General features: G+C 43.2%; 1 protein-coding gene, 1 long non-coding RNA gene and 1 pseudogene across 2 annotated transcripts; 1 reads left to right on the top strand and 2 right to left on the bottom strand.

Annotated features, from left to right (window-relative positions):
* Positions 1-7,868: 7,868 nt before the first annotated feature.
* Positions 7,869-10,060, bottom strand: LOC114198469 (hypoxanthine-guanine phosphoribosyltransferase pseudogene; annotated as a pseudogene).
* Positions 10,061-13,135: 3,075 nt separating this feature from the next.
* LOC114198017 (GTP-binding nuclear protein Ran-like) lies at positions 13,136-13,824 on the top strand. Its single transcript, XM_028089276.2, has one exon. The coding sequence runs from the start codon at positions 13,151-13,153 to the stop codon at positions 13,799-13,801; it is 651 nt and encodes a 216-aa protein (XP_027945077.1). The 5' UTR covers positions 13,136-13,150; the 3' UTR covers positions 13,802-13,824.
* A 32,393-nt stretch (positions 13,825-46,217) lies between these two features.
* Positions 46,218-47,188, bottom strand: LOC114198025 (uncharacterized). The gene is made up of 2 exons (XR_003607008.1): positions 46,885-47,188; positions 46,218-46,619 (listed from the first exon to the last, which is right to left on the bottom strand). It is a non-coding gene; the product is annotated as an uncharacterized LOC114198025 (long non-coding RNA).
* Between the last annotated feature and the right edge of the window lie 12,722 nt (positions 47,189-59,910).

Below are 59,910 nucleotides of genomic sequence, written 5' to 3'. Positions count from 1 at the left end.
GTTGAGTGTTCAAATTCAAAGCTGGTGGAGACTAAGAGGAGGCTGGTCCCAAGGTTTTCACACTGTGCACAGAGAACCCCAGCGAGCTCTGGGAGTATCTCAGCTCATGTCTGCATACTCTCTGATACAAAGGACCCAGCCAGGAGCAGCGCTGATTTACTTCCTGGCATCTCATTTCTCCTTAAACAATTCCTACGACAGTGGCTTGAGTTTCTCAGGTAGAATCCATACTACCCAGAAGGTTTGTTTTTTAAAAGGCAAGGATAAACGTTACTCATGGCAAATTAAAACTGTATGAAGTAAGATGTTAAAGTAAACCTAGAGTATGCTATAACTTTGAAAGGCATTATGTGAGTGCAGTGTTAACCCAGGCATTCTCCCAGTTTTTCGTAAAAAATAATGAAGCAGTTAATTTATTTATACTACTAAGAGTTGTCATTTTTAACACATATGTTTTTAAACATAAATTCATCGGGAACCCAGTAGCTGGGTGTGCTTCCCTGAGAGGCAGTGGTTTGCTGGCGTTCACATCATACTCACAAAACACAGAAGGCTTTGTACTGGTCCCTGACGGGGCATTTATCCTCGAACTTGATTCACATAGATGCCCAGTGCCGTTCATCTTCTGATCAAAGTGTAAGCCACCCAAGGTAGTGAAAACCATGCAATTAACTCACAGTGACCCACTGGGCAAATGCATGGCTTCTGTGAATCTCAGGTTCAAAATGTACTTATAATAGACATAAATAAATTACACAAACAATAAAAGAAAAATAAAAGACTTTGTGGAATCATTTTTTAAAACAGTTGTCTCTGCAAATACCACATGATCTCATGTATATGTGGAATTTTAAAAAGTCAGACTCAACAGAGAGTAGAGTGGTGGTTGCCAGGGTTTGGGAGTGGGAGAAACAAGGAGACAAACCTGGTCGGGGGTCTGAACTTTTAGTTATAGGAGGAATACGTTTTGGGGACTTAATGTACAGCATGATGACTATAGTTAATAATAGTGTATTGTTTACTTCAAATTTGCTAAGAGAGTAGATCTCGAGTGTTCATATCACACACACACGATTATGTGAGGTGATATGTTAATTAGCTTAATTGTGGTGATTGTTTCCCAGTGTTTATGTATATCAAAACATCACATGTATACCTTAAATACATACAGTTTTTTTGGTCAATCATACCTCAATAAAGCTGGGAAAAAAAAAACCCACAGTCACTTCTGGCTTGAAGAGAGAATCAAGTAAGTGATGCACTGCCAAAGGCAGTAAGCCTTCTCATGCACCCCATCCCAAGACCAGGGGAGCTGGACAGCTGGAAACGGGATGTATCATCATCCTGAGTGTGTCTCATAGGTGAGGGAGGTGGGAATAGATGCCCAGAAGAGTCTGAACTTACAATCTGTTGAAAAGCCAAAAGTCTTCATACACCCCTTTTTATCCTTTGAGATATTGAAGAAGAAATAGTGCTGTTTGTCTTCCAGCAAGAATCTCAGCTTTGAGAAACACCTTTGTTCTCTATAGAAGAAAACTTACCTTGAGACCTCCCAGGAGTTTAATGTGATAACATAGCGCAATGTGTGATTCTTAATAAGGTCCATAAATGTGAAACACCATTTAAAGGCTTGATGCACAACGCAGACCTGCAGAGAAGAGAAAACTAATGTGTGATATATCAGGCACTTCACATTTAATATCAGCCAGTGATCTCAGCCACAACAACAGAATGCAACTCTGGCTGGAAATAAATTTCTAGACAGTATCAACAGCTTATAGATTCTCCAGGAGGGCAAGAAAACAGTTTGGAAGCCTCTTAGCCAAGGACAACACCCAAAATTACTCCACAGACTGGTCAGATAGAGGAATTGTTCTTGTCCTGAGGACACTTGGCTGTCATTTCATCATTGCCAGATGCGGCCACTACTGTTTCTGGGAATAGAGGTAGAGTAGTCTCCCCACCCTTCTCTGTGGGGTATATGTTCCAAGACCCCCAATGGATGCCTGAGACTGTGGATAATACTGAGCCCTACATATACTATGTTTTTTCCTATACATACCTATGGTAAAATTTATAAATTAAACTCAGTAAGAGTTTAATTAACAACAATACCTATGAATAAAATAGAACAATTATGACTATACTGTAATGAAAGTTACGTGACTGTGGTCTCTCAAAATACCTTGTTGTATTATACTAACCCTTCTTGTGATGATGCGAGATGTCAAAATGCCTGTGTGATGAGATGGAGTGAGGTGAATGATGCAGGCATTGTGACCTAGTGTGAGCCTACTGTTGACCTGCTGACGACTGGTCAGAGAGAGGATCATCTGCTTCTGGACTGTGGCTGACTAGAGTGACTGAAACCATGGATAAGGGGGCGGGGGGCTACTGTAAACAAAGTGTGTGGTGATGGCTCATGGCGGATGGCACGTCAAGTGGGGTACCTGCCTCCTCGTCTCACTAGACTCAGATTCATGGCTGTGCAGATCTGTCTGTTGTATGGGCCTGATACATGTCAAATGCTTAGAACAGAGCTCAGTTTCTTTACATATAAAATGAGGTAGTCATAGTGCTTACCTCTTTGAGTTGTTTTGAGCATTAAACAAGATGATAGATGTACAATTCTCAGAATAGTGCTTAACACATAGTAAGAGCTCTATTAAAGTTAGGGTTTTTTTTTTAATTAAAAAAAGGTTGGAACTGTTTTTATTCTGGAGGAAATTCCTTGACAAACCTACTTGGTTTAGAAGCTGAGACCCTGGGGGCAATGGAGAACAGGGTAGGGATGGCCCTCTTGCCAACCAGCAGGGTTGTCCCATCCCTAGCTGGATGTTGATGAACATTATCAACAGAACCTCCCTTCCCCTCCCCTGCAACCTCCCCACTGCCCCAAGTCTAATAATTTGACACTTGTAACTTTAATTTTTCAAGCCGACCAGGAGTGTAACAGCCTCCCTTGGCATTGCCAACCCAACCCCTGCTTTCTAGTGATAATAAAGGTGTGCAGCTCTCCTTGGTAGATGAAATCAGAAGGAAAAGCGTGCTGGAAGTAGACATGGTCTTCTGTGTAAAGAGCAAAAGAAGAACACTGGAAAAGGGTAAGACTGAGAAGAAATGGGATAGCCAACCCAAGCCTTCACTTGGAACTGAGTAAATCTCCCTTTGTGAATGACACAATGATCCCTCCAGTTTCCTCAGGGTTGCCTTCCAAGAATTTCCCTGAATGGGTAGAATAGTAAGATCCATGTTGGCTGTTGGAGGGAGAAAAGCCCCTCTGGGAGCCACTGAGTCTGATTACTCTGTGTTGCTCAGTCTTATGACTTTGTCTGGCTCATGGCCATGGAAGTTGGGAGCTTCTCCAGGCACAGCTTGGTTGAACTGGCGAGGTGGGAAGAAGGAAGCTCTGTGTGGTGGCATTAGGTGTCCTTTCTGCTGTCAGCTTTCTGGAACATGGGGATGAGTCATTGAGTCTGTGTTGCCAGATGGGTAATGGTAAAGATGGGTTATTTTTTCAGTGTCACCCATGACTGTTACCATGTCAAATACTTTCACAATGAAAGTACCGAAGTAGACGTCTCTGTAATAACTTATTACAGAATCATGAAAAACTTATGGAACATTATGGCTGCAGAGCAGTGACTCCGCTCCTTCACTTGATAAGCAAGGAAACAGTCCTTTTCCTGGGAGTCATGGCGGGTAGGTGTTGAGTTGTAGGCAGTAGCCTAGGGGTCAAGGTTGTCCTCCCTGGATGTCTCCCTTTCTTCTCACAAAGCCTAAAAACCCACAAATGGGAATGGTAGAGATTGCTGACTGTTGCCTAGTGTCCATTATTTCCTCCTCTTCTTAAATAGTATTCTCCAACCCCCATTATCAACTAGGAACTTGGTTTCCAGACCACAGAATTCCCAGCTGTGTCTGGATTTGACCAATGGGATGTAAACAGACATGATTAATACAATTGCTTGGTTGTCTTAGAGACAAAGTCACTTGCCCCAGATTTTCCATTTTCCCCCTTCCCTTTGCTGAAAAACACTGAAACTCCAGTAGTAGCCTTAGACCTAGAGATGGAAGCCACAGGCAGAGGGCAGTGAGTCCCTTCCCTCATCCCCATCCATGTTCACCCTGAATCTCATCCCAGGATGCAAAACTTAGTCTTCTTTACCCTCAACCCTGGGTGTGCCATAAAAACTCAGAAAGCATTTGCTCCTGTCTCCATGATACCCTGTTTGATTCTTGCCTCTGCATTCCAGTTCCCTCTTCCAGACTTGGTTTTCCTGGCCACTTCAGCCTCACTATTAAAAAACTGATTTGGGCGCCTGGGTGGCTCAGTTGGTGGAGCGACTGCCTTCGGCTCAGGTCATGATCCTGGAGTCCCGGGATCGAGTTCCGTGTCAGGCTTCCTACTCAGTGCGGAGTCTGCTTCTCCCCCTGATCCTCCTCCTCTCATGCTCTCTCTCTCTATCTCATTCTCTCTCTCCAATAAATAAATAAAATCTTAAAAAAAAACCAACTGATTTATTGTTTATTCATTTAGTCACCACTATTAGTCAGTTGTTTTCTTGGTCCCAGATGCGAGTGGCAGAATATTGATAGAAACAGACAAGGGCTGTCTTCATGGAGCCTATGGCCTACTCCCTGTGCGTTCAAGGGGGAAGGTCTTTGCTGCAGCTTGGGCCTAGAATTGATTACCCTGCCTGCTTCACAGTTGCCCTCTGTGTTGACTGGGAAACCCATTTTTCAAGAGAACTGAGGATGACATGATTAGGATTGTCAAGGACCCAGATGTGTTCCGTGAGCAAAAAGCACATTGCTGGCTGGTAGGAAGCACAGGATGAAAGCTTCCCCAATGAGGGGGATTGGTTAGTTTTCCCTTAAAATGGTTTTATTAGGGGTGCCCAGGTGGCTCAGTCGGTTAAGTCTCCAACCCATGATTTCGGCTCAGGTCATGATCTTGGGGTCCTGGGATTGAGCCCGGTGTTGGGATTTGTGCTCAGCGGGGAGTCTGCTTGAGGATTCTCTCCCTCTGCCCCTCCCTGCACCACACCCCCTTCATGCACCTGCTTGTTCTCTCTCTCTGAGATAAATAAGTAAATCTTTAAAAAAATAAAATAGTTTTATTAGCCAAGTTGCCATTTCTTCAATGTAAAACAATACAGGTAATAAAAAACAAAAGTCAAATAATCTATAAATCTTACCACCCAGGGGTCACTACTCTTTTTTTCCGCCCCCAGGGGTCACTACTCTTAACATCTATGTATATATTACACACTTTTCACGTAAATCACATTTTTCATATAAATCATACATGCACAGCTAATAAGGTTTTTTTTCACATTTTAGAATTTCTGAAATCAGGATAGGTCTAGAATCAATGTATTTAGAAAGCACCATGTCATGGTTTAATTGGCAGTATGTTTCTTCTTAGTGATGAATAAATTAATAACCCATCTTACAACTGATGACATCTGAGATCTAATGAAGTAGATACATGTTTAGAGAAATGCTATCACCCTGCAGTGACCTGAATTTTTCAATTAATATGTTACAAACATCACCCTAAGTCAATAGAGTTTTACATTGTCATTTTTAATTGGCAAAGAATATTCCACCATGTAATTGTACCATAATTTGCTTATCCATCCCCTATTTTGCTACATTTATTTTATTTCCATTAAAAATGTAGACATAGTAGAGGTCCCTGGGTGGCTCTGTTGGTTAAGCGTCCGACTCTTGGTTTCAGCTCAGGTTGTGATCTCAGGGTCATGAGATCGAGCCCTGCATGGGGCTCTGTACTCAGCAGAGTCTCCTTGGGACTTTCTCTCCCTCTCCCCCTGCGCTCATGTGCACTCTCTCTCAAGTAAATAATTTTTTTTTTTTTTAAAGTAACCATAGTAGAAGAGGCTATATGTAGTGGGAGGCTGTGCATGTTTGGAGTTGGTGTGTTTGGATAACAGATGTCTGTTATCATTCTTTTTTTTTTTTAAGATTTTATTTATTTATTTGAGAGAGAGAACATGTGAGAGAGAGCACAAGCAGGGGGAGTGGCAGGCAGAGGGAGAAGCAAGCTCCCCACTGAGCAGGGAAACTGATGCGGGGCTCGATCCCAGGACTCTGGGATCATGACCTGAGCCAAAGGCAGACGCTTAACGACTGAGCCACCCAGGCGCCCCTGTTATCACTCTTATTGTCCATCTATGCACACTTCGCTTGTCTGAGGACTCAGGAGAAAGACTCTCAACACTGACATTCCTGGCACTTCACTGTTCTGATCCCCGGAAATTAGGAGCAGTCTTGTGACTGTGAGCCCAGACATATTCTTCAAGGTGTCCTCCAAAGGCTTCACCCACGTGTTTGAAATCATCAGAAGAGATCAATAAAATTGTGTGTTTTTTTTAAGATTTTATTTATTTATTTGACAGAGAGAGACACAGCGAGACAGGGAACACAAGCAGGGGGAGTGGGAGAGGGAGAAGCAGGCTTCCCGCTGAGCAGGGAGCCCGATGTGGGGCTCGATCCCAGGACCCTGGGATCATGACCTGAGCCGAAGGCAGACACTTAACGACTGAGCCACCCAGGCGCCCCAAAATTGTGTTTTTTCTATAAGCTGGGATGTATTGGGGTTTCACATAGAATCTAATCTTTGAATTGAATAGAAATGTCAATAGGTAGTTTAAAAAATAGTTGATAGAGGGGCGCCTGGGTGGCCCAGTTGTTAAGCGTCTGCCTTTGGCTCAGTTCATGATCCCAGGGTCCTGCGATCGAGCCCCGCTTAGGGCTCCCTGCTCGGGGGGAAGCCTGCTTCTCCCTCTCCCGCTCCCCTTGCTTGTGTTCCCTCTCTCATTGTGTCTGTCTCTGTCAAATAAATAATAAATAAAATCTTAAAAAAATAGTTGATAGAAATATATTTTATCTGAATGAATTATGTATGGAAGAAAAAAAGTTGGTAGAATTAGATGGAAATCTTCATAAATGACAAAGTGTTTGAAAATGTAGATATCAACATGGGGTTTTCCTCTTGACTTAATTTAACCCAAGTGAGACATTAAATTCATGCAATCTTACCAAACTGGACATACACATATATTTTTTTAATCAGAAACTTAAAAACGAATAGGACACTTCGGGGCCAGGGAAAGAGTGTTATCCATGTCTGTTCTACTTGGCAGAGTCAGGAGAGGGTGAATTAAAAAGTCACTGAGGACACAAAATTTAGGGAGACGTCACTCTCTGGGCCGTGCAATTCGCTAGGTGTCACATTTGCCTCACCTAGGCCTGTCCCTGCCATTCAATGTGTAGCTTGTCCATGGACAGTGTTAAAAAGAAAAGGTTTTTTGTTGTTTTTGATTTAAGAGGCAGTCTTTAAGGATTCTGCACTGAAAATTTCAAAATGTGTAAAGGTTTTTGGAATATACTGATTAATATTTAAAGGAACCATAAAGAAGATTCACTGGAAATAGTCTGAACAAATGAGAAAATTCAGTTAATATCACTGAAATGCTCCTAACATAATTCCAGGAAACATGATTCAGTTTATAATAATACCTCTTAGACACAGTCAGATAAGAAAACTGACTGCTTCTTACTCTTTAAAGTGGTGTAATAATTAACAATGTTCAATTACTTTCATTCTTTTCATGAATTCATGACTATAAAAAATTAATAGGGCAATTCATAAAGCGATATATCTATCTTCTCTTTAAATGTTTCTTACGGAAGTGTTTTGTTTTGTTGTTAAAGGTTTTTCATTCCTAAGTCAAACAACAATCTCTCCAAAGGGAACCGGTAGCCTATCTGCTCAGACCAAAGAGTGAGTTCAGGATGGCAGCCACTGGTATTTCTCATACACAAAACAGATAAAATTCTCAGAAGGTACATGCAAAAAGCTCTCCTACACAGATGGCCACAGAACACGACCATTTGACAATTTTACCGGTGATGGCAACGGGACTCCAGATGTTCCCAAACTCTACCATCCAACTTGAGCTCTCATTTTAGGCTCCTCGATATTTTGCTTTTCCAGTTTTGCTAATGACACCAGAGTGATTTAAATCCTTGATGTGTTAATTATAGTCAAGGATACATCCTACAACAAATCAGCCTGGAATTTCATACCCAACACAGTGCGATCTATATCCAATCCAATAGTTTTGGGGAGCTCTTTCACCGGTAAACTTGCAATGCTGACCATCTTCAGATTATACTGCTTGACTAAGGAAAGCAAGATTTGCATTGTTTTGCCAATGCCAATTGTATCTATAACAACCAAGACATTCTTTCCAGTTAAAGTTGCAAAATCATCTCCATAAATTTATTTTATGGCCCCAATTGAATGGTCATTACAATAGCTCTTCGGTCTCATAAAATCTGCAGTCAGGAGATGGATATATTACTATTTCTGTTCAGTGCTTTGTTATAATCCAGCAAGTCAGTAGAGAATTTACAGCCCCCCTGGGGCATGCAGATATCCCAGCTGGGCTGCCATGTGATAGCCTCCTATCTTCACAGAGTTTCAAGTATAAGCCATTTTGTTCTGTCTATGATTAGTCCTTTAGGAATAAGCACCTTTTCAAAATCCTCAGGGTAATGATTAGATATACAAACTAAATCTAGGTCATAACCTGGTTCAGCCTCACCAGCTGTGACGCAGGGCTGTGGGCCACCAAAATGGAACTAGCTGAGGAGGGGGAGCACACAGGATTGTTTTTTAACTAGCCATTTGAAATTCTCATGTTGTTAACACAGGTTGGAGGACCAGGCCACCTCACAGCAGTCCCTTTTAGTAGGAAGAGCACTGGACTTGTACACAGGCTGACCGATTTGCCTTGGTTTGCCCAGGACTGTCCCAATGTTACCATTGACAGTCCCTCAACTCTGGAATCCCCTCGGTCCCAGGCAAACGGGACAACTGGTCATCCTAACTTGGAGTCAGAGTACCAACTCTGTTATTAAAGTTGTATGACTTTGAGCATGCTGCTTCATTTGCTCATGGAATGGGTCTTCATGGGTATAACAGGGGGAGTGGCAGCTCTCTTTCAGGCCTGTTGTGAAGATGCGGGGTGAAAACAGTGCCTCATCTTTGGATTCTGATATCCAAGCACTGCTGGCTCCCAGGGACTCAGTGTGATGGTCTGCCACTCAGTGAGATGGTGTCCTCCGTACCAATACAGCCCTGGCTGACTTGTGTATATAAGGTGTTTGTGACTCAGATATTTGTAACCCAAGGACTCTTTTTCCCTATTTCCTAAAAGAAAATTCTGAGCCGTGGTAGTGTGAGATATTATCCCACCTAAAGCCTGACATCTGATTTTGGTGATAAATGTGTCTTGTGTTTGGTTATGGGACTGTAGTATATCTTTGAGTTTTTAATGTATTCCTTGTCACATCAGGGGATTTATAAGAAACACTTGATGTTTAATGCATTTGTAGAAAACCATTCTGAGTTCTTGAGTTATAACATGGGTATCCCTGATTTTCAAGAAAGTCAGGAGAAGCAAGGCTGAGTTTTAAACTAGAGAAAGGGATCTGGGCTTTTCCATTTTCTGAGTCATTACAGGCATCATCCCGGGAGCTGGTTACTGGATCTACTGCAAATACTGGGGTTGATTTGAAGGGAGGTGGTTAGGTTTTCTGTGTACTTTGTTTTTAAATTTTTTTTTTCTTTGCTGAAGACTAATGGCTATTTTTCAGCAAAGGCCAGTGGATGAAAACCCAGAAAAGAAGAGGATGAGTGTTGGCTGAGTGTGTGACCCAAGTGGATGGAAGTTCTATATAAGAATATTCTGGAGGGATGCCTGGGTGGTTCAGTTGGTTAGGCATCTGCCTTCCACTCAGGTCATGATCTCAGGGTCCTGGGACTGAGCCCCGTGTTGGGCTCCCTGCTCAGCAGGGAGGCTGCCTCTCCCTCTCTCTCTGATCCTCCTCCCTGCTTGTGCTTTCTCTATCTCTCTCTGTATCAAATAAATAAATAAAATCTTAAAAAAAGAATATTCTGGAAAGTTAAAAATGCCAAACAAAGACAAGCTCTTACCTGTTTCTTCAAATCCAAGAAGCTCATTCATTTCACTTTTTCACATTTCAAAAGTTCAGATTATTTTAAATTTGGTGTCTTTTCTGAAAAGTTGTTATTTATTGATGATCCATTTAATAATTAATGACCATTTATAGTAGAGAAAATATGTTATTCCAATAATTCCAATATCCTACGGCTTCTCACTTTTATCCAAGTCCATAAAAGCTCAGTGGTTGATTAAAGTCCATCATCTCCACATAAAAAGAAAAAGAAAACAGAACAAAACTTAATGTAGCTTGGTAAATAAATAAATAAATAAATAATAAAAAACTATACATGTATATATGTAACAGGTAGTGTACAGATTTAGGAGAGAGATGAACATTGAAGCCAGAAGTTGGTACCAGGCTTGGAGCTCACCGGAATAATTTTTCCCTTGGTCCTGCTCTGTCTCCAGGATCTGTGTCTGTGTGACACAGATCAAATCCAGTCACCTATCTGCAGCATAGACTCCCCCACTCAAAGGTGATTCTCCCATATCTGGCAGCTCTCTGAGCCAGACTCTTGCTGACAGCACACTCCCCCCAAAAAAACTTCTCTGGATGACCTAGAAATCTCCTTAATGGCCAATGGAAATGTTCACTTTGAAAACTTAGCCATTAATCTAAGATTTCCTATCCAAATATCCTGATGAATAATGCCGTTAAGAGCAAGTGGTAAAGGAATGACACAGAGTGCCTTCTCAGCGATCATCTTCCTTCCCTTCTCCCTCCCTTTCCAGCCACCTCTCCAGGGATTGTGTCTTTTCATATAGTCCAACACAGGACCTTGAGGAATAACCAAACCAGAGGATAATAACCACAACAGCAAGAACAGCCCAGTGCTGACTCCGCAATAGTCTTATAATCTCCCTTCATCTTCGCCATGATCCTGCACAGTGGCTGCTATTATGACTCCTTCTAAAAAGGAAACAAGGAAGGAACAAAGCTTAGAAAGTTTAAATAAAGGGGTGCTTGGGTGGCTCAGTTGGATAAGCGTCCGACTCTTGATTTCGGCTCAGGTCGTGATCTCAGCATCATGAGATCGAGCCCTCTGGGGGGCTCCTGACTCAGTGGAGAGTCTGCTTGAGATTCTCCCTCTCCCTCTTCCTCTGCCCCTCCCCCTAAAATAAATAAATAAATCTTTAAAAAAATACGAAATAAAGTGCCCAAGGACACCAACATGAACTGGGACAGCCTGGATGTGAACCCAGAAAGTCAGACTCCAAAGCCCAATGCTTAATCATACTTGAGGCTCTAAGGAAGGTCTCAATAAATGGGCATGGAAAAGGTCAACCATGTAGCACTTTCTCGTTGCCAGTAGCCTTTACGTGCATTTGGTCCTTGGAAGTGCTCTGTGACTAGAATGAGCATTCCTGTTTTGTGGATGAGATACTAGAAGCCCAGAGAGGTAAGAAAGATCTGTCTGAGATCACACAGATCATTAACAAAGTTTAGATCTTAAATGTGAGTCTTCTGATGCTTCATCAAGGGAGATTTCCTAGCCAGAAATTATATGAGCTTTGAATTCTTTACCTGTAAAAGGAGGACAGTACTTACCCACATACCTGCTTGCCTGACAGCTATAATATGTCTCAGAACACAGTGTAGGCACCAGAACTAAATTGTCCTACGAGACAATTGTCAACCCAAAGTTATTTATTTATTTGTTTGTTTATTTATTAAGTAGGATCCATGCCCATGCGGGGCTTGAGCTCACAACCCTGAGATCAAGACCTGAGCTGAGATCAGGAGTCAGACTCGTAATGGACTGAGCCACCCAGGGACCCCATGGTCACATTTAATTAACATTTGAAGTTCTCTGAGTTGAAGACTATACGGAGGGAGAAGGTGCAACACTTCTTGACGGGGGGGAAAGAGAGGGAAATGCCCCGAGTCATGCTCTATATAGGACAAGGTGGTTGGTAGGCTCAGATGTCCAGACAGGAAGAGAAGGTTTGGGTGGGGGTGAGGGCGAGAAAAGGGTGGAGATTCTGGAACTAGGTTCGAATCCTAGCTCTGGCATTTAGTGAACAGCCCAGGCACCATGGGCAAGTCAACTCCTGTCTACTCTTCAGAGTGCATGTGTAAAATGGGGTTAGTAATGACAGCTACTTCATAGGGATGTGGAGGGTATGAAATGGCTTAGTGTACTTCCTACGGTTAGTGCTGTGCCTGGTGTGGCTTTAGAAGGCAATAAATAGTCCCTATCATTAGGGAGATTAGGAAAACATTACATGAAATCTTAGGACGTGTTATGGTGGTGTCTATCTATGGTTTTCATGTTATCCAAGGTTTCAAGTCATATGGGGCACATTTTCCAGTGACAAGAAGATTGGATTCATGGCAAAACATTCTACCTCAGTCCCAGAGCAGAAAGTCCCACCTTTCTGAGCCTCACTTTTTTCTTGTATAAAATGGGAATAACATCTTACCTACTTCACAGAGAGGATATGAGATCCAATGAGATAATGCAGGAAATAATGTCGGGAAAAGCATGGGATGAATGTGGATTATTGGTGTGGTGGTGGTGGTGATGATGGTGATGATGACAGTAAGATTGTTCAATTATCATCTTGAAATTTAAGGCAAAAATAGAATTTTTATAAACCCAACTCTAAAATGGCCTTATAACTCTGAAAAACAAACTGAGGGTTCTAGAGGGGAGGGAGGTGGGAGGATGGGTTAGCCTGGTGATGGGTATTAAGGAGGGCACGTTCTGCATGGAGCACTGGGTGTTATATGCAAACAATGAATCATGGAACACTACATCAAAAGCTGATGATGTAATGTATGGTGATTAACATAACATAATAAAAAAATAAAATGCCCTTATAAAAATATGTAAAGGAAAGCTATGGCAAATATTCAAGGTAAGTATAATATAAGAATACCCAGCAAACAACCATACGACCCAGCAATTGCAAACTGGGTATTTACCCCAAAGATACAATTGTAGGGATCTGAAGGGGTACGTGCACCCCAGTGTTTATAAAGTAATGTCCACAATAGCCAAACTATGGAAAGAGCCCAGATGTCTATAGACAGATGAATGGATAAAGAAGAAGTGGTATAGGCTTCTGGAAGCACCAGCGCCATGGCTGCCCAGGGAAAGCCCCAAGTCCAGTTCAAACTGGTGCTGGTTGGTGACGGCAGCACCGGGAAGACAACGTTTGTGAAGCGTCACCTGACGGGTGCATTCGAGAAGAAGTATGTAGCCACCTTGGGCGTGGAGGTCCACCCGCTCGTGTTCCGCACAAACAGGGGACCCATCAAGTTCAACGTGTGGGACATGGCGGGCCAGGAGAAAATCGATGGGCTGCGGGACGGCTACTATATCCGAGCCCAGTGTGCCATTATAATGTTTGATGTCACGTCAAGGGTTACTTACAAGGATGCGCCTAACTGGCATAGAGATCTGGTACGAGTGTGTGAGAACATCCCTACTGTGCTGTGTGGCAACAAAGTGGACATTAAGGACAGGAAAGTTAAGGCAAAATCTATTGTCTTCCACCGAAAGAAGATTCTTCAGAACTATGACATTTCTGCCAAAAGTAACTACAACTTTGAAAAGCCCTTCCTGTGGCTTGCTAGAAAACTAATTGGAGATCCTAACTTGGAGTTTGTCGCCATGCCCACTCTTGCCCCACCAGAGGTTGTCATGGACCCAGCTTTGGCAGCCCAGTACGAGCATGATCTAGAGGTTGCTCAGACAACTGCTCTCCCGGATAAAGATGATGACCTGTGAGAACGTGCAGCTGGAGCCCAGTGTCAGAAAGTCTAGTTTTATAGGCAACTGTCCTGTGATGTCAGTGGTGCAGCGTGTTTGCCACTTTATTATATGGCTGAGCAGAACATGTGCTTAATCTTTGGGACGCTGAAGGAGATGAATGGGCTTCGGAGTGAATGTGGCAGTTTAAGAAGTACTTTCATTTTTTGGACCCGCATATTTAGCTGTTTTGGAACGCAGTTGTTTCCTTCCTGAGTTTCAGATACGAGACTGCTATAGTCCCATCACAATATCAAGTGGTGAAATCTCGTTTGTCTTTGTCATTCCCATTCCTTTTCGTTTAGAATCAGAATCAAGTATTTCAAATATCTAAAAAAAAAAAAAAAAGAAGTGGTATATATACACAATGGAATATTATGCAGCCATCAAAAGGAATGAAATCTTGCCATTTGCAACAACGTGGATGGAACTGGAGGGTATTACGCTAAGCGAAATAAGTCGATCAGAGAAAGACATGTATCATATGACCTCACTGATAGGAAGAATTCTTTTTTTTTAAGATTTTATTTATTTATTTGACACAGAGAGAGAGATAGCAAGAGCAGGAACACAAGCAGGGGGGAGTGGGAAAGGGAGAAGCAGGCTCCCCTCTGAGCAGGGAGCCCGATGTGGGACTCAATCCCAGGACCCTGGGATCATGACCTGAGGCGAAGGCAGACACTTAACAACGGGGCCACCCAGGCGCCCTATATGAAGAATTCTTAATCTCAGAAAACAAACTGAGGGTTGCTGGAGTGGTGGGAGTGGGAGGGATGGGTGGTTGGGTGATAGACATTGGGGAGGGTATGGGCTACGGTGAGCGCTGTGAATTGTGTAAGACTGTTGAATCACAGACCTGTACCTCTGAAACAAATAATACGTTGTATGTTAAAAAAAGAAGAGGAAGAAGAAGATAACAGGAAGGGAAAAATGAAGGGGGGGATATCGGAGGGGGAGACGAACCATGAGAGACTATGGACTCTGAGAAACAAACTGAGGGTTTTAAAGGGGAGGGGGGTGGGGGGATGGTGGGTTAGCCCAGTGATGGGTATTAAGAGGGCACGTACTGCATGGAGCACTGGGTGTTATTTATTTATTTTTTATTTTTTAAAAATTTTATTATGTTATGTTAGTCACCATACAATACATCATTAGTTTTTGATGTAGTGATCCACGATCCATTGTTTTCGTATAACACCCAGTGCTCCATGCAGTACGTGCCCTCCTTAATACTCATCACCGGGCTAACCCATCCCCCCACCGCCCTCCCCTCTAAAACCCTGTTTGTTTCTCAGAGTCCATAGTCTCTCATGGTTCATCTCTCCCTCCAATTCCCCGCCCCTCATTTTCCCCTTCCTTCTCCTAATGTCCTCCACGCTATTCCTTATGTTGCACAAATAAGTGAAACCATAGGATAATTGACTTTCTCTGCTTGACTTATTTCACTTAGCATAACCTCCTCCAGTCCCATCCATGCTGATGTGAAAGTTGGTTATTCATCCTTTCCGATGGCTGAGTAACATTCCATTGTATATATGGACCATATCTTCTTTATCCATTCATCTGTTGAAGGGCATCTCGGCTCTTTCCACAGTTTGGTTATTGTGGACATTGCTGCTATGAACATTGGGGTGCATATGGCCCTTCTTTTCACTACATCTGTGTCTTTGGGGTAAATACCCAGTAGTGCCATTGCTGGGTCATAGGGTAGCTCTATTTTTAAATTTTTGGGGAACCTCCGCAATGTTTTCCAAAGTGGCTGTACCAACTTGCATTCCCACCAACAGTGTAAGAGGGTTCCCCTTTCTCCACAACCTCTCCAACATTTGTTATTTCTTTCCCTGTCCATTTTTGCCATTCTAACTGGCGTAAGGTGGTATCTCAATGTGGTTTTGATTTGAATTTCCCTGATGGCTAATGATGATGAACATTTTTTCATGTGTCTGTTAGCCATTTGTATGTCTTCTTCAGAGAAGTGTCTTTTCATATCTTCTGCCCACTTTTTGACTTGATTATGAGGTTTTTGGGTGTTGCGTTTGAGACATTCTTTATAGATCTTGGATACCAGCCCTTTATCTGTAGTGTCATTTGCAAATATCTTCTCCCATTCTGTGGGTTGCCTCTTTGTTTTGTTGACTGTTTCCTTTGCTGTGCAGAAGCTTTTTATCTTGATGAAGTCCCAAAAGTTCATTTTTGCTTTTGTTTCACTAGCTTTTGGAGATGTATCTTGAAAGAAGTTGCTGTGGCCAATGTCAAAGAGGTGATTGCCTATGTTCTCCTCTAGGATTTTGATGGATTCCTGTCTCACATTGAGGTCTTTCATCCACTTTGAGTTTATCTTTGTGAATGGTGTTAGAGGATGGTCAAGTTTCATTCTTCTGCATGTGGCTGTCCAATTTTCCCAACACCATTTATTGAAGAGACTGTCTTTTTTCCATTGCATGTTTTTTTCCTGCTTTGTCAAAGATTATTTGACCATAGAGTTGAGGGTCCATATCTGGGTTCTCTATTCTGTTCCATTGGTCTATATGTCTGTTTTTGTGCCAGTACCATGCTGTCTTGGTGATCACTGCTTTGTAATATAGCTTGAAATTGGGCAACGTGATGCCCCCAGCTTTGTTTTTCTTTTTCAACATTTCCTTGGCGATTCGGGGTCTTTTCTGATTCCATACAAATTTTAGGATTGTTTGTTCCAGCACTTTAAAAAATGTCTTTGGACTTTTGATCGGGATGGCAATTGAAGGTATAGACTGCTCTGGGTAGCATAGACATTTTAACAATGTTTATTCTTCCGATCCATGAGCATGGAATATTTTTCCATCTTTTTGTGTCTTCTTCAGTTTCTTTCATGAGTGTTTTTGCAGTTCCTAGAGCATAGATCATTTACCTCTTTGGTTAGGTTTATTCCGAGGTATCTTATGGTTTTTGGTGCTATTGTAAATGGAATCGTTTCTCTAATTTCTCTTTCTACAGTTGCGTTGTTAGTGTTTAAGAAAACAACTGATTTCTGTGCATTGATTTTGTATCCGGCCACATTACCGAATTGCTGTATGAGTTCTAGTAATTTAGGGGTGGAGTCTTTTGGATTTTCCACATAAAGTATCATGTCGTCTCTGAAAAGAGAGAGTTTGACTTCTTCTTTGCCAATTTGAATACCTTTTATTTCTTTTGGTTGTTTGATTGCTTTTGCTAGGACTTCTAGTACTATGTTGAACAATAGTGGCGAGAGTGTGCATCCTTGACATATTCCTGATCTTAAGGGAAAGGCTCTCAGCTTTTCCCCATTGAGGATGATATTTGCTGTGGGTTTTTCATAGATGGATTTTATGAACTTGAGGAATGTTCCCTCTATCCCTATACTCTGAAGAGTTTTAATCGGGAAAGGACGTTGTATTTTGTCAAATGCTTTTTCTGCATCAATTGAGAGGACCATATGGTTCTTCTCTCTCCTCTTATTAAGGTGTTCTATCACATTGATTGATTTGGGAATGTTGAACCACTCTTGCATCCCGGGGATAAATCCCACTTGGTCGTGGTGGATGATCCTTTTAATGTATTGTTGGATCCTATTAGCCAGGATTTTGTTGAGGATTTTGGAATCCATATTCATCAGGGATATCGGTCTGAAATTCTCCTTTTTGATGGGGTCTTTGCCTGGTTTGGGGATCAAGGTAATGCTGGCCTCATAGAATGAGTTTGGAAGTTTTCCTTCTGTTTCTGTTTTTTGACACAGCTTCAGGAGAATAGGTATTATTTCTTCTTTGAATGTTTGGTAGAATTCCCCAGGGAATCCATCAGGCCCTGGACTCTTGTTTTTTGGGAGGTTTTTGATCACTCCTTCAATCTCGTTACTGGTTATTGGCCTATTCAGGTTGTCAATTTCTTCCTGTTTCAGTCTTGGCAGCTTATAGGTTTCCATTTCATCCAGATTGCCCAGTTTATTGGCATATAGTTGTTGATAATAATTTCTAATAATTGTTTCTATTTCCATGGTGTTAGTCATGATCTCTCCCCTTTCATTCATAATTTTATTAATTTGGGTCCTTTCTCCTTTCTTTTGGATAAGTCTGGCCAGTGGTTTATCGATCTTATTAATTCTTTCAAAGAACCAACTTTTAGTTTCGTTGATCTGATCTACTGTGTTTCCGGTTTCTAATTCATTGATCTCTGCTTTGATTTTAATTATTTCTCTTCTAATGCGTGGCTTAGGCATCGTTTGTTGCTTTTTCTCTAGTTCTTTAAGGTGTAGAGTTAGCTGGTGAATTCGAGATTTTTCTATTTTTTTTGAGTGAGGCTTGGATGGCTATGTATTTCCCCCTTAGGACGGCCTTTGCAGTATCCCATAGGTTTTGGACCGATGTGTTTTCATTCTCATTGATTTCCATGAATTGTTTAAGTTCTTCTTTGATTTCCTGGTTGTCCCAAACATTCTTGAGCAAAGTGGTCTTCAGCTTCCAAGTGTTTGAATTTCTGCCCATTTTTTTCTTGTGATTGAGTTCCAGTTTTAAAGCATTGTGGTCTGAGAATATGCAGGGAATAATCTCAATCTTTTGGTATCAGTTGAGACCTGATTTGTGACCCAGTATGTGGTCTATTCTGGAGAAAGTTCCATGTGCACTCGAGAAGAATGAGTATTCTGTTGTTTTAGGGTGGAATGTTCTGTAAATATCTATGAGGTCCATCTGGTCCAATGTATCATTCAAAGCTCTTGTTTCCTTGTTGATTTTCTGCTTAGATGATCTGTCCATTCCTGAGAGTGGACTATTGAGGTCTCCTACAATTAACGTATTGTTATCAATATGACTCTTTATTTTGGTTAACAGTTGGCTTATGCAGATGGCTGCTCCCATGTTGGGGGCAGAGATATTTACAATTGTTAGATCTTCTTGTTGGATAGACCCTTTAAGAATGATATAGTGTCCTTCTGTGTCTCTAACTACAGACTTTCGTTTAAAATCTAATTTGTCTGATATAAGAATTGCTACCCCAGCTTTCTTTTGAGGTCCACTGGCATGGAAGATGGATCTCCATCCTTTCACTTTCAGTCTGGATGTATCTTTAAGTTCAAAATGAGTCCCTTTTAGGCAGCATATGGATGGGTCCTGTCTTTTTATCCAATCTGCAACCCTGTGCCGTTTTATGGGAGCATTTAGGCCATTCATGTTGAGAGTGATTATTAAAAGATATGAATTAATTGTCATCATGTTGCCTCTGAAGACTTTGTTTATAGATTGTCCCTGTAAATTTCTGTCGTATATCACTCTTGGGGTCTTTCTCCTTTTATAGAACCCCCCTTAATATTTCTTGCAGGGCCGGCTCAGTGGTCACATATTCTTTCAGTTTCTGCTGGTCGTGGAAGCTCTGCATCTTTCCATCCATTCTAAATGAAAGCCTTGCCGGATAAAGTATTCTTGGCTACATGTTCTTCTATTTAGTACCCCGAATATGTCTTGCCAGGCCTTTCTGGCTTGCCAGGTCTCTGTCAATAGGTCTGACGTTATTCTGATGTTCCTCCCTCTGTACGTAAGGAATCTCTTCCCCCTAACTGCCCTTAAGATGGTTTCCTTGGTTCTAAGATTTGCAAGTTTTACTATTACATGCCGGGGTGTTCCCTGTTTTCCTTGATCTTGGGAGGGGTCCTCTCTGCCTCTAGGATGCGAATGTTTGTTTCATTCCCCAGATTAGGGAAGTTCTCAGCTATGATTTGCTCAAATACATCTTCTAGTCCTCTCTCTCTCTCTACTCCCTCCGGGATTCCAATTATTCTGACATTGGGATGCTTCATGGTGTCACTTATTTCTCTGATTCTATTTTCATGGATTCTGAGTTGTTTTTCCCTGGCCTTCTCTTTTCCCTTTTTATCTATTATATTGTCTTCCAGGTCGCTTATTCGTTCTTTTGCCTCAGTTACCCTAGCTGTTAGATTATCTAGATTGGATTGGATCTCATTGATAGCATTTTTAAGTTCTGCCAATTCAGCTTTCATTTCTGCCCCTAGAGACTTTATGTTGCCATTAATTGATTTCTCCATTCTAACTATTGTCTTCACAATTGCTACCCTGAATTCCATCTCCGACATCTTGGTTATATCTGCATCCATTTGTAAATCTGCAGCATAAGTCATAATCTCTGAGTCTTTTCTATTTTGGGGGCTCCTCCTCCTAGTCATTCTGTTGATGGGTGTTTGAGGGAATGTATAGAGTCCAAATTATTGACCAGAACCCAAGCAAGATGCACCCGTTTTCTTGGGACCTTAGGGTTGCTGGCCTCTTGTTTTCTCAGCCTGTCTTCTGTGGGAGGCACCTGCGGCACTGTTACTCAGTCAACCCTGTTTGGGCGGAGTTGCCCTGACCCCTGTGGTGGGGGATGGGCTGAGCAGGAATCAGTTTTGGGGGCCTTTGTTCTCTGGGGGCTTTCCCTGGCGGCTTTCCATGTCTTTTCCACGAATCAGAGCAGAAGAGACCATTTCCAACCCTCAGCCTCAGAGCAGAGAGACCGCAGTCTGTTCTTCAGTGAGTGCTCCAGGCCACACTTTCTCCGTTTCTGTCAGGGCTGCTACAAACTGCAGAGGCCTGGGTTGTGTGCCCCTCCGCAGCGCCCCCAGTCCTACCTCCAGGTCGGGGCACGTCTCTGCCCTTTTGTGCTTCTAAAACCGCCAGCTGCCCCCCGCCCAGCCGACCCCGCCGCTCCGGGTTTCCGCCCCCAGGGCTGCCCTAAAGTCCTTTCCCCACTGCTACTGGTCTGCAAGTCTGTGCCCCGTCCCCAGCGCGCGAGGCTGTGGCTCACCGGTGGTGTAGGATCCCCACGGCCAGGCTCCCTCCCGCTGCCGTTTATTCTCCGATATCTGCCGGTGGAATCACGGTTCCCAGCTTCGTATCGAAACCAACTGCCTGTGATATTCTGTTTGTAGAGATCCAGATCTTCTTACATCTCAGGCTGGTTTCATGGGCGCTCAGAGTGGTCTGGTAGATATCCAGCTCAATTCCGGGGGCCAGTTGAAATAGGGTCCCCTACTCCTCTGCCATCTTTCCTTCTGACCCAGCACTGGGTGTTATACACAAACAATGAATCATGGAACACTACATCAAAAACGAATGATGTAATGTATGGTGATTAACATAACAATAAAAAATTAAAAAAAACTAATGATGTAATGTATGGTCATTACCATAACATAATTAAAAAAAGATCATTTTTATGCAATTTAACTCAAAAAAAAAAAAAAAGAATACCCAGCAGCCAGCATGTAAACTGAAATACAGGAATGGCCAGCAGGGGAGACAATCATGTTGGTATAATAGCCCATTTCCTACGTGCTCAGAGTGGACTTAACAAGTGCGCTGTGTATGGATCGTAGGGCATCCACATACATGCTCTTGCTCTTGTTCCATATGCTCTGGGAATTCAAGGGATTAAGCATTAGAACAATAACTCTGACTTGAGGGGGCTGGTGTTTAAATGGAATGGTCATCTCAGACTCCACATTTCAAGGCTCTTCCTTACTAATTTCTGCCCCGGGGTCTCCGTCACTGTCTGCTTTCTCTAGTCCTCTCCCAGAACTCCTTTGTGCTTTCACTGTGCCCAGTACTTCTCCTTTATTACATCTCCCTGACTCTTCTCTCAAACCCACATCCAAGCCTACAGAACATCTCATTAGCTTGACCTCCAAAATAGATCTGGAAACTGACCACATCTCATCATCCTGATACAGCCCCTAATTTCCTCGGGTTCTTGCAAAATCCTCTTTGACTAGTGTCCCGATTCTGCCCCCTTGCAGTTAGTCTCTCCCCAGAGCAACCAGAACGGTGTTTCTGAAACACAAAACAGATCATGTCCCTCCCTAGGCGAACGCTCTTCAAACACTCCTTGGTGCACTAGAGCAAAAGCCAAAATGGACTCTAAGCCCCTCGAGGTTTTCCGGCTCCCCAATTCCATGCCTGTCTGCCTTCATCTTCTCGCTCTCCTTGGTTCATCTGCTCCCGCCACACTGGCCTTCTTGCTGCTGGGGTCCTGTGCTGGCTCCTCCCTCTGCCTGGAACACTCGCTAGGTGTTGGCATGGCAAGTTCTCTTCCCTCCTCCTGTCTTGGCTGAAATGTCTCTCTTTCTGTGCAGTCTTCCTTGACCGCCCTCTATACACTGTACTCGTCCAGGCCTCTCAAAGCCTCTGCCCCTTCTCTGCACATTTACGTAAAAAGTCCTGGTGCTTCCTATGTGCTGGAGACTGTCCTAAGCACTTCCAAAATATCTTGCTTACTTCTCACAACATTCCCTGTGATGTGGGCCTTATTAATTTTCATTTTATAGATGAGGGAATCGAGGTACAGAAAAGGTATGTAGCTTGACCAAAGTTCCAGAGCTCGTGTAGGGCGGAGGGAGGCTGTACAGGGCCCGGGCTGCCTCCCATTGCACTCAGCACCATATGACAGAGTATTTACCTATATACTTATTTCTTTTCTGTCTCCCTTCACTAGAACATAAGCTCTAAGAGGGCAGGGACTTCTGTCAGTTTTATTCATTGCTGTATTCCTCAGAAAGGGCTAGTACATCATAGGTGCTCAGTAAGTGTTTGTTGAATGAATTAATAAACTTACCATAAGTACAATACATAATGAATAGTGTGCAAGGTCCCTGAGGGCAGGGGCTGTCTGTCTTGTTGGCTGCTAAACCCCAATGCCTAGGGAGTACTTGGCCTGGAGGGGAGCACTCAATAGGTATTCTCAGATGAAATGGTGAATAGGTTCCAGCTTCCTTATCAGTAGACGAGGTAGATGGCCTTTAAGGTCCCTCCAGCTGGTGACCTGGCATTGTCTTTCACTCGTGTTTTCTTTCACTTAACGTTCAGGAAGAGAATCACGGATGATTTAATACAGACAAGTCACGTAATCTCCAAAGTCTAGTACACTGCCTGGCACGGCAGTTCTCCGTAAATCAATACTGACTCAATCAATGATCAAGGGAATGTTTTCGGTCGAGCATTCTGCAAGGTCGTGTGGATTGTGCTGTCAACTGGCAAGGACACCAGCAGGGCGGGGAGGGGACCCACAAAGGTGCCGCCATGAGATACAAGCGCGAGGCAGTGAGGGCAGAAGGGGTTACCAGCCGGCCGTGGGCACAGGGGTAGCAGAGTGAAGAGAGCTACCCTTGGGAGGAGAGAAGGAAGAGACTGGCTTTGGGTGTGATGGGTGTGGACGAGATGAAAAACATGCATTTGGAGAGGCCCACTCAGGACCAGAGCTGGGGGAGGAGCTTTACAGAAGCAAGCATCCGTGAGGTCATCAGAGACCAGAGTGCAGAGAGCACAGTCGGAAACAGAGCCTGGCCGGACTGCCGAGTCCCAGGAAGTGGGAGGAAGAAGGGCAGGAGAGGGACAGGCAGGGAGGGAGGAGCTGGATGGCAGGGTGCAGTGCTGTGCCAATCAATGTGGAGATATTTCCACAAGGAGAAGCGGAGGGGCAGCGCCAAGACCTGCCGAGAGATCAGGAGGATGGGCAGCGCAGACGCTCAGCTGGGGAGTATGGTGCTGGGCAGCACCAAGTTGCAGGGGTGGGGGAGGAGAGTGGAGGCAGCGGCCACATGCGACCTTTGCTATTTGCTGGCTGTGGCTTTGGGCCGGTTACACATTCTCTGGGCTTCAGCTTTTTCACCTACGAAAAACTTACAGCCTAATATACCTCCATCAAAGGGCTGTGAAAGTTAGACAAGATGAAACAAAGTCCTTAGTGTCCAGTAAGTTTTCCTTATATGTAAACTGGCATTAGTGAGCTGCAATTTGTGAGAAGTACAATAAAAAGCAGTGGGGGTACGTTTGGAACGGAAGAGGAGAATGATTATCTCAGACCTTGAAGAGTAGATGGGTCAGGGAGTCTTTGGTGCAAGGTCATTGGGCTTTGCCCTCATTGACCGGTCACTCCGTGCCTGAGGCACAGATTCTGCATAAGGAGTCAAAGAGGCCAGAGGGGGTTAGGCAGACCTTGTCCTGAGGGAGGGTGGGCCCCTGGGAGGACGCAGGGACGCTGTTTCTCCATAGATGGGAGGAAAGGGCAGAATAGAGGGGAGTGGCTCCTGGTGATGAGTTTGGAAAAGAGCAGGAAAAGGGCAGGTACTCCAGCAACTGAAAAATTCGCCACTCTTGGAATTAATTTGGGCCTAGTGCTGCATTGCGGGACCCTTGGATAGCTGCTTTCCGCTCCAAGAACACAGACGGGGCCCAGCTCTGGCCAAACCTGGGATACAGAGATGAATTAGGTCCAGTCTTTACCTTAAAGAATTCACAGTCTCGACAGGACAAATAGAATCACAAATTCATTCATTCATTCATTCATCCATTCATCCATTCATTCATTCGGCAAGCTTTCTTAAGCCCCACCGTCTTTGGCTCACGGTCCTAAGACCCGCCTCAGCTCTCCGTGCACACATCCTAGACACTGCTTACAATAATGGTCTCTTTACATGTTTGCTCCTCTGCCCTGGCTAAGCTTTTAGAAGGCATCTGTCCTTTTCATTGCTCTAATTCCAGTAACACAGAGCTGTACAATAACATAGTTCAACTTATTGATTGAAACTTAAGTATAACACACTAAAAACCAAAATGAAACCATAAACGATGAAATAAAACAGATCCTAAAATCGATACGAACATCCCCAAATTAATCCAACTGTATATCACCTTGATAACTCAACCACCCAGACAATGGGAATTAATTCAAGACTTTTCTTTTTTGAACAAACATAATGCCTTGACTGTATATTATTATTAGTGAAGTATATTCTGAGGGCAAAAATAGCCACAAATAAATCTTGAATTTTAATCAATAGGTTTGTATGGACCTACTTCATGTTTTGCAGGTTAGACCAAATGAGCCCATGAACACATGTGTAAAAGGGGAGAAGCTGAGGAAAACACCGGGGTGTTGGATTTGAATTTGGGCGGGGGGGTCACTGGGAACTCCTACATATTTGCAGATGCAAAATCATTTAGCTACATTCCTAATTTTGCCATATTTATTTTAATTCCTCTGAGTTCTTAATTCAACAACATTTGTGGAATGCTTAGTATATTCCAGACACCTTACTGAGCACTTTATGTGAAATATTTCATTTAATCCTCACCACTGACACTGTGTAATACGTACAACTCTTATTAGAAATGTGAGAAACTTGCCCAAGGTAACGGCAAAGCCAAGTTTGGTCTAACCCCAGAACTGTGCTTATAATCACAGGCACAAATAAGACAATTCGTATTTTAGCCCCATCTTAAAACACTGCATTAATTTGTGACACTAAGCTTGATCTTACTGCTAAAATAATAAGCCTTACAGGGTAACAAAAGACCCTTAGGAATCTCCTAATTTGTCAATAAAAACATTTGTGCTCAGTTGGAATGCAGCATATTTTAAGGGGCCTGAGAGGCAAGAATGTGGGGTTTTAGACCTGGCTTTGCCAATCTGGCACATGACCTTGTGCAAGTACATTAGACTTCCCTGAGTCTATGCTTCCTCTTTTCTGCAGGAGCTGGAGGACACAAGGAATCACAGACTCAAATGTCTAAAGGGATTGACACAAGTGAGTAAAATGACCCAAGGACCTGTGTCCTATCTATGGTGTCAGTGACCTCTCAGCTAAGGTGTACACACCTGAGATCACCAGATCTCCCCCACTCATCAAGAGAAGCCAGGAATCCAGACTTTTATGTAACACCTTTCAAATCTTAAATTAAAAAAAAAATAATAAAAAGATTGCATGAGTAAAAAAAAATAAGCAAACAAAACAAAACAAAAAACCCAAAAAACAAAACCAGTTAGACAGGTATGTGGTCCTTAGGCCAACACCTTGTAATTTTTGGACCAGATGAACTCTGAAGTCCTTTCAAGGATACTTTGTTGAAAAGGAATGATCCCTTCAGGCATGGAGCAGATGTTTTGTGTCTTAAATTGTGATGCTCAAAGCTGATTATCTCATTCATCTCTCAAACTCTTCAAGGTTACATTGGGAGAGGGGATGAGTCTTGGTACCTCTTTGGACAGCCATCTGCTTACCTGTGGAATGAAGAAGTTGAAGGTCTCTGGGAAAGGGAAATAAAACTAATATCCATTGAGAGCATGCTGTATGTCAGGGACTTTTCATGAATTATGCCATTTGTATTAGTTGGGATTCTCCAGAGAAACAGAATCAATATTATGTGTGTACACACACACACACACACACACACACACACACACACACACATACAGAGAGAGGCTCTACACCCACCACGGGGCTCAAACTCACGAACCTGAGATCAAAAGTTGCATGCTCTACCAATTGAGCCAACACAGCGCCCCCAGAGAGATGTTTATTTTAAGTAATTGGCTTATGCAATTGTGGAGGCTGGTAAGTTTAAAGTCTACACAATGGGTTAGCAGGCTAGAGACCCAGGAGCAGTAATGGTGCAGTTCAAGATTGAAGGTTGTCTGCTGGCAGAATTCCTTCTTGTTCAGGGGAGATCAGTCTTTGTTTTATTCAGGCCTTCAACTGATTGGATGAGGCCCACACACACTAAGGACAATCTCCTTTACCCAAAGTCCACTGATTTAAATGCTAATTTCATCTACAAAAAACATACTCTCAGAAACATCCAGAGTAATATTTGACCAATATTTGACCACAGTATCTGGGTACTGTGGCCCAACTAGGTTGACACATAAAATTAACTATCATACCTCTTAATCCTCACAATGATCCAACTACGTAAACTACTGTTCCCATTTTACAGAAGAGGAAATTGAAGGTATAAGAAATTAAATGGCTTCTAGAAAAAACAATTAGGAGCAGAGCTGGTATTCAAACTCAGGTCTGTCTGACTCCAAAATTCATTTCTTCACCCAGTTCTATCATGATCCTAGATATTGATGCTACTATTTGATAGCATTTGATTTGGTAAGGTCCAAGTTTGTGATAGATACCAGAATCAAGAGAGCTAACTGCAGAACCCAGAACTCCAATATGGACATCCAGGGAGACCTCCACAAGTGGATATGGTCAGCCAAGTTGTCTCTACATGGACTATATCATAGATTCTTCTTCCTTGGATCAGACAAGACAGTAGCTTAATGAATCAGGGAATCGTTTTCCTACACCTGGGCCTTTTCCAAGCCCTGTTTACATTCCATCCAACAAATATTTGCTGAGCATTTCCTGCATGCCAGGCATGGTCCTTGGAGGCTGTGGATACAGAGGTGCATGAGACACATTCTTGGCATCAAGTCGCTGGGGGTCTAGTTAAGCAGTAAGGCAGACAAACACAGTGCTGTAAATGGAGACCTGTAGGAAACCAAGAAAGGAGACCTGGTCCCCTGTTTCTCTGACTCTGGGGTCCAGGCCTCTCTGGATTTTGTATCTTTGGAGCCCAAACGCTCACTTAATGTCTGCATGGGTGAAGGAGTAAATGGAAATTACTTATTCCCATGTCTGCACCCTTCACTACGTGGTTATCTCCTTTTTTTTTAAGAGATTTATTTATTTATCTGAGAGAGCGAGAATGAGAGAGAGAGAGAGTACTTGAGAGGGGGCAGGGTTAGAGGGAGAAGCAGGCTCCTCGCCAAGCAGGGAGCCCGATGCGGGACTTGATCCTGGGACTCCAGGATCCTGACCTGAGCTGAAGGCAGTCGCTTAACCAACGGAGCCACCCAGGTGCCCCCACGTGGTTATCTCCTTAAGGGCAGGGGAAGGAGCTAAAAATGTCAGCTCTTGATTTCGATGATCTGACTCTAAAGTCCAACCACCCCTCCTACTGGCTGTGGAATACGATCTCTCCATGGCTCAGTATCTTTGACTGTGAAATAGCGCGAATCATAGCACATGCCATGGAGCCACTGTGAGGATCACAGAAGTTAATGAAGTGAAGGTACTCAGGGGAGCACTGAGCACAGAGCACTACTTGTTTCATTGGCATGGTCACCACTGATTTCTGTCTTTGGCATACAGCCCAACTCTGTGGGTGATCAGTGGGTGATTGAACTAACGTATCTTGGGCTCCTGGGGAAGGGGGACAGGCAGACCTTTGCTTTCTTTTCCTCTCTGGTTGCTTCATCTCATCTCACTGCTGCACCTCCCTTGAAGCCTCACTGGCCCTTGAAATGTTGGAGACCAGGGCAGTCTAGTCCCTAAATTATTCACATCTCAAGATGAGTTGCCCATCCTCAAGTGGATAAGGACTTAGGGCCTTCTTCAAAGCTTGAAGGGAAGACGAGCAGGGCAGCCTTCCTCCCTGCTACTCAGGCAGTCGTTGCGTCACTAGCTGTTCACTGGAAACACATTCCATTTGGACATCAGCCAAGTTAGCCCTCCTTGGAAAAGGCCAATTCTCTATAACTGGTTCCTAGCCCTGACAGTGGAGACTTCAGGACTCTTCTGTGTCTCCGACTTCCCTCACTTTTCCACATACTATCTCTTCAGCAGTAAGAATGTTTTCAACCCGTAAGGAGAGTGTATCTGATGGTTTGGGCATCTCTGCGTGGAGGCAGATAATGGGAGATTGCCTTCAGGATTGAGTTAGCATGGAAATAACTTGCTGTGTGGCCTTGGGCAAATCACTTCACTTCTCTGGGCTTCAATTTTCTCATGTATATAATTAAGAGAGCTGGACAAGGTGATTGCTAAGATCATTCTTGCTCCAAAATTCTATGATCATTAAATCATCGAGTCAATAAATGGCCACCAGCAAACATGTGTGGAAAGGAATGCTGTTTTGGGGAGATCAGTCTAGCAATAGCTTGTAAAGCAGACTGGGGATCTAGGAGACCCTGCGAAGGAGGGAACCATATAGTTGCCCCTTTAGATTCAAGGAAGATGACCACTCCTTGTGTTCACAATCAGAGGGACCAAAGTACTCACTGCCTCCCCTCCCCCACCATATGCCATCTGATACCCAACTAGCTTCCAGTGATTCACAGCAATGACTTCCACCCCCTTCCTAATGAGGGCAGCCTAACATAAGCCATTCTTTAATGAATACTCTGTGATTTCCTTGAAAATGATGAACATGACTAATTCTCGGAAGTCCTTGCTATAGTTTTGTTTGTTCCAGCCCAGAGTAAGTCTGGAACACTGCTTAGAGGGATCAACTCTCCTGGCTTCTCACTTAGTTACACCATATTCAATTAGATCAGACAGTGCCACCCTGGATGTGACTTGGCGTGGAATCACCATAATGGCCAGACTTACAATTTGGAAGATGTCAACTTACCCTTACATCTCACCCTTTATCTTGGCTTGGCAGAAATTCATTAACAATGGGAAAAGATTACACAAAAATGTTCACATTTCAATTAACCTTCAGGTACCCTTGTTTGAATTCAGTAAAAAGTTTTTGCCAGAGAGATGCAATAAAATATATTTATTTGAGCCAAGTGGGGAAAACGCAAAACAAATATATTTTGGAAGAAGGAATAATATTCTAAAATATTCTGCCTATGTTTTGTCCTTTTAGCTTTAGAGTGGCAATGTATTTAATTTTCTCTCTGAATTGAAGACCAATTGTAGTCAGTTAAGAATATATTCTAAATAGACATGTAACAGAGAAAAATTAATGGATATAATCTTTGGATGACAGATTCCAGATTGGACTGATAAAAAAATATCAGAGCATTTAGATTTTGGTCCTAAACTCTCAAGTGCAGGCTTTGCCTTCCTTGATGTCTATGGTGTCTTTGTTAAAGACTCCATGCTGGGAAAACTTTATGGTCCTTTTGTTATATAATCCATCTGAGGTCAATGGGAAATACCTAAGAGTTCCCTTTTCCTTTCAGCTTCAAAATGCAAATGATTCAGAAAACACTCAGGTTATTTATTTCTGGATTAGAGAATTAACGACAGCGCTCCCTATCTCAAATCTTGATATTCAAAACTTGCTCTTCATTTTCTGTTGGGCTGACACATCTTATTTTTGCAGGTCTTGGGCTTTTTGGAGGGTAGAGAGGAGAATTTGGGGTTACATGTAATATAAAGATTATAGCAAATGTTTATTGAAATACTTGCTATCATAAAAATTTATTTGTAAAATACTGATTTATAAAGTAATTTTTATAACATTGTATGTAATTAAAAAACAAAATTTGGGAAATATTCTACAAGGAGGAAGAAGACAATAAAAAAAACCACTTCTAATTCCATCATCCAGAGATAATTTTCATATTTTTGGTATAATACCAAATTAATGCCTGGCTAAAAGTAGGTACTCAAAAAGTATTAGTCTATTGTGACACAAAGAAATGTAAAGACATTCCATGCTCATCAGACAACAAAAAGAAATCAAAGGCATCCAAATCAGCAAAGAGGAAGTCAAACTCTCACTTTTTGCAGATGATATGATACTGTATGTGGAAAACCCAAAAGACCACCCCAAAACTGCTAGAACTCATACAGGAATTCAGTCAAGTAGCAGGCTATAAAATCAATGCACAGAAATCAGTGGCATTCCTATACACCAACAACAAGATAGAAGAGAGACAAATCAAGGAGTCGATCCCATTCACAATTGCACCCAAAACCGTAAGATACCTAGGAATAAATTTAGCCAAAGAGGCAAAGGATCTGTACTCAGAAAACTATAAAATACTCATGAAAGAAATTGAAGAAGACACAAAGAAATGGAAAAACGTTCCATGCTCATGGATTGGAAGAACAAACATTGTGAAGATGTCAGTGTTACCTAGAGCAATCTACACATTCAATGCAATCCCCATCAAAATACCATCCACCTTTTTCAAAGAAATGGAACAAATAATCCTAAAATTTGTATGGAACCAGAAGAGACCCCGAATAGCCAGAGGAATATTGAAAAAGAAAAGCAAAGCTGGCGGCATCACAATTCCGGACTTCCATCTCTATTACAAAGCTGTCATCATCAAGACAGTATGGTACTGGCACAAAAACAGATACATAGATCAATGGAACAGAATCGAGAGCCCAGAAATGGACCCTCAACTCTATGGTCAACTCATCTTTGACAAAGCAGGAAAGAATGTCCAATGGAAAAAAGACAGTCTCTTCAACAAATGGTGTTGGGAAAATTGGACAGTCACATGCAGAAGAATGAAACTGGACCATTTCCTTACACCACACACAAAAATAGACTCCAAATGGTTGAAAGACCTAAACGTGAGACAGGAGTCCATCAAAATCCTAAAGGAAAACACAGGCAGCAACCTCTTTGACCTCAGCCGCAGCAACTTCTTCCTAGAAACATCGCCAAAGGCAAGGGAAGCCAGGGCAAAAATGAACTATTGGGATTTCATCAAGATAAAAAGCTTTTGCACAGCAAAAGAAACAGTCCACAAAACCAAAAGACAACCGACAGAATGGGAGAAAATATTCGCAAATGACATATCAGATAAAGGGCTAGTATCCAAAATCTATAAAGAACTTATCAAACTCAACACCCAAAGAACAAATAAACCAATCAAGAAATGGGCAGAAGACATGAACAGACATTTCTCCAAAGAAGACATCCAAATGGCCAACAGACACATGAAAAAGTGCTCCACATCGCTCGGCATCAGGGAAATCCAAATCAAAACCTCAATGAGATACCATCTCACGCCAGTCTGAATGGCTAAAATTAACAAGTCAGGAAATGACAGATGTTGGCGGGGATGTGGAGAAAGGGGAACCCTCCTACACTGTTGGTGGGAATGCAAGCTGGTGCAACCACTCTGGAAAACAGTATGGAGGTTCCTCAAACAGTTGAAATTAGAGCTACCATTCGATCCATCAATTGCACCACTGGGTATTTACCCCAAAGATACAAATGTAGGGACCCGAAGGGGTACGTGCACCCCAATGTTTATAGCAGCAATGTCCACAATAGCCAAACTGTGGAAAGAGCCAAGATGTCCATCGACAGATGAATGGATAAAGAAGATGTGGTAGATATACACAATGGAATATTATGCAGCCATCAAAAGGGATGAGATCTTGCCATTTGCAATGACGTGGATGGAACTGAAGGGTGTTATGCTGAGCGAAATAAGTCAATCAGAGAAAGACATGTATCATCTGACCTCACTGATATGAGGAATTCTTAATCTCAGGAAACAAACTGAGGGTTGCTGGAGTGGTAGGGGGTGGGAGGGATTGGGTGGCTGGGTGATAGACATTGGGGAGGGTATGTGCTATAGTGAGCACTGTGAATTGTACAAGACTGATGAATCACGGATCTGTACTTCTGAAACAAATAATGCAATATATGTTAAGAAAAAAAAAAAGAAGATAGCAGGAGGGGGAAGAATGAAGGGGAGTAAGTCGGAGTAGGAAACAAACCATTAGAGACGATGGACTCTGAAAAACAAACTGAGGGTTCTAGAGGGGAGGGGGGTGGGGGGATGGGTTAGCCTGGTGGTGGGTATTAAAGAGGGCACATTCTGCGTGGAGCACTGGGTGTTATGCACGTTCTATTTATCTGTTTGATCTATGGCTGTGTTTCCGAGTGTTCAATAGAACTAACACTACAGCAAACATTTGGGTCAAGAGGGTTAACTCTTTAAGTCTTTCTTGATACATACCTCAATTCATCAATTCTAAGATACCAATCCATTGTAAGATACAGTGAAAGAAGTACACGACTTTACTTCTGGAGAGGAGGAAAGGGGAGTTGGTAAAATCAAGAAAGTGGTTTTTATGTCTCTCAAAACATTTTGACTCTATGTGTATCTGTGAAATCTGATAAAAATAAAAACTGAAAGGAAAAATCAAGCCAGAAAATTATGTCTACAGGGGGTGCCTGGGTGGCTTGTTAAGCATCAGACTCTAGATTGTGGCTCAGGTCATGATCTAGGGTCATGGGATCAAGCCCCACATCTGGCTCCGTGCTCAGAGGGGAGTCTGCTTGGGATTCTCTCTCTCTCTCTTCCTCTGCCCCTCTCCACCCTATGCGCGCTCTCTCTCTCTCTCTCTCTAAAATAAAAATTTTAAAATAAAATTGATTTATTAATCAATAAAAAAGAAAATTATGTCTACAGTGTGACCTCATTATTTAAAACAAAAAAAAATTCATAGAAAAATTTTTAAGGATCCACAAGGTAAGTTTGAGAGTGAGTTTTGTTTGGGCGCCTGGGTGGCTCAATCGGTTAAGTGACTGCCTTCGGCTCAGGTCATGATCCTGGAGTCCCAGGATAGAGTGATACCCTCCAGTTGGAAGATTCATTATGTGGCCATAAAAATAAGCTTGAGGAAGACTTCCCAATGATTTAGAAAATTCTTATGTTGCCATGTTAAGAGATCTAAAGCAGGCTAGAGACATCTGATGAGAGATGATGGATGAAATACAAGCATTTACTTTTTCTGATTTCCAAAACCACACCAGATGGGAACAAGTGAGACATATAAAGAAAAGCATAAATCTCTCAGGATAAAGACTTTGAGAGAAAAGTTAATGATGACTACATTTTGCAAGGGAGAAAGCAGCTGTAATTGAGTGGAGTTAGCAAATCCAAAAAGCTAAATATAAGCTAGCACAGGGGGAAGCCAAAGTAATTCAATTTTATCCTGCTTGTTATGAGTTGGCTTATGTCCCCCCACAAAATCGTACGTTGAAGCCCTCATGTCCATACTTTGAAGCCCTAATGACCTCAGAATGAGACTGTATTTGGAGATAGGGCCTCTAAAGAGATGATTAAGTTAAAATAATTTCATTAGTGTGGGCCTTAATCCAATATGATTGGTGTCCTTGTAAGAAGAGATTAGGGCACACACCTGCACGGAGGGATGACCATGTGAAGACACAGGGAGAAGATGCTGTCTATAAGCCAAGGAGAGAGGCTTCAGAAGGAACCAACCTCGCTGACACTTTGATCTTCGCCTCTTAGCCTCCTGAATTCTGAGCAAATACATTTCTGTCATTTAAGCCTCCCTGTCTGTGGTCTTTGTTGCGGCAATGCAAGCAAATTATATACCGCCAGTCCCTCAGAAGGAATTCATAAAAATGGGTATCTCTGGAAGCTTAGGGAGAGTGGTGTGTCAGACCAGAGGATTCCTTGGGGTCTGTGTAAGTGAAATCCCTGGGTGCCTGGGTGGCTCAGTTGGTTAAGTGACTGCCTTCGGCTCAGGTCATGATACTGGAGTCCCGGGATCGAGTCCCGCATCAGGCTCTCTGCTCAGCAGAGAGTCTGCTTCGCCCTCTGACCCTCCCCCCTCTCACGCTCTCTCTCTCTCTCAAATAAATAAAATCTTAAAAAAAAAAGTATTTGAAATCCCCATATGCCCTCCTTGAATTTACCCGTCTCCACCCTGGGTGATGATTAGAGGTTTATTTTCTAAGGAAGATAAAACAGAGAGGATCTTAGGCAGGTGGCAATGGTCACACTCGAGAGCAGTGGTAAATACAATAACAAAATGAAGTGTCGGGTAGAATTCTGAATGCAGAGACATTGCTCCCACTCTTCTTTTTCCACTCAATCTTCATAAAACGGGAAGTGTGGCTTTGGCATTCAGAAGAGATTTGAAGAATCTCCTCTAATAAATTTGGCTAGCCCATGACATCAGAAATTTCCTCAAATGAAATAGCTTCATCAGAACACCCTATACAGTGAAGCCCACACTCAAAAAGAACCCCTGCTTCTGTTCCCTGTGCTCAGAACTTCTAATGACCTAAGTCATTATCTTCCCTGGGCACTCATGAAGCCCTTCCTCCTGAATTCCCAATTTAGCTCTCTTAAAGGTTACACAGATCCACTTATAATGTGCATGACATCTAGTAGTCAAACGGGTTTTAAGATTTTGAATTTGGTTACCTACATATAAATACAGTTTCCTCAACATTTAACCGTGCTTCGAATTTTATCTGTTCATGTAAATATAATGCAGTGGAAATGTTGTGTTAATTTATCTACATGATTTGCAGTATGTATTTCTTGTACTAAGGCAGTAGTAGATATAGCAAAAGAACTTATTATTCCTGTAATAGCAGTAATGCCTAGAATAAGAGCAGCAATAAATCTTTTTGGTCGACGTAAAGCATTATCTACAAGCTGAATTGCATACATGCCAGGATCATCATACCATTGTTCTTCCAAATTCACAGGCAGAACCACATTAAGGAGGCTGATGGACAATCATAAAGACAGTAGGATCGATAGTTGGGTCCATGCAGTTAGTTAAAATGCATCTTGAACAAGATATATAATAGGTATGATTCTATTTACATGTAACTGCCCTTGGCCCTGTATTAAAAGGGCATGAGGGGGGCCCACACAAGCTGTGACTACGTCCATGTGGTCAGGATGCCTTGGGTCTTTTTAGAAATCATTCCCGTGGCAGCCAGTAACCTATACAATTCAGGATATATCTGAGTACCATTATGAGATTTAGTAATGAATATTGGGCTAACCCATCCTAGCGAAAACCATCTGTTCACCTTTTCTGGCTTAGTTATTAGGTTATCATTCCAGTAATATCTTGATTATTTAGGTAGGCTCTGTAATCATAGTCTGGACTAGATATTGAAAAATCAAAAATGGATAAATGGGAGTTATGAGGTGAAAACTGTAATCCTTTCGATTGAAACATACATTCGTGCCACAGAGGAAATCCTTTAAATCTATCAACATTATTCCAAGCACCATTTAAATCCCCTAATAAAGCCTCACATAGAGGAATAGACGTAGGTGGATTATCATGGACCACAGTATCCTTGTAATTATAACTCCCAATATATTGCAAGTTAAGTACCCAAAGATCCCTAGTTTTCGGATTTCCATTAGGAGAATCGGTTAATAGACTCCTTAAGTCGGAAGACAACCAGCAGGTAAATTTGTTGTTTTAGTACTGAGACAAATAGGAGGATTATCAAGTCTTCCGTGAAAGGAAATGTTTAAATCTGTTTTATGTAGGATAAATGAATTTGACTCCCCTCCTAAAAGATCTGAATTGTTAGTGAACACACGAATAGAAGACGACCCCCAAGGTGTAGGATGTAATATTGGGGGGTTTGGAATATAAGCCCAATATTGAGGAGCAGAAACACGTTATCACCTGACATGAGATGATCGCAAGCATAGCCACAAACTTGTTCTCGGGTAACACCTTGTCCCTCCACGACTCGCTGTGCTTGATTGGAGAGTTGTTTCAGCTGTCCCCAAGTCGGTGGGTTGTTCCGCAGTGTAGTAGGGGTAGGTGACACGACAGGACTGGTCTGTGGTTCTTCAAGGCACAGCCGGCTTAAGGGCGGAACCAGGGCATCAGCGGCTTCTGGAGATTGGGCAGAACTTTCTCTAAATGGAGTATTTAAAGGGGGTAAAAGTCTACCTGTTGGTCGTGGGAGTGGAGGGTGTCCGTGAGACATGATGCCAACTTAGTCTGTCAGGGATCCAGATAGGTGAGTCCGTCCTGTGGAAAGACACAAGTATAGCCTCGCCCACACGCCCTTTCCAAGACCCTGACAAGAGATCTTTCCACATCAGTTTCCCAATGTTTCATAACGGGAGAAATTTCATGAGAATCAAAGTAGTTGATGACAAATAGCGCATGATTCAACACATCATGTGCAGAGCTATACATGTATTCTGAGTTTTGTAATTTGGAAATTTGAGTCTTTAAGGTTTGATGAGCTCTTTCCACTATAGCTTGTCCCTGCGGGTTGTAGGGAATACCTGTGCTATGTGAAATTTTGAATGAATCACAAAATTTTTGAATGCAGACGAGGTGTACGCGGCTGCATTGTCTGTTTTGATAGCTTTAGGCATTCCTGCATAAGCAAAGCAAAACATTCAATGTTGAGATACGTCTTTAAAGGCTTCCCCTCTACGGGCTGTTGCCATAATTGAGAAAAGGTTATCTACAGAGACATGCACATAGCTAAGCTTACCAAAGCTAGAACATGAGTCACATCCATTTGCCAAAGATCATTAGGCCTAAGGCCTCGAGGATTAACTCCCATAGCCAGGGGGGGCTGTGTAGTTGAACATATAGAACATTTTCGAACTATTGCCCTAGCCGCTTCTCTTGTTATGTGAAACTGCCTTCTCAAAGAAGCTGCATTTTGATGATGAAGAGCCTGATTAGCAGTGGCTTCCTCAATCGTGAAAACTGTCTCCCTAGTTAATAAATCAGCCATACTATTTCCTACTGCCGAAGGTCCTGGCAATTTGGGATGGCCACGAATATGACCTACATAAACTTTATGTATCCTTGTTCTTACTAACTCCTGTAGCTCTTGTAGTCGAGGAGCAATAGTAGTTTTATTTTGAACTATAATGGCGGTTTCAATAACCGGAAACAGCCTGGCCACATACTGAGAATCAGTAAAAAGACTGAATGGTCGGTCATGTAAAGTTTTAAAAGACTTCAATTACAGAAAAGAGTTCAGTTCTTTGTGCTGAGGTTTCTGCGGTTTTAACTGTTTTATGGTCATTGATGATGTATGTGTAGCGTTTCCGGTTGAGGAACCGTCTGTAAACACAAGAGCGGCTGGGTGAGATAAGGGAGAGGAGCTGACTATTTTGGGAAAGATGAATGAGTGCTCTTTTATATGAACTGCAGCAAGGGGTTGGAAGGTAGATGATATTTAATAGTCCCGGCAAAGACTGAATAGCAATTTGCCAGTCATCGTCCAACTGGAGTAGGTGATCGAGTCGTTCCTTTTTATATGGCAGGGTTAATGAATAAAACTCTTTTCCAAACAGCTCAATATTCCTAGTTCTTCCCTTAATGCTTAAGAGAGCTACCAAGGTGGTATAAGCACAAACAACTTTCTTTGTGGTTACCGGGAGATGAATCCACTCCAAAGGTCCTTCCTGCCATAACAATCCAGTTGGAGTACGAGCAGTAGGTAAAATTATAAATTCCCAGACTTTAGCATAGTCTAACCGTTGCAATTGTTGATTTTTAATAGCCATTTCTACCTTAGAAGAGTTTCCATAGCCTCGGGGGTTAATTGCCTGATAGAGTTAGGGTTTGAATCTCCACGCAGAACATTAAACAGTGGCTGGAGATCATGGGTAGTTAGTTTTAAGTAGGGTCTCACCCAATTAATGTCTCCCAGCAACTTCTGAAAATCATTTAAGTACATAGGGAATCAGTTCGTCATTGTAGATGTTGAGGAGATATGGATGAGGTATTAATGATGCTAATTTACTGGGATTTTTTCTGGTGCGATAATGAGTCCAAAAAAAATTTTTTTTTTAAAGATTTTATTTATTTATTTGAGAGGGAGAGAATGAGAGATAGAGAGCATGAGAGGGAAGAGGGTCAGAGGGAGAAGCAGACTCCCTGCTGAGCAGAGAGCCCGATATAGGACTCGATCCCGGGACTCCAGGATCATGACCCGAGCCGAAGGCAGTCGCTCAACCAACTGAGCCACCCAGGCGCCCGAGTCCAAAATTTTGTAAGGACATAGTTAAAGTATTCAAGGCTTTTTCAAGCAGGGAATATTGAGAGTGACTTATTAATATATCATCCATATAATGAATGCAATACACCTGAGGATACATTTCTCTGAAACTGGATAAAGCCGGATCCACAGATTTGACATAAAGCGGGGCTATTCTTCATTCCCTGTGGCAATACTATGCATTGAAATCTTTGATAAGGACGTTTAAAATTTGGAGAAGGGATACGAAAGGCTAATCTCTTGCAATCTTGGGAAGCCAAGGGAATGGTAAAGAAGCAGTCTTGTGACTATAACATGATCTCCTTTGGGAACAGCAACAGGAGATGGCAACCCTGGTTGTAGACTTCCCATAGTTTCTATGGCAATATTTATAGCCCTCAGATCTTGTAATAATCTCCATTTTCCAGATTTCTTTTCAATGACAAAAATAGGAGTATTCCAGGGGCTATTTGTGGGTTCTATATGACCCTTAGTCAGCTGTTCTTGTACTAATTTGGTTACAGCCTGTATTTTTTCTTCAGTTAAGGGCCATTGCTCTACCCATACTGGGTTATCATCCTTCCAAACTACTGGATCGTCTGTAACCTTAGCAATGGCCCCTAAGATAAATTTGATTGACAGCCCAAACCTTCCCGGGATTTCCTTTGATTAGGAATTATAGGTGTTGTCCTACCTTCATGGGTTTTCCCCAAGCCTTGATTAGGATCAAAGCCCATTTGTAGCATCTGTGCAGTTACCTTATCACTGGGGCTAAGAGTAGCACTCCCATTTGAGATAAGATGTCTCTCCCCCATAGAGTCACTGGTAGGGAGGGAATGACATATGGAAGGAAAGTCCTTGATGACTCCTCATGATTCCAAATTAATATCTGGGAGCTTTTTGCTACGTTGCTAGCAGACCCCAAGCCCACCAAGGCTGAGGGAGTACTCTTAGTTGGCCAGGCACTCGGCCAATCTTCGCCTGCAATGCAGGTTACATCTGCCCCAGTATCCAATAGTCCCTCAATGAGCTTCCCTTGTATCTTAAGAGTTTTGGTGGGGCGTGATGTTTTTACCTTTTGGACCCAGGTGGCCATATCACTGGACCCAAATCCTGCTTCACCTCTAGGGGCGTCGGTTGTCGTAGGATTGTTGAGAGAAATCAAAGGCAATAAGAGCAGCTGTGGTATCCTTTGGCCTGGATGGATTTGAATAGTTTTAATAGGTGGTTGCAACATGATTTTAATTTCCCCTGTATAGTCAAAATCAATAACACCGGGTATAACTTTTATTCCTTGTAAAGAAGTGGAACTTCTCCCTAAGATAAGTCCCACAGTGCCATTCGGAAGTGGCCCATAAATTCCTGTGGTTACTGTTGAGTATGATTGATCAGGGGTTAATATTGCTGAGGAGATGGAACACAGGTCCAATCCTGCACTCCCATGGGTGGCTTTTGAGAGGTCGGACACTGTCCTCCGGCACTGAATGGATTGTTGGGAGTTCCGGGTTATTTGTGGGGCCTGAGTCGGGCCCCGTATCTAGTTTCCCGAATGATTTTGAATTATAGGCTGTAGTTTGGGAGGATTATTCTCAGACCTCTGTCCATTAGGTGGCAGCAAGTTTCCATTCTTGTGATATTTGGATCGGCACTCCTTTGCTCCAATGAAAACCCTCGTTACAGCGAGGACATTGAAGTTCGAGGAGGCACTACAGTAGTGATAGGAATTGTGCTACCAGAGAGAGTCCCTAACTTTTGGGGGCAGTTTCTGCCGAGATGAGCCATTTGTCCGCAGGAAAAACAGGCGGCAGTATTAGGCCCATTAGGTTTAGGAGGCTTTGGGTTGTTTATATTGGCAAGGAACTGAGTACTTGTTTGCCCTTGGAGGGCGGCTGCTATTGCTATGCCCTGTAAATAGGATGGTGTAATTTCTGAGCAAACTTGAACGAAATCATTAAGTGTACCAGTTTTCCTAATGGGTCTTACTAAAGTTTGGCAGGCCACATTAGCATTCTCAAAAGCCAATTGTTTTATTATGATCTGTGCAGCTTCATCATTAGGAATGATCTTCTCAACTGCATCAATAAGCTTTGCCAGAGAATCTTGATAAGGTTCTTCTGGATTTTGTTTAATGTTACTCAAGCCTGTAGTTCTCATCTCACCAGCAGGCAGGTGTCTCCATGTATTAACAGCCAGGCTAGGAACACTGGCTTAAGGCCTCTTTGGATAGATTCAACTGATTGCGGGCCGCGACCATTCCTCTAGACCCATCAGCATGTCAAATGTTATGGAGCGACGTCCTGATTTTCTATTCATAGCAATCTGTTGTTTAGCCAACTCCTCATATTCAGCTTTCCAAAGCAAGTATATCCCTGCGGGAAGACAGTATTTGGCAGTCTGATGCCAATCATAAGGAGTCATCCACCGACTGGCAAGTGCCTCGACTAATTGCACAGTATATAGGGAAGTAGACCATAATCTGATACTGCCTTTTTGAGTTCTTTTAAGACCTTATAGGGAAGTGGCTCCCACTGAGGTTCATCCCATTCATCACCAAGTGTAACAGGAAAGCATTTAAAGGTTAGATCCCCATCTCGCAGGGCGTCTTGTATTGCTCCTTTAAAACCAGTACTCTTAACGGGCGGTAAGGGTTTTTTATGAGCAAAGGTTTTATTCTGTGGGGTTTTTTGTGGTTTATGTAGATTTGTTAAAGAGCCATAATCAGGGGCCGTGATATTTGCCAAAAGGTCCCAATCTTGTTCATGGTATTTAGCAGCTTCCTCCTAAAGAACTGCCTTATCCTCGGAGGAAAGTTGATCATCTCTATTTTCAACCTTATTATCTTTGTCATCTTTTGATTCTATTTCGTCCACGGCAAGCACCGGGGAGGCTGATTTACGCGGTAAGGGAGTTTCCTCAGTTGGACTGGCACCATGCGTTTCCATTAATTTTTTATTTAAAACTTGTGAACGGGGTAAAGGGTCTAACATCTCTCTCAGCAGTGCCCACAATGAGAATGCCTCTACGGGCACATTCTCAGGCCCATGGTTAGAAGAATACAGCCACATTTCTTCTATTTTGTTCCATGCTCTAATATCAAGACTAGCATCTCTCGGAAACCAGGGGCAACATACCTCAACAAAGGCTAAAAATCTAGCCAACTGAGCATGAGTAATTTTGATACCCCTTTTCTCTATCATATGCTTAATGATATCAAAGAGTCATCGTTCCTTCGACTCATTATGGCCCATAGCTTCTCTGAAGTTCAGTGTTTCTGCTCACTCTTACTCTGTATTCCTTCACAGAGGGGCCTGCAGTACCCACGAGCAGAGTCTTATCCATCCCTGTAGGAAGGCTTACCTTCAAGTCCCTGTTCGGGCGCCACTTGCCAGAGTCCAGCTCCAGCAGGAAAGGGTTCCTCGAAGAAAAGGACGGCGTCGGCGAGGAAGGAGACACAGACACAGGATCAGGTTGTAAGCATCTCCTGACAGCCTCGGAGGGACTTTATTTATTCATTAGAATATCTCCTTGTTTTTCCATTCTTTCATAACACGTGATTTTGTTTTTTACATTTTATTGCAACCATTTCGGATTTAAAAACAAAGGTGCTAAACAGAGCATGACAGTGCGAGACAAAGCGTGACCTATCTGCTGTGTGCTAAAGCGAAAAAGTTGTATTTTTACTTTTGCTCAAAGGTTTATCTAAAGTTTATTCTTTCTCCAAAGGCAGCTTACAATGTGTGCACCCTATCTTATCAAAGGACTTATTCCATTTCTATATGTTTTCGTCTCTTGTCCTTGCTCCACAGACACCACGGAGGATTGCTCCTCTTAATCTTTACCCAGAGGCTGACGGATGATGCCCGCACCCTTTTTCCCTTAATCTTATACCATTTGTTCATGTCCTCATTATCAACTGAACATTTTTTCATGTGTCTGTTAGCCATTTGTATGTCTTCTTTGGAGAAGTGTATGTTCATGTCTTCTGCCCATTTTTTGACTTGATTATTTGTTTTTTGGGTGTTGAGTTTGAGAAGTTCTTTATAAATTTTGGATACTAGCCCTTTATCTGATATGTCATTTGCAAATATCTTCTCCCATTCTGTAGGTTGCCTCTTTGTTTTGTTGACTATTTCCTTTGCTGTGCAAAAGCTTTTTATCTTGGGCGCCTGGGTGGCTCAGTTTGTTAAGCGACTGCCTTCGGCTCAGGTCATGATCCTGGAGTCCCGGGATCGAGTCCCGCATTGGGCTCCCTGCTCAGCAGGGAGTCTGCTTCTCCCTCTGACCCTCTTCCCTCTCATTCTCTCTCTCAAATAAATAAATAAAATCTTAAAAAAAAAAAAAGCTTTTTATCTTGATGAAGTCCCAATAGTTCATTTTTGCCTTTGTTTTCCTTGCCTTTGGAGACGTGTCTAGCCAGAAGTTGCTGTGCCCAAGGTTGAAGAGGTTGCTGCCTATGTTTTCCTCTAGGATTTTGATTGGTTTCTGTCTCATATTTAGGTCTCTCAAAAGATTTTATTTTTAAGTGACCTCTACACCCAGTGTAGGGCTCCAACTTACAACCCTGAGATCAAGAGTCGCATGCTCTACCGACTGAGCCAGCCATGTGCCCCATTATTCTTAAAACCTTGTTCATGAGAATATTGCTGGAACAACAGTTGCTGGTAGATCATCAGCCAATCTGAGTCTACTGCCACCTTGACAGTGTAACAGAGTAGGGGAATGAGAGGACAAAGTCAGGGTATTTTGATATTTTGAGGTTTTTGGGGCTGGTTTAAGACAGGTCTTTCAATGCAGGAGCCTGATTAGGATTGGTGGACACAATGAGGCAGGGGTTCCCAGGGGGAAGGTTTAGAAGTGTCTTGATATATAAACAGTCATTTGATACTATATATTAAAATATTGAGCAGTCTGATGTTCACTTAAATTGGTTTGATTTCAGAAAGCTCCTAACAGGAATAATAAAGTCATTTGCAACTTTTTATCTCCCTGGGCAAGAGTTCCCCGGAATAGTTGAGTCATGTTGTCAAAGAGGGTCATGACACAATTTGTTTTTGCCATTCAGCAACTTTGAAGCATGACTTAGCAGTTTTTACATTAACAAAAAACTAGTATTGCTGTACAATGTTGATTTTACTGAGAGATTTTTTTTTTCTTTTAGAGAGGGGGAGAGATAGGGGTAAGGGAAGAGGGAGAGGGAGAGAGAGAATCCATGTGCAGCAGGGCCGACCTCCACTCTCAATTCTGCTGCTGCCTTTGCCAGGCAGACATTGTCACACAGTCCTGAATTCAAATTGTACTTCTCCTATCCCCAAATGTGTGACCACATGTAAGTTACCCATGCAGTTGTAAAATGTGCATAATACTGATCTCAAAGGGTCATTGCGAATATTGAAAATAAGGGAATTAATAAATGTAAAAAGCTGGATATAGAGTTGGTATTCCAAAAATTACAAATGATAAAAGAGTACTTAGGTTTCTCATCATAGCCTCCGGGGTCTGGTGGCTGGGCACTCTCTGTGTCTAGTGATTTTTATGTGTAAACAACTTTGATGGGGTGTTGGACAATTCAGTTTGGTTCTGACATTAACTGCCTGGAGTTAACAGACTCACCAGGACTCATTCCCACAGGACTGCCCACCCTCACTTCAGATGCCAGTAATAAGTATCAGGTCCCCAAGCTTCTCCCACTTCTGTCAAAGTTTGGCTACAAAGCCGAGGGTCCCCAGCCCCCAATTCCCCGTCCCCCCCACCCCTGGTTCCATAATTTGCTTCTATGATTCACAGAACTCAGGAAAATGCTCTGCTTGCTGTTACATTTTGTTATAAAGGATGCAAATGAACAGCCACATGAAGCAGTATACAGGGCAAGGTCCAGAGACACCTGTGCACAGGAGCTTCTGTTCCTCGGAGTTGGGGTACATCACTCTGCTGGCACATGGATGTATTTGCCAATTTGTAAGCTTTCCGAACCCATTGCTTAGAGGTCTTTAAAGGTTTCATTACATAAGCATGACTGATTAGATCATTGGCCATTAGTGACTGAACTCAATCTCTGGCTCCCTACCCCTCCCCAGAGGTGGGGGGGGGGGATGGGGCTGAAGGTTGCAACCCTCAAATCATACCCCTGGCTGTTTGCTCTGACAACTAGATCTCATCCTGAGTCTATCTAGGGAGCTTCCCAGACTTAACCTCATTAGAGTAAACTCAGGTATGGTTGAAAAGGGCTCATCATGAATAACAAAAGATGCTCCAATCTCCCGTCACTCAGAAAATTCCAAAGGTTTAAGGAGCTGTGTGCAGGAACTGGGGACAAAGACCAGATTTATTTTTATTATTATTATTATTCCACTGGCTACCCCCTGGTCTTTGACTACAGATCCTGTGCAGCAAAATGATCATACCTATCAGAATGTTTACATTTGATGCAGCATTTATAGAACAGATATAGCAATAGTACCAACATGAATATACCTAACAGATTAGGAGAAGCCAATGGGGGCTAGAGATAGATTTGAAGAAACAACTAATTTGTTCCATAAAGCCATTACATACACTTTCATATTCTTGAAAATTACATATATTTTCCCTATTCTGCTTAATCCACAAAAACAGTGGTGATATGTATTTCTGCATAGCACACTGGCACATTGGCTTGACATTTTATTTTGTTATAATAAAATTTGATTGCTAATTGGATTGTTCTTTTCTCCCTTGATCTAGTGCAGTTTGTGCTTATGATAAGCTTGTGCTGGACTATTTAGCATAGAAATCAACTGATGGTTAGCTAGATCCAGTTCCTCCTCAGGCCAGTATTTTTCTGTAGATATGTCCCGAAGAGGTTTTGACACAATCCCCCAATACATTTGGTAACCAATACTGGTGTTATCATAAGACTTATTTATATGAGCTAGTCGAATCTTACCAATGCCACTGGTATTATACCATATTGCAGTGTGGTCATGGTACAGTTTTGTAGCCTGAAAAATAGGAGTCCAAAGATACAGTCATGTTACTAGAGTTCCATTTAGTCATTAATGGTTGGTCCACTTCATTATCATATCATATGACCAGTATGTCTTCCAGAGTGATCTCACTCAGATTTTCAGGCTGCCATTTGACTTTGTCAGGTTCCAAAAGCAGTGTGGTCTTGGCAAACACTAGCTTTACACTCTGGGCATCTGGTGTAACTGTGCTAAGAGATAATACTATTTCCTTGCTCTGAGCCTCTCTAGAGTGAGTAATATAATATTGGGTTTCCCTTATTGCCTACCTCGCTTATCATTTCTTTACCCTCAGCTGTTATTTCTCCTTTTCTCCATATGTGTTTTATATATATCTTTTTTACCCAAACTTTTCCACCTTTGGAAGGGACATTGGTCCAGATTTCTGGCAGTGATACTAGTCTAGCTAGTGCCTCTCCCTCAGTCCAGTCCTATTCATACAGGGTAGCGTTACACATGTACACAACTAGTGGGCTGTCTCAACCAGTAGGCGTGACAATAGCATTTGCTGTCAACTCCAACTTTCCCAGATGGGGTGCAGGCACAGCCTACCCATCAGGTCCTCACAGAGTTCTGACATAAAGGTTTAAAAGCATAGTTATGGCTTCCTACTTAGGAATCATCTCTGCTTCCAGTAACTGCAGTTGGATCCCTGGCTCTGGAAGCATGGCATCAGGTAGGAAAATAGAAAGTTGTGGTGACATGGGGGAGAACTGTATAATAACACCAGCATTCTCCCACACCCCCTTCCCCAGATCCCCCAGAAAACTGGAGGAATCTCTCCAGCTGGGGACCCTTAGCCCCGCTCATGTTGAGTGTGAGCACATGTTCATGAAGTTGGGTAAGCCAGTCCCTCACACCTTTATTTCTCCCCCTACCCCTGTTTTAGACAGCAAATGTTCAACTGCCCATTCCAGTTCTCTATTAAACCACTCCTCTGAGAACGATATGAAGCATGGTATGCCCATTTGATGTGATATCTCTTGGCCCACTGTTGGACACTATGAGCTGTAAAGTGCGTCCTTTGGCCAGAAGAAATGAAACTCAGTCACCTAAATTGGTCCAGTATATTGCGTTCCAATCCTTTAACAGTAGTTTGAACATCTGCATACATTTGGGTATGCAAAGCCCAGTCTGGAGTGTCTATTCCTCTCAGGGCCCATTTATAGCTTCCTGGAGCCACCAGCATTTGTCCAATGTATACACTTCCCAGGTATTGATGAGTCCTTTCTCCCAGAGAATTTTCCCCTATAGCCATTTGCAGCCTCTCTTGTTGGCAAACAGAACAGTTCCTGAGTGTTTTGTGACTCAGAGGGTGCAAGAGGAATATGTGTAGATTCAGCTCATCTCTGCACTGCTACAGCACTGCCATGTCCTCTCATTGCATGGACACAGATATTCACTTCAAGGGAGAGCAACAGAAGGTCCACTTGGTGTTCCAATCATCTTTTGAACCTGGAAAAGAGTTCTGATGGGCATCAACATGTCTTACTTTAATGCACCCCTTAAATTCCCACAGCAATTGCCACAGGGCTATTCCCTCTATAGGCATCCCTTTACCAGTCAACTTTTCCACTGCTCATTTACCTGACCACATGGCCAGCATTGCCTCCTGCCCATAAGTTGGTAAAAACTCGAAAGCTTTGACCTTTGTTCAATTCTTCCATCTCTGATATGAAAAGAGCATGCAGTTCAGCTAGTTGAGCTGATTTATTCTTACCTTCTTCAGAGTCTTTCCATCTGCAGGTCTTAATGTTGCAGCCTTGCAGTATCCAAACAGGATACTACTCATTTTCCTTGGAGCAGTTCTTGGTTGGTCAATTGAGTGGTGTTCTTGGGCACTGTCCATGTGGTGACAGGTTTTGGTGGCTTCTGAAGTGGTTCCACAGTCAGTCGTTGGGAAAAGAGCTTACCTTCCTGCACATACAGGTGGGTGCCTCCTCAATTTCCCTGGTAGCAGGCTCCTGTAGAAACTGTTTTCATTTTATTCTGGAACTCCTCGGGACCCTACCTTCCTTATTAGAGTGTTTCTCTGACATCACCCAAGACACTATGGGTATCTCAGGTTTCATGGTTATTTCATGTCCTTTAGCCATATAGGCAGCCTCAAATGCCCAACAGCAAGCTAGTGATTGTCTCTCAAATGCTGAGTACTGGGCAACAGCATGTGGAATTTTCTGGTTCAAAATTCAAAGGCTGCCACTGGGAGGCACACAAAGGCTTTCACTATGGTCTCCAGTCTGCATGTCCACTGGCAGACACTTCTAAAATTATATCTGAGTGGGGATCATAGGGCTTAAAAGCACTGAGAGAGTTATCCCTGTATATAACTGAGATGTGGCTTGCTTTTGTTCAGCTCCCCACTCAAACATGGCCTTCTCTCAAGAAGTCTTTAGGAACTAGCAATATTTCAAAATGCGGAATATGCGTTCTCCAAAATCCACATAAACAAACCAAAACGCTGGGCTCCTTGTTTGGTCCTAGGGGTGGGTAATAAATAACAGCTCACTATTTTCAGTCACTTGTGAAATGTCCTGGGTGGCTCCTACCCAGATTATTCTCAAGAATAATCGCTGGTTGGGTGGGTCCTTCAATCTTTATTGGATTTATTAACCTCCCTCAGTTGTTCATGTGAGTCACTATAGCACTCAAGTCAGTCCTAGCTTGCCCTTAGGTTTCTAATATTATCATAAGTTCATCAATATAGTATATTATTACACTTGGGTCCTGCATCAAATCTAAACCTTTTCTGACCAAATTACGACAGGAAACTAACTGGTGTATCCAGATCACCCTGTGGCGGTAAAGCAGTAAAGTAGGTGTAAATCATTCTGCTCAGCCACACTACCTTGCTCTTCCCTTGCTCTTCCTCCCTGAAAGAAGGAGAGAAATCTCCCATGTGAAAGGAACCCTTCCTCTACCAGGAGGAAGGGAGACATCCTTATTATCAGAGACAGGGAATTTAGGGCTAAATAGCTGTATAAACAAACTTAGTTAATCTCAGTATTTATTTATTTATTTATTTTATTATTATTTTTTAAAGATTTTATTTATTTATTTGACAGAGAGATAGAGAGCACAAGTAGGCAGAGTGGCAGGCAGAGGGAGAGGGAGAAGCAGGCTCTCTGCTGAGCAGGGAGCCGGACATGGGGCTCGATCCCAGGACCCTGGGATCATGACCTGAGCCGAAGGCAGCCGCTTAACTGACTGAGCCACCCAGGCGCCCCAATCTCAGCATTTATTACCTCTGGTTCAAATTCCTCTGCCTTGCCAATTCCTCACAACTGTATTGTTTCTTTGTCTAAAAGGTGTAGAAGCTTTCTGCTTGGGTCACTTCTTTGGGTCCTCATTCTCTTGTGAAGGCTCCCACAGACATGTAAAAATTTAGCATAACTTGTCTATTTTTCTCCCACTAATCTGTCTTTGTCAGTTTAATTTTCAGACCCAACCAGGGACTCTAAGCGGGGCAGGGGAACTTCTCCCTGGGATCTCTGTGAATTAGAACCTAGAAAGAAGAGATACTTACTGCATGCTTGATAAGTATGCAAATAGAAAAATAAATGATTGAATGAATGAGTACATGGTTGGAAGACACCACAAAACCCAATACACAAGGATCAATCCATCTGTAGTATTTGCCAGAACAGGTGATTCAGGATCCATTCTTCTATCTTCAAATTTTCCACTAGTTCAGGTTTCTCCATACCTCATTTTATTATGAACATTTTCAAATATACGAGCAATTTGAAAGAATATACAATGAACTCACTGTACACAGAAACCCTCCCCCAGACTGAACAGAAGTTAACATTTCGTCATATTTACTTTCTTTCTTTCTCTTTCCATATTCTTTCTATTTTTCTCTCTAAAAAAATTTTTTTTCTTAATTAAGCTGTAGACAACCACGATACTTTGCCCCTAAATATTCCAGCAGGTATTTCCTGGGAAGAATAACATTTTCCTACTAACCACAATTCCATCATCACACCTAAGAATATTAACAATAACTCTATAATCTGATCTAAAATATGGAGTATCTCAAAACTTCTCCATTTGTCTTAAGAATATCTTTTATGGTTTTTTTCCCTCTGTTTTTTTCTGAAGTAGGATCTAATCAAGTATCACATATTGCCTTTGGTCATGTCTCTTGTCTGTTTTAATCCAAAGCAGTCCCTCCCAGACTTCTTATCCTTATCATTGGTTTTTTGTTTGTTTGTTTTGTTTTTATAAACTAGGCCAGCTGTCTTTAAGAACATGCTACATTCTTGGTTTGTCTGGTGTCATTTAAGTTGTTCCTTTAGTTCCTGTATTTCCTGCAGTCCTGAGAAGTATAGACACTTGATTAGATTCACATTAAATACTTTTGCCCAGAACACTTAGGTTTTCTATAGCTGCTGTAACAAATTATTATAAATTTAGTGGCTAAAACAACACAAATTCATTATCTTATAGTTCTGTAGGTTAGAAGTCCTGCATAGGTTTCACTGGCTAAAATTAAGGTGTTGGAAGGGCCCGTATCTTTCCAGAAGCTCTAGGAGAGAGAATCTGTTTCTTGGCCTTTTTCATCTCCTAGAGGGTGTCTACTTTCCTTAGTTGTAGCCCCCTTTCCCACCTTCAAAGTCAGCAACACTGCATCCCTCTGGCCATTCTTCTGTAGTCATGTCTCCCTCTGAAAGCTCCTCCTTTAAGGGGTCATGTGATTAGATTAGGCTTACCTGGATATTCAGGGTGATAATTTAATCTGCAAAACTCCTTTTGTCATATAAGATAACACATGCGCAGATTCCAGGAATTAGAACATGGACATCTTTTGTGGGAAGCAGTATCATCCCTACCACAACTACATAGGTGATGCTTTGTGTGTCATCATGTCAAGAGTCCCATTAGGAAACTGTCCTTCTACTAGTGAAGCTAAATTTCATGGGGTTCAAAAGTGAATTGAAGAGGGGAGCAGTTAGCAAAGCCGTGTGCCTCAGAAGTATCTGGGTGGGGAAGGGAGGGGATAAAAAAATGTTAGCTGCCAGAACCTTACCCCAAAGATTCTGATTCATTAGGTCAGGGCTGGGGGCTGTCATATTAGGTCTTATTTCCTCCTGCAGAGGTGGATGAATCACAGTTGCCGAAGCCTGGGGCCCAGCCTTGGAGGAAACAGGTGAGAGATAACAGGTAGAAGCTCATTTTCTTGATCTCCTTCTGAGGCCTGGCCTCTGAAGGGACACCTAGTCAGTGAGAGTTATTTCCAAGTTTATCAACAGTAACCAGCAAGAATTAACATGCAAATGACAGTCAGAATCAGTGAGCTTCCTCAGGGAAATGGTTACTGACAGATTTCCTTCCTTGGGAGACAGCATACTTACTAACCCAGGTCATCTGAAAAAAAAAAAAGAAAAAAAAAAAGGAGGAGGGCAAGGCCTTCTTGCAAAAATTCTTTGCAATATTTAGCATTTAAATGATATGAATATATTTTAACTATATTAATTTAAAAAAGAGTTGTAGAAAAGCTGAAAAAAAAAATCAAATGTGTATAAAGATAAGCCTCCTGGGCGCCTCAGTCGTTAAGCGTCTGCCTCCGGCCCAGGTCATGGTCCCAGAGTCCTGAGATCGAGTCCTACATCTGGCTCCCTGCTCAGCGGGAAGCCTGCTTCTCCCTCTCCCACTCCCCCTGCTTGTGTTCCCTCTCTCACTGTGTCTGTCTCTGTCAAATAAATCAAATTAAAAAAAATAAATAAATAAAGATAAGCCTCCTTCCCTAGTTCTCCTCGTCAGAAACAGTTGCTGTTATCAGTTTGTTGCGTATCCATCCAGAAATATATTACGTTTACACAGCATATTTATGTAGCCATGTCTCTATCTTTCTTATACAAATGAGACCATCTTGTACACACACCATTCCATATTTTGCCTGGACCCAACTTCATTTCGGAACATAGAATCTATTGCATTCCTTTTTATTTTATTTTATTTTATTTTATTTTATTTATTCAGTATTATTGTTTAAGGGCCCCAATGTGGGGTCTGAACCCATGACCCTGAGGTCAAGACCTGAGCCAAGATCAGTCACATGTTCAACGAACTGAGCTACCTAGGAGTCCCTACTGCATTCCTTTTTAAACTGCATACCTCGCACAGGTGACTAGGATTTATGGTGCCACCTCCCTATTAATGTTCTTTTAGGTTCTTTCCCAATTTTGCTACCACAACCCTGATGTAATGACTAGTCTTGCATAAATGGCACTTCCCACACATCTGAGCCTATTTTAGGACAAATATCTAGAAAGGGATTTCCTGGGGAAAGGATTTGTTCATTTATTAAGTTTATTTATTGCCAAAGAGGTTGTAGCAATTATACTACCATTTGAGAATGTCTATTTCAAAACACCCTCTTTTGTACCCACTCTTAGGCAACTGGAGTCTCAAAGTGGAGTCTATTTTAGGAGATGCCAGGTGTTTAAGGCCCAGGTTTATGAGTGTGGGGTGTGAGTACCAGTCTAAAAATCAGAGCAGATAGGTTCTACTCCTGGCTCTCGAATTCCCGAAAAGACCTTAGACCAGTTACTTACCCTCTCTGGGACCTAGGTTTCTCATCTGATGACAAGACGTTTGAACTACAGAAATGTTGACTCTATGATCCCAAATCTGGGGCTCCCATCTGCTATGGTAACGGTCATTCACCACAATGTATGTATAAAGCAGCTCAATGGGTACACTCTTGTCAAGTCCCATTATGAGCCATTTTCATGTGGCAGGTGCCCTGTGAGATACAAAAGATAAAAGTGTGAGCCTTGACCTTTTAAGAACCATAGCTAGCAAACCTTAAGGAAGTAGTGAACTACAACTGACAGCATACAACCCAGTGTCATATTGGGTGGCATGGACCACAAGGCTGAGATTGTCCAGAGGAGGGAGGCCTGACACCAGGCCCTTGGTATCAGCATGGAATTCATAGAAAAGTGCCATTTCCCCAAGATAAAAACTTACCAGGCAAGGATGGTAAAAAGGAACCCGGGGGCATATGGTATTATGAAAGCCCGACCCACATAATGAAACAGCACACCGGAGCACGGGGAAAGCGCCCATACTGAATGCAGTTGCGCCTTATGACTTGTTTGCACAATCACTGAGAAACAAAAGTGAACTCCCAACCCCATTACTGACCTTCCTTCCATAATATTTCCTGTCTCAGGTGACAGCAACTCTATTCTTTCAGTTTGGTCCAACCCTCAAATCACCTTTGACTCCTCCTGCTCATGACCCATGTCCTGCTCATGACCCATGTCCAGGCAATCACCAAATCCTATTCAACAACTCTATCTTCAAAAGAGATCCAAAATCCAAGTCCTTCTCTCTACCTTCACTGCTCCCACCTTTTGTCTGGGGCCACCAACATCTCTCCCCTCATTCACCCCTTCCCTCTATCGGCCCTGCTAGCTTCCTAGTTGCTGCTGGCACACTCTAGCCTCAGAGCCATGGCACTGGCCACTCCCTCTGCCTAGAAAACTCTTCCCTAAGATAGCAGCAAGCTCATACCTTTGCTACCTTCTCAAGGAGTCCTACTCTACATTCCCAACCCTCTTTATTATGTTCTACTTTTTCTCACAGCACTAATTGTACTATATAATAAAATTACTGTTTTCTTACATTTATTGTAAGATAAATGCTTGGCTCCCTCCAACCCCTGCCCCACTGGAATGTCAGCTCCACAAGGGCAGGGATTTATGTCTGATTGCTGCACTGCCTTAATACGGTGCCTGGCTCATAGAGGGACTCAACATGTATTTGTTGAAGGAATGAATAAATAAATCATGGGACTTTCTGATGAGCTGCGATGAGGAGAGAATGGGCCAGACAGTCACCATCAAAATGGGTATTTTTCTCTTGGCCTGTTTCTGTCCTGATAAGAAAATTAGTATATCCTATTCTGATTCTCAACTGAATGTCAACCTAGCCATTATGGAGTAAAGAGAGGGGGAAAAAACAGAGTGGTTACACCAAGAGCTTCACTTCCTGGCTCTGTCACTTACTACTTGTTTAAGTCACTCTCCTTGGACCTCGTTTTCCTGTCTGCAAACTGGGGGCAACGATACAAACCTCCTAAGGAGAGATTAAGTAAGATAATGTAAAAAACATTTTAGCAGGATGCCTGCCATTTTGTAAGTACTCAAGAGATCTTAATCAGTTAGTGATATATAACAGAGACATCACGTCCTCCCCTAGAATCATCTTCAAGAAGGGCCTCAAGGTTAGATGAAGCTCCTGGCTCTAAGGAAATGCACGGTAGAACTGGGTAGAGATGGCGGGGCCGTGGCGGGGCGGGGGTGGGGTGGGGTGGGGGTGGGCAGTCACACCGCCTCAGGGGCCCTAACCCATGATACCCTCTTCCCACTGTCCTCTCATTGAACCAGCTAATTTCCTCTTCTGTGAAGTCGCCTCCCCGTGACAATCTGCCAGCGAAGAGGAAAAAGCCAGTTTGGGTCTTAGGGGAAAAAAGAAAAATAAAAGCGAGGTCAAAGCCAACCTTGCAAGCAATGCCTTACCTGTGGGTGGCTCCCTGCCTCTCCCTCCCCTCCCCTCCCCTCCCCCCACCCCTCCCGCGGGAATTAAGGAACCCGCCTTTTAAGGAAAAGAGTGGTCCAAAGGCTTGGGATGGGCGAGAAGACGGCGAGGGTGGGCATGTCGAGGCGCAGGAGGGCTTGCGAGCGAGCGCAGGTAGAGGAGGTGTGGCCGGAAGAGCGCGAGCGTCCCGCCCAGCCCGCCCCGCGGGCGCAGGTGCGAGCCAGGTAGCAGGTGAGGGCGGCGCGCACGCTGATTGGCCGGCGCGCGTGGGGCGACATCAGGCGGTGGGGCGGGCGGGCGGGCCTGCGGCGCCGAGTCGGCCCGGGTGCGCGGCCCCTACCCTCTTTCCCTTCTCCAGGTGCGATGTGTCGGGAGTGTGAGCCATCAAGCTCCGCCGCTGCCAAGTGGGTGACTAAGTCGGCTTGGTAGGAAGGGAAAGTGAATTCAGAAAGAATGACAAAGGTTTCCTGACCGACAGGTGGCCGCCTCCAGAGGGAACCCGCCCCTCCCTCCGCCCCATAAAAAAGGCATTTTATTGGCCACTGTGTTGAGTATTTTACGTGCTCGCCCATTGGATTCTCATAACAATCCTAAAAAGTAGGACTATTTTAAATTTCCGTTCTATAGATCAGGAAACCGAGGCCGGATGAGGCTAAGAATTGCCCACCCCCTGGAGTCAGCAAGTGGTGGAGTCAGGCTTCCAGCCCTCAGCTCTTTGCCTCCAAACGGACTGAATCGCCATCCTGTACTTTTTTTTTTTTTAAGGACTATAAATTGCTGTTAATAAAGCACCTTCTTTTTTTTTTTAAAGATTTTATTTATTTATTCATGAGAGACAGAGAGAGAGAGAGAGAGAGAGAGAGAGGCAGAAGGAGAAGCAGGCTCCCAAGGAGCAGGGAGCCCGATGCGGGACTCGATCCCAGGACCCTGGGATCACGACCTGAGCCGAAGGCAGACGCTTAACCATCTGAGCCACCCAGGCGCCCTAAAGCACCTTCTTTTAAACATAGAAATAAAATTGACATGTAATACTATATTAGTTTCTTATGCACAACATAGCAATTCCGTATATAGTACGATGATATACCACAAGTAATGATCACAAGTCCAGTCAACAACTATCATCATACATAGTTTTTTTTTCTTGTGATGAAAACTTTTAAGATCTATTCTGTTAAGCATCTTCTCATTTGTCCTAGATTTGCATAGGGACTTGAAACTGATTTCCCCTATTGTGGGTGGTGACAAGAAGCCCCCACACACCTCAACCTCCATCTGCAGAACACCACACTCTGCATCCTTCTATCCAGATCCCCTTCTCTAGAATTCCTTATGTCACTGAATTAGCAAGTCAGAAATTTAGGAGGGGTCCTCATTGCTCACCCCCTCCAGACTCTTCTGGGGGCTGAGAGTGTGCTCTCTAAAACTGCCATGTCAGCCAACTCACCCTTCTTTATGCCTTGGGGGGCTTTCTTTGGCAGGAAAGACCCTCCTGTACTCCTCTCCCCACTGTCACCGACTTCCCTAAGCCTGGACTCCACCCCTGCTGAACAAATCAGGCCCATCCAGTCCTTACCACGTCCCTCCAGGGGAGCGGGGGGTTGGGATGTGACCCTGTCCTCCTGACTGCCAGGCATAGTGGTCTCAAATATTCTGGACTTAGGACCCCTTTAACCCTTAAAAATGATTGAGAACCTCCAAAACTTTTGTTTCTGTAGTAATAGCTATTAATAGTACTGTATTAGACATTAAAACCAAGAAAACTTAAAACCACTATTTTAAAACAATAAACCCATGACATAACAAAAACATATTTATAAAAAATACCTGTAGTTTCCAAAACAAATTAATTAGAAGAGTGGCATTGTTTTACATTTTTGCAGATCTTAGTGAAAACCAGCTGGTTTCACCTATCTGCTGCTGCATTCCAAATGTCGTGATATTACCATAGGCTCTGGAAACTTCCACTGTCTCTTCCTCAGGAAGTGAGTGAAAAAGGCAAATAACATCTTAATATATTGGGACAATAGTTTTGACTTTGTGAACTCCTGGAAGGGTTTCAGGGACTTTCCGGAGTCCCCAGGCTATTGTGAAACAGACAGCCACTTTCAGAATGTTTGGTCTTGTTTTTTGTTGTTGTTGTTGTTAGTTTGTTTAATTTTTTTTTAATTCCAGTTAGTTAACATACAGTGTTATATTAGTTTCAAATATGCAATATACTGATTCAACACTTCCATACATCACCCGGTGCCCTCCTTAATCCCCAGCCCCTATTTCACCCATTCCTGCACCCACTTCCCCTTCTGGTAACCATTAGTTTGTTCTCTATAGTTAAGAGTCTCTTTCTTGGTTTCTCTCTCTCTTTTCCCCCTTTGCTCATTTGTTTTGTTTCTTAAATTCCACATATGGGTGAAACGGTATGATATTTGTCTTTCTCTGACTGACTGACTTCACTTAGCATGATACTCACTAGCTCCATCCATGTCATTGTTGCAAATGGCAAGATTTCATTCTTTTTTATGGCTGAATAATATGCCAGCAAATTAAATTCTAGCAGAATAGAAGATGCAAAACAAAAACAGAAGGCATTTCTTTCCTCTTTCCTATGGCTTTCCCCACAGGGAACCACTATGAACAGTTTCTTGGGCTTCCCAACCACCTAATATGTATGCATAGACCAGCAAATCCACCTCTTCCCCCATTGAAATATATATGTTTATATATATTTTATGTGTGTTGATGGACATGGTCCATTTATATGGTCAATTGATGGATACTTGGGCTGCTTCCATAGCTTGGCTATTGTAAACAATGCTGCTATAAACATCAGGGTGCATGTATCCCTTTGAATTAGTGTTTTTGTATTCTTTGGGTGAGCACTAGTACCGCAATTGCTTAATCCCGGGGTAGGTACAATCGGGCCACCTGTCACCCCTCACCTGTCTTCTCGGCAACCTTAGCTCTCTCCCTCCGTCTCTCCCTTTCCCTCCTTCCCCCTCCCTTCTTTCTCTTCTTCCCTCTCTTCCACCTTCTATCCTCCTCTTTCCCTAGTCTCTGTTCTCCCCTTCCTCACCTGCCTCTCTCTTTTCCCCTTCCCCCTTCCTTACCTCTCTTCCCTCCCTCCTCGTCTCCCCCCACCCTTCCCTTTCTCCCTCCCTCTTCCTCTCTGACTCCCTCAAGGGGAACAGGGTCCAGCTATAGAAATAAGCAGAGTTAGCTTATCGTGATGGACCTGGTTTCCTGGCAACCTTTTCCATTGCAGAATCCTTTTCTTGAATCCCTGACCCATGTCCCCTGACCCAGGTGCTACTCTCAGGCCAAGGGAAACACAGGTAAAAAAAAACCCTATCCCCAACCTAGACTCACAGGACTGTAAGGTGAGCACTACTATAGTCTACTACTAATGAGCACCTACTGTAGTCTAGGCATCAGGTGGCTACAGGGGTGAAATGGGCTTTCCTCTGCCCTTTAGGGAGCTGGGAGCAGGTGGGCAGCTGCCTTTGGTGGCAGCATAACAAAGAAGGAGGGGCACTGGGGGGTGGAGGGGACAGCTGCTCAACTCACCTGGAGGGGTCCCAGAGGATTACAAAGAGCTGGGAACTACGTTTTCAAGATGAGTTCACACCATTGAGTGGGTTCCCCCACCCACTCCCAGTGGGAGCATAAATTAGGATGCTATTCGAAAGTGGAGAGTTGGCACAACCCACCAAAGGGACACGGCAAGTATCCTCTGACCGAGGTCCCTGCCCTGTAGGACTCTAGTTTATGGATTTCTTCCTAAAAGCTTACCCAGAGACATGTGCAGCAGTGTTCACTGTAGCTTTGTTTGCCGCAGAGAAAGCACAGGAAAAAACCCACAGGGCTGGGTTCAAGAAAAGAATGTGCTGGAATGACTGCTGCCCATGAAGAAGTGGGTTTGTCTATGTTGCTATGGAAAAATAACCAAGATATATTCAGTGGAAAAAACAAAATGCAAAACTGTGTAAATCATCATCCCGTTTCTCTAAATGATTTTTATTTTATTTTTTAAAGATTTTATTTATTTATTGGAGAGATACAGAGAGAAAGCTAGAGAGCACAAGTGAGGGAGAAGGAGGAAGGAGGAGTAGGCTCCCCACAGAGCAGGAAGCCCGATGCGGGGCTCGATGCGGGGCTCGATGCGGGGGCTCGATGCGGGGGCTCGATGGGGGGCTCGATGGGGGGCTCGATGCGGGGCTCGATGCGGGGGCCGATGCGGGGGCTCGATGCGGGGCTCGATGCGGGGGCTCGTTGCGGGGGCTCGATGCGGAGCTCGATCCCAGGATCCTGGGATCCTGACCTGAGCGGAAGGCAGATGCTTAACGACTGAGCCACCCAGGCGCCCCTCTCTAAGTGATTTTAATGGGGGAGGAGGTGGATTTGCTGGTCTATGCATATAAATCCGGTGGGTGGGAAGCCCAAGAGACTGTTCATAGTGGTTCGCTGTGGGGAAAGCCATAGGAAAGAGAAAAAAAATGCTTTCTGTTTTTATTTTGCATCTTCTGTTCTGCTGGAATCTGTCTGACCATGTGCGATTGTGACACTCCCAGTTTCCTATGTTGAAGTCCTAGCCCCTTAGTACCTGAAAATGTGACTGTGTTTAGGTGGGATCTTGAAAGAGGTGATTTAATGAAAATGAGGTCATATGGGTGGGCCATGATCCAAAATGAGTGTCCTCTTTATAAGAAAAGGAGACTAGGAGACGCCTGGCTGGCTCAGTCAGTGGAGCTGCTACTCTTGATCTCGGGGTTGTGGGTTCAAGCCCTGCATTGGGTGTAGAGATTACTTGAAAATAAAATCTACTAAAAAAAAAGAGACTGGGACACAGATATACATAGCAGACACAGGGAGGGGGTGGCCATCGAAAGCCAAGGAGAGAGGCCCTAGAAGAAACCAACCCTGCCAACAGGGTTGATCAACCCTTGATCTTGGACTTCCAGTCTCCAGAATGTGAGACAATAAAGTGCTGTTGTTTAAGCCCCTCAGTCTGTGGTACTTTGTGTGGCAGCCTGAGCAGACTCATCTACCATGTGAATGTACTACCTTTGATATATGTGTATATATATATATATTTTTTTTAAAGATTTATTTATTTATTTATTCATGAGAGACACAGAGAGAGAGAGAGAGAGGCAGAGGGAGAAGCAGGCTCCCAAGGAGCAGGGAGCCCGATGTGGGACCCGATCCCAGGACTCTGGGATCATGACCTGAGCTGAATGCAGACGCTCAACCATCTGAGCCACCCAGGCGCCCTTCTAGCAGGCTCCCCTCTGAGCCAGGAGCCCAATGTGGGGCTCGATCCCAGGACCCTGGGATCATGCCCTGAGCCAAAGGCAGACGCTTAACCATCTGAGCCACCCAGGTGCCCCCTTTGATATATATTACTTTTGATATATATATATCTAATATATATATTAGATATATTTTGCGATATATATATATATATATTAGAAAGTCAGTGGAGGATTTTTTTTTTTTTAAACATCTCCGCATGACAAGAAATCCTGGTAAGCGTTATGTTGGAAAATGAACTGTGTATAGCCTGGTTTGGGGATGGGGAGGAGGGAAGGGAAGCAGAGAGTGGGAGGTAAGCAAAAGCATGGAAGTTCAAGGTCCTGGGGTTCTGGTGTGGTAGGAGGGTGCAGGGGGTAGGGGAGGTATGTCTTAATGATTTCTGAGCCTATGGAAGTTGCTCAGGGGCAGAACTGACGGGACTTGGGGCTCTGGAGGAGTTTGGTCTTGACCCTGAAGGTAGTGGGGACTGCTGGAGGGTATCATGCAGGGAACAACAGTGTGGGCTCATTATTGCATGGAAAGCTCATGGCAGGGGACAAGAGTGGTGGCAAAAACCAGACAGGAATCTGTTGTGGAAGTTCCAAGAGGTCATGGGAAGCCAAAACTTTCACAGTGTGATGGGCAGGGCCTATGGAGCTAGACTGCTGGGTTTGAATCCAGCTCTGCCACTTAGTAGCTGTGTGACCTTAGGCCAGTTGTTTAATCTCGCAGTGCCCCAAATCCTAGCTGCAGGCGGGGGTGGGGGCATGGGAGTGGGGATAATGACAGCGGCGGGCTGTTGTGAGGATTGACTGGGTTAATGTATGCCAACAGCTTGTAAGAGTGTCTGGGTGTGGTAAGCACTCTCCTGGGTCTGTGTTTGCTCTGTTGTCACCTTACC

Source organism: Eumetopias jubatus, unplaced genomic scaffold, assembly GCF_037043125.1.
Source record: "Eumetopias jubatus isolate StellerSeaLion01/CBP00866 unplaced genomic scaffold, mEumJub1_p1.0 scaffold_2, whole genome shotgun sequence".
Lineage (NCBI taxonomy): Eukaryota > Metazoa > Chordata > Mammalia > Carnivora > Otariidae > Eumetopias > Eumetopias jubatus.
This window is presented reverse-complemented; position numbering and strand designations above follow the sequence as displayed.

Coding starts and splice junctions, on each gene's coding strand:
- LOC114198017 (XM_028089276.2), top strand. CDS start 13,151: ATGGCTGCCCAGGGAAAGCCCCAAGTCCAGTTCAAACTGGTGCTGGTT.